Consider the following 72,089-nt stretch of genomic DNA (forward strand, 5'->3'; position numbering starts at 1 on the left):
TCTCTGATATGGTGGAAAAATTTCTGGAAGTCTTCATGGATGACTTTTCAGTGTTTGGAGACTCATTCAGCTCCTGCCTTAACCATTTAGCACTTGTTCTAAAGAGATGCCAAGAGACTAACCTGGTTTTAAACTGGGAGAAGTGTCACTTTATGGTGACTGAAGGAATTGTCCTTGGGCACAAAATCTCGAACAAGGGAATAGAGGTGGATCAAGCTAAGGTAGAGGTAATTGAAAAACTACCACCACCTGCCAATGTTAAGGCAATCAGAAGCTTTCTGGGGCATACAGGATTCTACAGGAGGTTTATAAAGGATTTTTCAAAAATCGCCAAACCTCTGAGCAACCTGCTAGCTGCTGACACGCCATTTATCTTTGATAAAGAGTGTCTGCAAGCATTTGAGACTCTGAAAGCTAAATTGGTTACAGCACCAATCATCTCTGCACCAGACTGGACATTACCATTTGAATTAATGTGTGATGCTAGTGACCATGCCATTGGTGCAGTGTTGGGACAAAGGCATGACAAGCTTCTGCACGTCATTTACTATGCCAGCCGTGTTTTAAATGACGCACAGAAGAATTACACAACCACAGAAAAAGAGCTACTTGCAGTGGTTTACGCCATTGACAAATTTAGATCCTATTTAGTAGGATCAAAAGTGATTGTGTATACTGATCATGCTGCTCTTAAATATCTACTCACAAAGCAGGATTCAAAACCCAGACTTATAAGATGGGTGTTGCTTCTGCAAGAGTTTGATATAGAAATAAGAGACAGAAAGGGACAGAAAACCAAGTAGCAGATCACCTGTCCCGAATAGAACCAGTAGAAGGGGCGTCCCTCCCTCTCACTGAGATCTCTGAAACCTTTCCGGATGAGCAACTCTTTGCCATCCAGGAAGTTCCATGGTTTGTAGATATTGCAAACTACAAGGCAGTGAGATTCATACCCAAAGAGTACAGTAGGCTGCAATCAAAGAAATTGATCACAGATGCAAAGTACTATCTTTGGGATGAACCATATCTCTTCAAGAGATGTGCAGACGGAGTAATCCGTAGATGTGTGCCTAAGGAAGAAGCGCAGAAAATTCTATGGCACTGCCATGGATCACAGTATGGAGGACATTTTGGAAGTGAGCGAACAGCCACAAGAGTCCTCCAATGTGGCTTCTACTGGCCTACTCTCTATAAAGATTCCCGAGCATTTGTACTTAATTGTGACAGTTGCCAAAGATCTGGCAATCTGCCTCACAGTTATGCCATGCCTCAACAAGGGATCTTGGAGATTGAGTCGTTTGATGTATGGGGTATTGACTTTATGGGACCTTTCCCACCATCATACTCAAACACTTATATTCTGGTGGCAGTGGATTATGTATCCAAATGGGTGGAAGCTATTGCAACACCCACCAATGACACTAAAACAGTGTTAAAATTCCTCCAGAAACACATCTTCAGCAGATTTGGTATCCCTAGAGTATTAATCAGTGATGGGGGCACTCATTTCTGCAATAAACAGCTTTACTCTGCTCTGGTTCATTATGGAGTTAGCCACAGGGTAGCTACTCCATATCACCCACAAACTAATGGGCAAGCTGAAGTCTCAAATAGAGAACTCAAAAGAATCCTGGAACGGACTTTAATTAACCGTAGTAGGGATTGGGCAAGAAGCTTGGATGATGCTCTGTGGGCATACAGAACAGCATTCAAAACCCCTATAGGGACCTCTCCACACCAGCTTGTGTATGGAAAGGCATGTCACTTGCCAGTGGAACTGGAACACAAGGCCTACTGGGCAACCAGATTCCTAAACCTGGATGCCAAGTTAGCTGGAGAAAAACGATTGCTCCAGTTAAATGAGCTAGAGGAATTTAGATTCAATGCTTTCGAGAATGCAAAGATTTACAAAGAGAAAGCGAAAAGATGGCATGATAAGAAATTGTCATCCAGAGTCTTTGAGCCGGGGCAGAAAGTTCTGCTATTTAATTCTAGGCTCAAATTATTTCCCGGGAAATTAAAATCCCGGTGGAGAGGTCCATATGTCATTACAAACGTATCACCATATGGATACATAGAGCTTCAGGATAATGACTCTAACAAAAAGTTCATTGTTAATGGACAAAGAGTTAAACACTATCTTGAAGGCAATTTTGAGCAAGAATGCTCAAAACTGAGACTTAATTAAAACTCAGTAATAGTCCAGCTAATGACATTAAAGAAGCGCTTGTTGGGAGGCAACCCAGCCAATCACAAAATTTAATTTTATTTGTTTATGTTGATTTTTACAGGTATAGATCAAAATATCTTCAAGAAAAAAAAAAGCAATTGCTTGAATTCACAGAGTTACAGAAAAATTTGGAAGCTCACTGGCGTGAAAAAAGCCAGTAAGAAACATTTTGGGCGTTGAACGCCCAAAAGAAGCACCCACTGGGCGTTCAACGCCAGTAAGGGTAGCCATCTGGGCGTTAAACGCCAGAAAGGAGCATCTTCTGGGCGTTGAACGCCAGAAAGAAGCACCTTCTGGGCGTTTAACGCCAGATTGCTAGCATCCTGGGCGTTTAGAAAAATGCCCAGTGACAAAGGACTTCCTGGCGTTCAACGCCAGAAAGAAGCATCAGCTGGGCGTTGAACGCCCAGGAGAAGCAGCATTTGGGCGTTAAACGCTCAAAACATGCATCGTTTGGGCGTTTAACGCCAGGATGGTGGGGAGGAGGTAAAATTCGTTTTTCTTCACAATTTTTCTAAATTTTTATATTTCAATTCATGATTTCTTGCTTAAACATGTTTCAAAATGTCATCCTTCAACATCTAATTAGTTTTCTAAGAACCCTAATTTCTAAAATCCCTTTCTCAAAAATTTCAAATATATCTTAATCCATAAAGACAAATTATTTTTCAATCCAATCAAACTCTTTTAAAGTTTGTTTTCAAAACTCAATTATCTTTTTAAAATCTTTTTCAAAATTAAAAATTCAAATCTATCTTTTTAATTATTATTCATATCTTTCTCTTTTTAAACTATATCTTTTTCTTATCATATCTATCTTTTATAAATCATATCTTCTATCTTATCTTTTTCTTATTTTCGAAAATTTCCCACCCCCTCCCTATTTATTAAATTCGGCGCCCCTCTCATCTTCACCATGCCACACTTACTCTCCTCCTATCCCTCTTCTTTCTTCTCTTTTGCTTGAGGACAAGCAAAACTCTAAGTTTGGTGTGTTTATCCGTGATCACAAAAACATACTCATTAAGATCATGGCTCCTAAAGGAAAACAACCCACCCCAAGAGGCAAGGAAGAGAATACTCCAAAGCCACTTTGGAATCAAGGGAAGTTCTTAACTAAAGAACATTCAGACCATTACTACAAAATAATGAGTCACAGATCAGTGATCCCGGAAGTCAAATTTGATTTGAAAGAAGATGAATATCCGGAGATCCAAGAGCAAATTCGAAACAGGAACTGGGAAATTTTGGCCAATCCTGAAACGAAAGTGGGAAGGAACATGGTTCAGGAGTTCTATGCTAATCTATGGCAGACAGACAGGCAAAGAATAATTGGAGCTGCTCTCTATGACCATCGGACCTTAGTTAGAGGAAAGATTGTTCATACCCATCCTGACAAGATCAGGGAGATATTTAAGCTTCCTCAACTGAAAGATGACCCAGACTCCTTTAATAGGAGAATGATGAGGGTAAATAAAGGTCTAGACAAGATTCTAGAGGATATATGCATCCCTGAAGCCAGGTGGACCACCAGCACCACTGGCACCCCAATTCAACTCAAAAGAGAAGATCTAAAACCAGTAGCCAGAGGCTGGCTGGATTTCATTGGGCGTTCTATATTGCCCACCAGCAACCATTCTGAAGTTACTATTAAAAGAGCAGTAATGATTCACTGCATCATGTTGGGAAAAGAAGTAGAAGTCCATCAACTGATCTCATGTGAGCTATACAAAATAGCAAACAGGAATTCCAAGGATGCCAGATTGGCCTATCCAAGCTTAATTTCTATGCTCTGCAAAGATGCCGGAGTAAATATGGGAATAACAGAGTATATCCCAGTTGAGAGGCCAATCACTGGAATATCAATGGTCAGACAACAGCAACAAGATGATTCAGCCAAGAGGAGAGCACATGAAGCTCTCCCAGAACTGCCTCAATTCGAATATTGGGGACATCTTGAGGCTTCTATTTCCAAATTGCAAGAAGCTATGGACCAATTAAAGGAAGAACAGAACAATCAAAGTAGCATGCTTTGCAAATTGCTCAAGGAACAGGAAGAGCAAGGGCGTGATCTAAGGGAGCTGAAGCGCCAAAAATTAATCCTTGAAACACACCCCACAGATTAGAGGAACATCTACTCCTTAAAACAACAGGTTGTTGAGCTCCAATTTTTCTGTTTTAACTTAGTGATAGTGTTATTATAGAAATTTACCTTAGGAGATATATAGTAGTAGTAATTAGTATATCTATTTTGATTTTATTTCCAATTAAGCTATAATTTATTTTTCTCATCATCATCAGGCATGAATAAAGTAGTAGATTTTTTAGAATAAAGAAGTAATCTATATTTTTCGAGTTCTTAATAATAAAAATTATAATTAATTACATGTGGTGGCAATACTTTTTGTTTTCTGAATGAATGCTTGAACAGTGCATAATTTTTATCTTGAATTTTATGAATATTGGCTCCTGAAAGAATGAGGAACACGAAAAATATTATTGATGATCTGAAAAATCATGAAATTGATTCTTGAAGCAAGAAAAAGCAGCAAAAAAAAAAGAGAGAGAGAAGGAGCAGTAGAAAAAGCCAATAGCCCTTAAAACCAAAAGGCAAGGGTAAAAAGGATCCAAGGCTTTGAGCATCAATGGATAGGAGGGCCCAAGGAAATTAAATCCAGGCCTAAGCGGCTAAATCAAGCTGTCCCTAACCATGTGCTTGTGTCATGAAGGTCCAGGTGCAAAGCTTGAGACTGAGTGGTTAAAGTCGTGATCCAAGGCAAAAGAGTGTGCTTAAGAGCTCTGGACACCACTAACTGGGGACTCTAGCAAAGCTGAGTCACAATCTGAAAAGGTTCACCCAGTTATGTGTCTGTGGCATTTATGTATCCGGTGGTAATACTGGAAAACAAAGTGCTTAGGGCCACGACCAAGACTCATAAAATAACTGTATTCAAGAATCAACATACTAAACTAGGAGAATCAATAATACTATCTGAATTCTGAGTTCCTATGGATGCCAATCATTCTGAATTTCAAAGGATAAAGGGAGATGCCATAACTGTTCAGAAACAAAAAGCTACAAGCCCCGCTCATCTGAATAAGAATCTGAGCTCCATTTAAAACTCTTAGATATTATTACTTCTTAAATTCTTTCATCCTATTTTATTTATCTAGTTGCTTGGGGACAAGCAACAGTTTAAGTTTGGTGTTGTGATGAGCGGATATTTTATACGCTTTTTGGGGGTAATTTCATGTAGATTTTAGCATGTTTTAATTAGTTTTTAGTTAAATATTATTAGTTTTTAGGCAAAAATCATATTTCTGGACTTTACTATGAGTGTGTGTATTTTTCTGTGATTTCAGGTATTTTCTGGCTGAAATTGAGGGAGTTAAGCAAAAATATGAGTGTGTGTATTTTTGCATTATATTTATTCTATTGTCTGGTAAATGACCTAGCCTAAAATACCAAATTACATCCTAAATTAGGAGTGCAGTGTGTTAATGATGTGCATAATGACTTGTATGTGATGTAGATGTGAGTGCAGTAGCTGTTGTAGCTGGAATGGGAATAAGACTTTCAAAAGCATATAGTCCATTCCTTCGCTCAGCTACACGAATTGTCCTCAAGGTGTCCTTGTCCTAAATTTCACACCCAGCATCATCAAATATTAATTTACAGTCTAAATCAGTGATGAGCGGATAATTTATACGCTTTTTGACATTGTTTTTAGGTAGTTTTTAGTAAGTTCAAGCTACTTTTAGGGATGTTTTCATTAGTTTTTATGATAAATTTACATTTCTGGACTTTACTATGTGTTTGTGTGTTTTTCTGTGATTTCAGATAATTTCTGGCTGAAATTGAGGGACTTGAGCAAAACTCTGATAGGAGGCTGACAAAGGACTGCTGATGCTGTTGGAATCTGACCTCCCTGCACTCGAAATGGATTTTTTGGAGCTACAAAAGTCCAAATGGCACGCTCTCAACGGTGTTGGAAAGTACACATCTAGAGCTTTCCAGCCATATATAATAGTCCATATTTTATTCGGGAATTGACAACGTAAACTGGCACTCAACGCCAGTTCCATGTTGCTGTCTGGAGTAAAACGCCAGAAACACGTCACGACCGAGAGTTGAACGCCCAAAATACGTTACAACTTGGAGTTCAACTCCAATAAAAGCTTCAGCTCGTGGATAGATCAAGCTCAGCCCAAACATACACCAAGTGGGCCCCGGAAGTGGATTTATGCATCAATTACTTACTTCTGTAAACCCTAGTAGCTAGTTTATTATAAATAGAACTTTTTACTAGTGTATTAGAGATCTCTGGACGCCTAGTCCTTAGACCATGGGGGCTGGCCATTCGGCCATGCCTGAACCTTTCACTTATGTATTTTCAACGGTGGAGTTTCTACACACCATAGATTAAGGGTGTGGAGCTCTGCTATACCTCAAGTTTCAATACAATTACTATTACTTTCTATTCAATTCTCTTTTATTTCTGTTCTAAGATATTCGTTACACTCCAACTTGATGAATGTGATGATCCGTGACACTCATCATCATTCTCACCTATGAACGCGCGTGACTGACAACCACTTCCGTTCTACCTTAGGCCGAGCGCATATCTCTTAGATTCCCCAACAGAATCTTCGTGGTATAAGCTAGATAGATGGCGGCATTCATGAGAATCTGGAAAGTCTAAACCTTGTCTGTGGTATTCCAAGTAGGATTCTGGGATTGAATGACTGTGACGAGCTTCAAACTCCTAAAGGCTGGGCGTTAGTGACAGACGCAAAAGAATCAAGGGATTCTATTCCAACCTGATTGAGAACCGACAGATGATTAGCCGTGCTGTGATAGAGCATTTGGACCTTTTTCACTGAGAGGATGGGATGTAGCCATTGACAACGGTGATGCCCTACATACAGCTTGCCATGGAAAGGAGTAAGAAGGATTAAAGGAAGAAGTAGAAAAGTAGAAAAAGAAAGGGCACAGTATCTCCATATGCTTATCTGAAATTCCCACCATTAATTTACATAAGTATTTCTATCCTTTTTTATTTATCTTTTAAATATCTAATCCAAATACATTTGAATCCGTCTGACTGAGATTTGCAAGGTGACTATAGCTGCTTCATACCAACAATCTCCGTGGGATCGACCCTTACTCACGTAAGGTATTACTTGGACGACCCAGTGCACTTGCTGGTTAGTTGTGCGGAGTTGTGAATTGAATTTTAGACACCGTGATATTGAGCACCAAGTTTTTGGAGCCATTACCGGGGATTGTTTCGAGTTAGAAAATAATGAATCACAATTTCGTGCACCAAGTTTTTGGCACCGTTGCCGGGGATTGTTCGAGTATGGACAACTGAAGGTTCATCTTGTTGCTCAGATTAGGTAATTTTTTTTTCAAAAAGTTTTTCAAAAATCTTTCAAAATTTTTTTTTATTAATTTTCGTTTTTCTAAGAATATTTTCGAAAAAAAATATAAGAAAATATAAAAAATCATAAAATCATAAAAAAAATTATTTTGTCTTTCTTGTTCGAGTCTTGAGTCAACTTTTAAGTTTGTTGTCAATTGCATGCTTTAAAAATTTTTTCTTGCAATTTTCGAAAATTCATGCATTCATGGTGTTCTTCATGATCTTCAAGTTGTTCTTGACAAGTCTTCTTGTTTGATCTTGATGTTTTCTTGTTTTGCATCTTTTGTTGTTTTTCATATGCATTTTTCGTTTGTTAGAGTCCATGCATTAAAGATTTCTAAGTTTGGTGTCTTGCATGTTTTCTTTGCATAAATTTTTTTTCAAAATTATGTTCTTGATGTTCATCATGATCTTCAAAGTGTTCTTGGTGTTCATCTTGACATTCATAGTGTTCTTGCATGCATCATGTGTCTGATCCAAAATTTTTCATGTTTTGGGTCATTTTTATGTTTTTCTCTCTCATCATTAAAAATTCAAAAATAAAAAAATATATCTTTTCCTTAATTTTCTCCAAATTTTTGAAATTTTGGGTTGACTTGGTCAAAAATTTTTAAATTAGTTGTTTCTTACAAGTCAAGTCAAATTTTCAATTTTAAAAATCTTATCTTTTTAAAATCTTTTTCAAAAATCATATCTTTTTCATTCTTTTTATTATTTTCGAAAAAAAAATTTTTCCAAAAATTTTTTTTCAAAATATTTTTCTTATCTTTATATCATATTTTTGAAATTACACTAACAATTAATGTGATTGATTCAAAAATTTGAAGTTTGTTACTTTCTTGTTAAGAAAGGTTCAATCTTTAAAATTCTAGAATTTTATCTTTTTAGTTTCTTGTTAGTTAAGTAATTAATTTTAATTTTAAAATTTAAATCTTTTTCAACCATATCTTTTTATCTTATCTTTTTATTATATCTTTTTCAAAATTTCATCTTTTTTAAAAAAAATTTGATTTCAAAATATCTTATCTAACTTCTTATCTTCTTATCTTTTCAAATTTGATTTTAATATCTTTTTCAACCAACTAATTAACTTTTTGTTTGTTTCTTATCTTTTTCAAAACCACCTAACTACTTTTCCCTCTCTAATTTTCGAAAATATCTCATCCCTTTTTCAAAAATTCTTTTTAATTAATTAATTGTTTTAAATTTTAATTTTAATTATATCTTATCTGTAATTTTCGAAAATCACTAACTACTTTTTCAAAATTATTTTCGAAATCCTCTTCTTCTATTTTTTTTATTTACTAACACTTCTCTTCACCTCTCTTCATCTCCAATCACTGCCTCTATCCTCACCATTGTGATTGGATTCTCCACTTTTATTCATTTCTTCTTCTACTAACAATAAGGAACCTCTTTACTGTGACATAGAGGATTCCTCTTTCTTTTCTTGTTCTCTTCTTCCCTATATGAGCAGGAACAAGGAAAAAGGCATTCTTGTTGAAGCTGATCCTGAACCTGAAAGGACTCTGAAGAGGAAACTAAGAGAAGACAAAAGCTTCCACCTCTGAGTCATGGGAGATGGAGAGATTTATCTCAAGGGTCCATAGCTCAGTAGAAGAGCATTTGACTGCACATCAAGAGAGCATGAGAAATTCCCTCTTCAAGAAATCCCTGAGATACCTCAGGGGATACATGTTCCTCCACATAATTATTGGAAGCAACTAAGGATAGGAACACCAAAATCACTAGGGATCATGCAACAGAAGCAAGGAAGAGACATAAAGGAGCTCAAAAAGCACCATTGGACCTTCAAGAAGGCACCACCCTCACTCAGGTAGACTCATTCCTTGTTCTTATTTTCTCTGCTTTTTTGGTTTTTATGCTTCATGTCTATCTATGTTTTGTGTCTCTACTTCATGATCATTAGTATGTAGTAACTATGTCTTAAAGCTATGAATAAATTCTATAAATCCTTCACCTTTCTTAAATGAAAAATGTTTTTAATTCAAAAGAACAAGAAGTACATGAATTTCAAATTTATCCTTGAATTTAGTTTAATTATATTGATGTGGTGACAATACTTTTTATTTTCTGAATGAATGCTTAAACAGTGCATATTTTTTATCTTGTTGTTTATGAATGTTAAAACTGTTGGCTCTTGAAAGAATGATGAACAAAGAGAAATGTTATTGATAATCTGAAAAATCATGAAATTGATTCTTGAAGCAAGAAAAAGCAGTGAAAAACAAAAGCTTGCAAAAAAAATAGAAAGAAAAAGAAAAAGCAAGCAGAAAAAGCCAATAGCCCTTAAAACCAAAAGGCAAGGGTAAAAAGGATCCAAGGCTTTGAGCATCAATGGATAGGAGGGCCCAAGGAAATAAAATCCATGCCTAAGCGGCTAAACAAAGCTGTCCCTAACCATGTGCTTGTGGCATGCAGGTCCAAGTGAAAAGCTTGAGACTGAGTGGTTAAAGTCGTGATCCAAAGCAAAAGAGTGTGCTTAAGAGCTCTGGACACTACTAACTGGGGACTCTAGCAAAGCTGAGTCACAATTTGAAAATGTTCACCCAGTTATGTGTCTGTGGCATGTATGTATCCGGTGGTAATACTGGAAAACAAAATGCTTAGGGCCACGACCAAGACTCATAAAAGTAGCTGTGTTCAAGAATCAACATACTTAACTAGGAAAGTCAATAACACTATCCAAAATTCTAAGTTCCTAGAGATGCCAATCATTCTAAGCTTCAAAGGAAAAAGTGAGATGCCAAAACTGTTCAGAAGCAAAAAGCTACAAGTCTCGCTCATCTAATTAGAATTAATATTCATTGATATTTTGGAATTTATAGTATATTCTCTTCTTTTTATCCTAATTGATTTTCAGTTGCTTGGGGACAAGCAATAATTTAAGTTTGATGTTGTGATGAGCGGATAATTTATAGCTTTTTGGCATTGTTTTTAGGTAGTTTTTAGTAAGTTCAAGCTACTTTTAGGGATGTTTTCATTAGTTTTTATGTTAAATTCACATTTCTGGACTTTACTATATGTTTGTGTATTTTTCTGTGATTTCAGGTAATTTCTGGCTGAAATTGAGGGACTTGAGCAAAACTCTGATAGGAGGCTGACAAAGGACTGCTGATGCTGTTGGAATCTGACCTCCCTGCACTCGAAATGGATTTTCTCGAGTTACAGAACTTCAAATGAAGCACTCTCAACAACGTTGGAAAGTAGACATCCAAAGCTTTCCAGCAATATATAATAGTTCATACTTTATTCGGGAATTGACGACGTAAACTGGCGCTCAACGCCAGTTCCATGTTGCTGTCTGGAGTAAAACGCCAGAAACACGTCACGACCCAGAGTTGAACGCCCAAAACACGTTACAACTTGGCGTTCAACTCCAATAAAAGTCTCAGCTCATGGATAGATTAAGCTCAGCCCAAACATACACCAAGTGGCCCCCGGAAGTGGATTTATGCATCAATTACTTACTTCTGTAAACCCTAGTAGCTAGTTTATTATAAATAGAACTTTTTACTAGTGTATTAGAGATCTCTGGACGCCTAGTCCTAAGATATGGGGGCTGGCTATTCGGCCATGCCTGAACCTTTCACTTATGTATTTTCAATGGTGGAGTTTCTACACACCATAGATTAAGGGTGTGGAGCTCTGCTGTACCTCAAGTTTCAATACAATTACTATTACTTTCTATTCAATTCTCTTTTATTTCTGTTCTAAGATATTCGTTGCACTCCAACTTGATGAATGTGATGATCCGTGACACTCATCATCATTCTCACCTATGAACGCGCGTGACTGACAACCACTTCCGTTCTACCTTAGGCCGGGCGCATATCTCTTAGATTCCCCAACAGAATCTTCGTGGTATAAGCTAGATAGATGGCGGCATTCATGAGAATCCGGAAAGTCCAAACCTTGTCTGTGGTATTCCGAGTAGGATTCCGGGATTGAATGACTGTGACGAGCTTCAAACTCCTGAAGGCTGGGCGTTAGTGACAGACGCAAAAGAATCAAGGGATTCTATTCCAACCTGATTGAGAACCGACAGATGATTAGCCGTGCTGTGACAGAGCATTTGGACCTTTTTCACTGAGAGGATGGGATGTAGCCATTGACAACGGTGATGCCCTACATACAGCTTGCCATGGAAAGGAGTAAGAAGGATTGAAGGAAGAAGTAGAAAAGTAGAAAAAGAAAGGGCACAGTATCTCCATACGCTTATCTGAAATTCCCACCATTAATTTACATAAGTATTTCTATCCTTTTTTATTTATCTTTTAAATATCTAATCCAAATACATTTGAATCCGCCTGACTGAGATTTGCAAGGTGACCATAGCTGCTTCATACCAACAATCTCCGTGGGATCGACCCTTACTCACGTAAGGTATTACTTGGACGACCCAGTGCACTTGCTGGTTAGTTGTGCGGAGTTGTGAATTGAATTTTAGACACCGTGATATTGAGCACCAAGTTTTTGGAGCCATTACCGGGAATTGTTTCGAGTTAGAAAAGAATGAATCATAATTTCGTGCACCAATCAGCAGTGAGCTTTAATACAGAAATCAGATTGAACTTGAAAGTTGGAATGTAAAATACATACAGCAAATGAAATTGTTCTAAAAACAGTACAGTGCCAATTGAGTTTGCTATTGTGGTTGTGCCAGCAGGCATGTTAATAAGAATTGTTCTTATGTGATAAAGGCTTTTGAAGGAATTTTTAGAATATGCAACTTAGTTTGTAGCTCCAAAATCTATGACTCATGAATTATGATTAAAGACTGATAATGACATGATATACGAGATACTTTGGTTTGATGGGAGTGTGGTGGAAGTTATCTAGTTTAAGTTATGCTTTGATTGTGAATCTTGCTGTGTCAAGAAAGCCAGTAATGCTTCTTTTTGCTCTGAGCTCAAATTGAAACCTGGTTTAGCATCATGTTTCTTTTGGTTTGGGTGACTGTTCTCTGCATCTGCCTCCTCTACAACAACATTATTGATTGATGAACCATTGCTCTTATAACGTGGATGATATCCATATTTTTTGTAGCATGTATCAGCCATATGATCGCTCTTACCACAGTATGAACACTGTTTAGTTCCTCTTCTATTTCTCCCAAAAGCTCCTATTCCTCTTCTATTTCTGTCTCTTCCTCTAGGAGCAGTGCTTAGGTTCTCAATTCTATCATTCTTGGAGCTAAATAGTAGAGTTTTTCCATCTATAATATCATTCATGTGTATTTGCCTTTCTTGTTGAAGTAGAGAAGAAAACACCATATTCACCTTAGGTAAAGGCGTCATCAATATTATTTGAGACCTTATTGTTGAAAATTGTTCATTCAGGCCCCTTAGTAACCTCACTACATTTGACTCTTCTTTATATGCCCTTATAATGCTGAACTCACAATTGCAGCTCCCTATACACCTCGAACATGTTGGTATCGGCCTGAGATTGTCTAACTTTTTCCAAATTGCTTTCAGCATCGTGTAGTAACCCGTAATAAACAACTCTCCTTGCTTAATAGCAAACAGTTCTTCCTCAAGTTCAGCTATTCTATATATATACATCTCCTTTACCATACCTATACTTCAATTTATTCTAGAGCTCTTCTGCTGAATCAATCCATACAACACTCTGAGCAATATCTGGGCTCAAGGACTGGTTGATCTAAGATACCACACAATTATTGCATTGCTCCCAAGCTTCAAGGAGTGTATCATCCTCAGCTGGTCTTCTGATGGTTTCGTCAACAGATTTCTCTTTGTTCTTGGACCTCAATATTCTACATATTGGTCTTTCCTATGCCTGGTAATTGTAAGCTCCAAGAGCCCATTGAAATCAAGGATGAACCTGGACTCTCTCCAGGGTGAAGAAAATATGAATTTGTTGGATCCAACACTGGATTTGTTGAATTCGATTGTTGTAGCAAGTTTAAATGATTCATTAGTTGTGCAAGTGTTTGAATGTCAACAGAGGATAACATATTTCCTTCAGAAGTCATGACATTACTTATATCAATGGATCTTTGAAATGGTGTAGATCTAGATCTTTCTCTCTGAATTTGTTAATCGGAGTCTTTGTTTCCACCCAATTTACGAGATTCGTGAAACAATCAAACTCTCATCAAGCTCTTCGTGTGAATCCAAGAGAGAAGGCAAGAAGAGACGAGAAGAAAGAATGATTGAGGGAAGAAAAAGAAGAATCGCAGAAAATTGTAGAAATCGCTTTGATTTTTCAAGAAAAAGGATTCGATCTTCGTTCCTCTCTTGAAACTTGATTCTAACCTAATTCTCTGTCCATGCTCATCGCATCATGTTTAATTTGGTGAGTTTCAAAGAGTTAGAGAAGAAGAGCTTTATAAAGAACACTATTGTGAAGAACCATGACTGAGAAAAATGGACTTTTAATCACTATATTTTATTTTCTAGTAAATTCTCTTTATAGAATTTATTTACATATTAAATATAAATAGTACTTAGTTCTAACTAATCTTTTGAAAAATGTACTCTAGCGTATTTTTTCTTTTTTATTACAGTAACTAATTTACTCTAACTAAACTAACAATACAATTACTTATTTACTACAAAATGACTTCATCTTACCTAATAAAAAAAGTTAAAAGAAGATCGATGCCTTTTAATTTTTATTCAGTAAATAGTCTTCTGTTAATGTTGTTAATTACTTAATGCTAATGTTACTGCACTAATAGAATCATGCATTAAAGAATAATAAATGAGAAAGTATAGATAATTAATTTTTATAATTTTAAAAATTTTTATTTTATAAAAAATTTAGAATTTAAAATTAGAAATTTATGATTTAAAATTTAAAATAAATAAAATAATTAAAAATTTTTTAACTAATATTAACCGAAAAAATTGACTTCCTAATTATTATTAAGAACATGTAGTATTTTAGATGATTGTAGTATTGGTGTAAAATAAAGAGTTAAAATTATATATATATATATATATATTGTTTTACGTTAAATACCAAGATTAGTTATTACATTATAAGAAACAAATGCTTTTTTAATACAACACATTTATTAAAGTCCTACATAAAATTTCATACTTTTAAAAAAAAAAAGAAAAAGTAAATTTTTTTTAATTTGAAGTCAATAAAAGTAATTAGATGTTACAAATGAAGCAAGTTAAAGTTTGTAAAAAGTTAAAGAATATTATAGAACTTAAATTTGATCTAAAATCATGTATGTTTTTATTAAGTTAAAAAATTTATAAAATTACTTGGTAAGTTGTCCAACTTACATAGTTAAAGTTTTAGTAAAAAGTTATAATTTAAAGATAAATTAGTTTAGTTGTAATCTTTGAATTAATTAAAGAATGAGTCGTTACATGATGATAAGATTAAGTTGATCACTATCAACTTGTCATACATCTTGATAAAGATGAATGTTAAAAAAAAATTTTAGTACACACACTTGTGCAATTTGTGCACAACTTATAAAGCAAATGCACCTCCACAAAATTACTATATACAGGGGATTAAAGTATTTGTTAATGTATGTCATGTTTTGCATAGAATTAATGAGTGAAACTTAGAGAGAAAAGTAATAAGGCTTCTCATATGTGTAATCCCTTTAAATGAATTTCTATAATATGTAAGAGAGTATTATAGACTTCTCTATATTGTGAGAGATTGTAATTTTATCACTTTGTCATATTATTTTTATTATTATCTAAATTCTTCTTCAGTTCCATCTATTATCTCGTCCGCAAATTTTAGTTGCGTTATTTTGTCCCTATTAACTCTAGTACCTAACAATGGTATCAGAGTTTTGGATTCTTAATTTTCTACTACAAAAGAGTAAGTTGGTATTAGAACCATTGCAACAAAATTTAAGATTAAGAAATTTAATGAGAATAATTGTTTTCTTTGAAAATTAAAGATCAAGGCAATTTTGAGAAAGGAGAATTGTTTAGAAGCAATTTGAGAAAGAAGAATTTCTTAGAAGCAATAGAAGGTAACTGGCACTCCTAATGATAAATGAAAAGAGATGGACAAGAACACTGATGCAAGGATTCATGCCGGTTTAGAATTTCTCAATATATGAAAGAACTTTTTCGTTGATAGCATAGTCCAAACCGGCAATTGATCCTCACAATCAAAGTTTAAAATATAGGTTGTCACAAAACAAACCAATATTCTAGCCATTGACCACAAACATAGATGATTATGAAGAGATAATTCTACTTAGTCAACCTTAACATCGAAGATAAGTCAAATAGGCATAATTGATCTCAATCCACAATTCCTTGCCAACTTACTAATTAATTTAGTGAAAGACTAGTGTTAATGAAAACCAAATCAACTAACAATCCAAATCTATCAATCAAGAATGGACATCAATGACTCAAGGTCACCTAGGTCCTCAATTTCAAGTCATGAGTGTGAAAAATTACACTAAAACTAACCCAAGTATTTTATCAAACACTTGATATGTATAAAAAGAAAAGCATATTAAATTGCAATAATAATAAAATCTATAACTACCAATTGCAATAAAATGATAATAACAACTCAAATAAACATCAAATAAACGTAAAAAATCAAAATTGTATTAAAAAAATTAAAATTAACAAGAGTGTTCATAAACTAAAAAGTGACATAAAAGAGAAAATAACAAGAAGAACTAAGAAAATTAAGGCAATTAAACAAGGAAAAGTAAATGAAACTACACTAAAACAAGAATTAAAGAGAGAAATTAAAGAGAAATTAAACTAATAACCCTAATTTCTAAAAAGAAGAGGGAGCTTCTCTCTCTAAAAAAATAACCTAAAGCATGATACTAAACTACCCTAATTGCTCCTCCCTTGTTTTCTCTTGAGTTAGGCTTGAAATAGCTTCAGAAATGAGTTGGATTGGGTTTTGGAAGCCCAGAATTCATCCCTAGCGTATTGCATTAAATGAAGTCACGTGCTGAGTACGCGCACACGTCGCTTGACAAAATCTCTAGTCACGCATAAGCGTGAGGCACGCATACACGTCGCTTGATGAAATCTCTGGTCACGTGTACGCGGAATTGGGCAGATTTTCAAACTTTATTTCTTCATGAATTCTTCACTTTTACATGCTTTTAATTCATTCTTTCAATCCAATCATTGCCTTCTAAACCTGCAATCACTCATCAAACACATCAAGGCATCGAATGGGATTAAAGTGAATAAAATTTAGTAATTTTCACACCTAAAAAGCATGTTTTTACTTTCAAGTATAATTTAGGAAGAAATCATGAAACTATGTTATTTCAATGAATAAATGTGAGAAAAGTCAATAAAATCCACTCAATTAAAATAAATAAATACCATGAAATGTGAATTCATTAAACACCATTGCCAATTTATACTTGGCTATGGCAGATTCTGTATTATCAAGCATCTTGGAGAAATAGACAGCAAAGGAGATTTAGGAGGCACTCACTAAGTTGTACGAGACAAAGTCGCTTCACAATAGGATCTTCATGAAAAGAAGGCTTTATACTCTTTGTATAAGTGAATCCACATCAGTGACGGATTACATTGACAATCTTAATACTGTATTTTCACAACTAATATCCATAGAGTGTTATATTGTAGAAAATGAACATACTAAACTTCTTCTCCAGAATTTACCAGATTTGTACAATCAATTCATCATTAACATCACAAATAATAATGTTGCTGATCAACTTCGATTAGATGATATTGCTGCCGCTATTCTTGAAAAAGAAAGTAGGTGCAAAAATAAAGATGATCGAATAAAAAGTGCAAAGCAAGTAGAAGTTTTGTCGGTGATAAGAGGCAGATCAATGGAACGTAGCTCTAGTAGGAGTCAAAATTATGGTAGATCAAAGTCTCGAAAGAAGAACCTTACTTGTTACAATTGTGGCAAGACGTAACACTTGAAGAAAGATTATTGTCCAACAAAAAAAAACATAGAAAAAGAAAAAATACTTGAAGAAAGATTACTGGTCCAACAAGAAGAACATAGAGAAATCTGCTGAAGCAACCAACTCACATGGTTGTATTGCAAATACCTCTGATGATAGAGATATCTTATGCATCGAAGCTGCAAGTGGTCATGAAGACAATAAACTATTAGCTGATGTCTAGCTATTGGATTGTGCAGCACTCCACATCATGAGTGGTTTAGCACTATGAATCTATTTTAAAAGAATCTGTACTCATGAGAGATGATCATGCCTTAAAAATTGTGAAAATTGGTACCATCAAAATTAAGATATTTGATGGTTCTATTCATACAGTTCAAGGTGTAAGACATGTGAATGGCTTGAGAAAAAAAATTTTTATCCGTTAGGTTATTGAATTCTCAAGGGTACAAGATTAATATTAAAAGTGGATCGTTGAAGGTGACTAATGGTGCTCGTGTGATCATGAAGGCAAAATGGCTAACAACTAATCTATACTTGTTTTATGGAGATACAATTCGAGACGCAGAGGCATCAATTGCATCTGCAGACCAAAAAGACACAACGATGTTGTGGCATCACAGGTTAGGCCACTTGTTAGAACGTGGTCTATAGGTTCTTACATAATGTAATCTCCTTCCAGAGTTCAATGCGGTGAATCTAACTTTCTGTGAATACTGTGTGACAAGCAAACAACATAGATTAAAGTTTGAAAGATCAACTACTAAAAGCAAGCACATACTAGACTTGATTTATTTTGATGTGTGAGAATCACCAGAATTATCACTAAGAGGAGCAAAATATTTTGTTTTCTTTATAGATGATTACTCATGAAGAGTGTGGGTATTTTCCATCAAGAAGAAGTTAGAAGTGTTTCTAATATTCAAAGAGTTTAAAATACGAATAGAGCTTGAAATTGGGAAGAAAATAAAGTGCTTGAAGACAGACAATGGACAATAATATACAAATGGCAATTTCAATTGCATTTTACAAGGACGAAGATATTCAAAGGCAATTTACAGTTGCATATACACCTCAATAAAATGGTGTCGAAGAATGGATAAACAGAACTCTTCTAAAAAGAACTCGAGTTATGTTGCAGACTACATGATTAGCCAAGTCTTTCTGGGCAGAACAGTCAAAACAGCCTGCTACATGATAAACAAATCGCCATCAATAATAACGTGGGTTCGACTCCCATTATACTCGATGTGGTGAAGATTGCTCGTTATTCCTTTTACCTGCCCGCTTAGTTAATTGATCTCCTGTTTAACGAATCGGGAATAAAAGGCCAGCCTGGGTCTCTTTTCTAAAAATGCTTTCTCCCGCCACCTGGCTCGTGAGTCTAATTATGCCTGACCTTACTTGTTGTACTTGATTCACCTATGGAAATATACAAGGTAAGGGCTCTTTATTATATTATTAGAGGGTCTTCTCCTTCAATCGTCTCTCTCAATTCTTGCATGAACTACCCTCCTCTATAAAGGCATCACCTCTTTATTGTCCACTTCTTCAGGCAATGCTTCTCCTCTTTCCTAATTGGATTGAAAATTCCAATGAAGATGTGGCAAGGTAAGCCGTCAGATTATTTTTCTCTCCATATGTTTGGATGGCTTATTTATGTGATGTACAATTTTTAAGAAAGAACAAAGCTTGCTCTTAAATCAAGAAAGTGTATCTTCTTGGACTATGCTGATAATGTAAAGGAGTATCGTTTGTGGGACTCCACTGCCCACAAAGTTATTGTCAATAGAGATATTATATTTGCTAAAAATAAGTTGCAAAGAAAGCAAAAAAACTAATAGTAGCATTGAAGAAACTACCACAATATACATGGATGACAAATCTGAAAAAACGACTCTTCTAAAGCAGAATCTGAGCAAGTTATACAAGGACCAGCTGAAGTTCACAGAACAACATGTGAACTGAGAAAACTATCTTAGCATGTTGACTATGTCATGACTTGTCATGATGCATATTATTTTGTTACTGAAGATGGAGAACCATCAACCTTTCAAGATGACGTTAAAAGTCTAGATTCTTCTTTATGGATGATAGCCATACATGAAGAAATGGAAGCACTATGTAGAAACAAGACGTGGGAGCTTGTGCCACTCTCGGACAAAAAGAAAGCCATTGGTAACAAATAGGTCTACAAAATTAAGTGTGACACTCATGACCAGATAGAATGTTATCGTGTAAGACTGGTTGTGAGGGAATTTGCTCAGAAAGAAGGTATTGATTTTATTGAAATATTTTTTCCAGTAGTTATAATTTCTACAATAAAAGTACTTTTTGCTATATGTGCTATGTAAGATTTACATCTAGAGCAACTAGATGTAAAGACTGTTTTTTTTTTTTTCATAGTGAATTTAAAGAAGAAATATATATGCTCCAACTAAAAGGGTTTGATGAATCAAAAAAAGAAAACTTGGTTTGCAGGTTAACCAAATCTCTGTACAGCTTAGAGTAGGCACCGAGATGTTGGTATAAGAGATTTGATTCCTTCATTATTTGTCTTGATTACAACAGACTTCAGTCAGACCATTGTAGTTATTACAAGAGGTCTAGTAATGGTGATTTCATCATTCTACTATTGTACGTGAATGACATGTTGGTGATAGGCCCCAACAAAGATCATGTCCAGGAATTAAAGACTCAGTTGGCTAGAGAGTTCGATATGAAGGATTTGAGACCAGCAAACAAGATTTTGGAGATGCATATTTGCCGAGACAGAAAGATAGAAAGATTTGGCTATCCCAAGAAAATTATTTGAGGAAGGTCTTGCGGCGCCTCAACATGCAAGAGTGTAAGCCAATATCTATACTACTTCTTGTCAATTTTAAATTATCTTCTGAGATATGTCCTAGGAGTGAAGCAAAAAAGATAGAAATGTCTTGAGTACCGTATGCATCTGCAGTGGGAAGCCTTATGTATGGCATAATTTAGACAAGATTAGATATCGCTCAATCTATTGCGATGGTCAATAGGTTCATGGCGAATCCAGAAAAAAAGCACTATAGTGTTGTAAAAAGGATCCTTGAATGTATCAAAGGATCCTCTGATGTTGCTTTATATTTTGGAGGACCTGAATTTACTATTAAAGGTTATGTTGACTCTGATTTCGCAGAAGACCTTGACAAAAGAAAGTCCATTACATGCTATGTATTTATATTTGTAGGAGATGCAGTAAGCTAGTTATCAAAATTATAAGTAGTAGTAGCATTATCAACTACAGAAGCTGAATATATGGTAGCTACGCAATCTTGTAAGGAAGCAATTTGATTGCAAAGGTTAATGGAAGAATTCGAACACAATCAGGATATGATTCCAATATTTTATGACAGTCAAAATGTCTTGCATATAATAAGGAATACAGGCTTTCACTCAAGAACGAAGCACATAGGCATTTAATATCATTTTGTTTGTGAAGTAGTAGAGGAAGAAAAAGTGGATATGCAGAAAATTCACACCAACAACAATCTTACAGATATCATAACAAAACCAATCAATACAGATAAATTTAGTTGGTGCAGATCTTCTCTTGGCCTATTAAAAATATGAGCAGTATGAATACACAAAAAGAATAATTTTGAGTGAGAGATTGTGAAAATAAGAAGTAAAATTCTTCCTTTTATTTGAAGTCAACAAAAATGGCTAGAAGTTACAAGTGGAATTAGTTGAAATTTGTACAAAATTAAAGAGCATTATAGAATTCAAGCTTGATCTAGAATAAAATATGTCTTTTTATCAAATTGAAAAACTCATGAAACTACTTGGCAAGTTGTCCAACTTACATAGTCAAAGTTTTAGTAAAAAAAATTACAACTTGAAAATAAGATAGTTTAGTTACAATTTTTGAGTTAGTCAAAGAATGAGTTGTTATATGATGATAAGATTAAATTGATATGTATCAATTTGTCATATAATTTAATAAAGATGAATGTGAAAGAAAACTTAAGTACACACTTGTGTAATTTGTGCAAGTGGTTCATAATATACAATTTGTGCATAATTTGTAAATCAAATGCACTTCCCCAAAATTATTATATATAGGAGTTAAAGTATTTGTTAATGTATGTCATGTTTTAGATAGAATTAATAAGTGAAACTTAAAGAGAAAAGTAGTAATAAGGTTTTTTTTTGTGTAATTTCTTTGCATGAATTTTTATAATATATAAGAAAATATTATAGGTTTTTTTATGTATTGTGAGAGATTGTAATTTCACCACTTTATCATATTATTTTTACTATTATTTAAATTCTTGTTCAATTCTATTTATTTTTCATTCAAAAATTTTAATTACTTTATTTTATCCTTATTAACTCTGATGCTTAACATTTTTAAGAGAAATTGAATGCCCCAAAAATCATCAATTCCGATCCGTACTCATCACAGAGAAAACAGATACCAGTTTATGCTCACAATAAATATATGTATATATATATATATAACGTGTAGGTAGCTAAGGACAAGCCGGTTAAAATTAATTAATTAATCGATGTAGCTGGTCTTTGGATGCTGAATTTCTATTTTCTCAGTGGGGTGGATCCGAGTTGGTGATGACTGATGAATAATTGAAGGTTCACGGGCAAAGCTAAGTTATTAAAAAAAGATCAGAATAAAAGAGAAAAAAACTTAAGAAAACTCCTCTTTAGGTTATTAATGCTTTCTTCTTAATTAATCCACAACAAAGAATCATAAATGCTATTATTATATAGTATTATTATTTGATTTAATAATGAGTTGCGTACAGGAAGACCCCTAAGCAAGTCAGAATGTGACTCTAATTGACCTTAAAAAAAGGTTCTCTCTTGAGTACTGTTTCCGAAAATTATATATAGAATTATAGATGCATAGTTTACAGTTTGCACCATTACTTTGTTATTTCCAATTTCTCAACTCTTCTTTTCTGGTGCCTTCTGTAATCACAGTCCCTGGAGCAAGTTAAAATAATTTACTAAAGCCAATCTCTTAGTGTTAAAATAACTAATTTAGTCAGCAAATCTTGTTTATGAACAAAATCTAAAATGACGTTAAAGCAATGCCAAAAGAAAAGATATGCAGATATCATAATTCATAAATAATACTGTATGTCTAAAAGAGGTTTGAAGGGTTTACTGTTAAGTGTTATAAGAAGACCAAAACCATTTACAGTTGGCATCCTCCAATTGTTTTTCTACTTACTGCATAGCCCACTGAATTTCTCACTCTATCTTACACACACATGTAAACTAAATTATTCTATCTAAATGGTTGTTATTGTAAGAGAAAGGCTCAAGGTTCGAATATTAAAGGGATTGAATAATTCTAGTAGGATTATTCTTATGAGTAGTTGATATAATTGGTCAAAAGCAGAATCTTGTATTGTCCATGTCACCTAACAATTTGGCAGAGTTATGCCATGTACAAGTGCATGTGAACTATTTACTCATTCAATACAAGAATCAAGATTGAAGCACTCAATGTTTCAGAGTCAGTAGAGGCCAAAGCCCTGAATTTAAAAAAGAGGAAGAAATAAACAATAACATTTGAAATTGATTTGTAAATAAATAAGAGAACTGAAGAAAAACAAAGAAAGATTTTGGAAAACAAAGTGTTATGAAGAAGCAAGGGTGTGAGGTTGAAGCAATAGGCATCAACTACAAGATTTGCACAGGCACAACAGAGCAAACTTTCAAGATCTTCAGAAAACCTCCACAACTGAATAATGAAGAACATGGTGAGGCACCAGAACCAGCAGAGGAAGCAAGAACTAATGAACACAGATCATTCTGCAGCAGAGTTAGGCACATTCTCTGGGATGTGAACTGCGTGGCGAAGCCGTCGGAAGTTCTGGCAGTTGTTGGTCCAAGTGGGGCTGGAAAATCATCCCTCCTTGAGATTCTTGCCGGCAAAGTTTGTCCGACAAAAGGGTCTATCTTGGTGAACAAGAAACCTGTAGATAAAGCACAGATCAGGAAGATTTCGGGGTATGTAACACAAAAAGATATCTTATTTCCATTACTTACGGTTGAAGAAACATTGATGTTTAGTGCAAAGTTAAGGCTGAATCTTCCTAAGCAACAACTATGCTCCAGAGTAAAGTCACTGATTCAGGAACTTGGTCTTGGCCATGTTGCTAGGACTAGAGTCGGAGATGAAAAGGTTCGTGGAATATCTGGTGGCGAGAAGCGCCGCGTTTCAATTGCCATAGAAGTAGTACATGATCCAAAAGTGCTGATTCTGGATGAACCAACTTCGGGCCTCGACAGTACTAGTGCAATGCAGATAATTGGTATGCTAAAAGTCATGTCCGAATCGAGGGGACGAACTATAATCTTCAGTATCCATCAACCTGGGTTCAGAATAGTGAAAATGTTCAATTCAATATTGTTGTTAGCCAATGGTTCTGTGTTGCACCATGGCACTGTGGATTTGCTAGTTGTGAATCTAAGGTTAATGGGTTTAGAGCTTCCTCTTCATGTTAACGTAGTTGAATTCGCCATTGAGTCCATTGATACCATTCAGCAGCAACAAAAATGTGAAGAAGATCAGCAGCAAGTGCCACAAAGATTGCGAGGAACTGCACCACGGAAGAAAGGCAATGATCGAGGCGAGAGTAGAAGTGGTAGGTTTACTCTGCAGCAGCTCTTTCAACAATCCAAGGTAACTGATGTTGGAATGATCAATGAGGAAATGGATTTCACTTGTGAGTTTGCTAATTCTAGATTGAGAGAAACTATTATTCTCACTCATAGGTTTGCCAAAATCATTCTTCGCACGAAGGAGCTCTTCGCTTGTAGGACAGTTCAGATGCTGATTTCTGGGCTGGTTTTAGGCTCTGTCTTTTGTCATCTCAAGGATGGTCTAGAAGGAGCACAAGAAAGGGTTGGTCTATTTGCTTTCATACTAACATTTTTGTTATCATGCACCACAGAAGCTCTACCAATTTTTCTGCAAGAAAGGGAGATTCTAATGAGGGAAACCTCTAGTGGAAGCTATAGAATATCATCCTATGCTATTGCCAATGCCTTAGTTTTCTTGCCATTTCTACTCATTCTTGCCATTTTATTCACAATGCCCTTATATTGGCTCGTTGGCCTAAACAAGAACTTCGCAGCATTCTTGAACTTCTTGTTGATAATTTGGCTAATTCTTTACACGGCGAATTCCGTGGTGGTGTGTTTCAGTGCTCTGGTGCCAAACTTCATTGTTGGGAATGCAGTGATTTCTGGTGTCATTGGTTCATTCTTTTTGTTCTCTGGTTACTTCATATCAAAAAATGAGATTCCTAAGTACTGGATTTTCATGCATTATGTGTCTCTATACAAGTATCCTTTTGAAGGCTTTCTAATAAATGAGTTCTCCAACTCAAAGAAATGCTTGGAATACATGTTTGGGGCATGTTTGGTAAAGGGAGAAGACGTGCTTAAAGAAAAAGGGTATGGTGGGGAAAATAGTAGATGGAAGAATCTTGGAATGATATTGTGCTTTATCTTAATCTACAGGTTAATTTCTTATGTATTTCTTAGATATAGATGCTCGAAGAGCATCATCATCTAAAATTATGGTGACATTGTCTCTGGTTCACATGAGTTGGATTTTTCTTCAAACAGCTGTTTATAAAATATGTATATATGTCTGGTCAGTGCCAAAGAGTTGTATTAACATGAAATGATGTTGCTTTATGTTTTTTATTATTACTTAATTCAAACCCATGTCTCTCTCGGTAATTTCTTTTATAAAATACAAATTGTCCAATTCTCTAGTTCAATAGTATTGTTCTTACAAATAGTAAAAGTAGGATGATTCTACAACTGAAGTAAGAGATTTACAATTTTACATGTTGAGAAACTAAGTGTTAGTTTGGATTGATTTTTTTGAATAAGAAAAAGTATTTTTTTTAAAATAAAGTATTTTTATTTAATTTTAAAATTATTTAGATATATCTTTTAAAAAAAATAAATTATTTATTTTTTCTAAAAGCTAACAATATTTTGTTTTAAAAAATATAGAAATAAAAGATATTTTTAATACTTAAAGGTCTTTTTTAAAAAATCTATCTAAATATAAAATAGTTTTTGTCTATTATTTTTTTTTAAATAAAAAAATAAATACTTTTTTCAAAAATCAATCCAAACTCTCTAAATATTTTTTTATTCTGTACAGTAGTTCTAAAATAGCTGAATGGCAACGGCAAACAGGCAAAGTGCCATATGATGATATACACGTAGTCACGTACAAAGGATGTGTCCATTCTGTATTTCTGTATAAAGGCCCTTCCAACCTTTCTTTTGCTCCTTGTCCGGGCAAGCAAACATATGATCAAAATCAGAATAGAAGTTCTCTATGTTGGTTGCGAGGAAGCCAATAGCACCAACAAACTGAAGGTTTTGGAGGATCCTGATCCTGAGCCATACCCGAATTTCAAGAGAAAGAAAAGGTTTAATGTCCGAAGGGTAGGATGCCGGAAAGCATTTGACATAAGAAATTTCATATTTTATTCAAGGGAAGCCTCTAGTGGCATTTCCATTTCACAATTCAAGTTCAGTTCAGAATCACTTGCTTCCTCACACATCTCTTCTTCATCAAATTCTGGCACGTAATATGACAGAAAACCATTGATATAAATTGAATTTAAATAAAAAAAATTTCAAACAAAAGCATGATTATAGGGGATGGCATTGCTGTAACAAATTACCAATAAAAGCAAATCAGTGACGGAAAATTTATTATTAAATTAAGAAAAAATATAAGTAAATAACTTTTAACCAATCAATTTTAAATAACTACAGTTAATAATCATTTATATTTTTTTAAAAATAAAATTTAAATAATTACTAATTAATGACAATTAATTAATATGAAATACAGTTCAAGAACGCTTGTTCATTTGTTGTTGGTTAAACCCCTGTTGATTACAATTAAGGTAAAATCTCATTTTAAGAGAGAAAGAGGCAATGAGCCAATTGGAGTCACATTAGCCAAGACATACATGGGGTCCATCAAGCATACAATTACACTAATCGCATAGACTAATCCTGTTTAAAATGTAATTTGAGCTTCTATAACTGTGCTCGCAACAACGTGATTAAAACAATTAAATTTTCTTATCTAAATTGTAGCAGAAAATATATTAGGGTAGAAAAGAATACCTTTCTACTTCCAAGAACTTCCTCAATGATTTGACCACAACAATACCTCAATACCATCGTTAACACCAACAAATTATGAAATGGAGTTAGAATTGTTAATAAATTGTATAAACTCATATATCAGATCTTGAATAACTTGTAGCTAAATTTTCATTATTTTTAGAAAACAAAAACTACACACAAACCATGATAAAGGAAGCACTCGCAGCCAGCCATCATCAGGCCCGTCCCTTCCATTCTTTGTTGATGCAGAACAAAGTCTCCAATTCTCTTAAGTTCCACATACTCCTATTAATTAAAAACACTGGGAACTTGCGGTCCTACTGTAATTCTCCTTCACCTTCACATGCATTATTCCGTTTGAGAGTAAACCAAATTCTTTCACAATGAATAAACTGAGATACCACTCAAGCAAACATTAAGTTTAAAATTAAATTCAAACAATAAAGCAGCATTACTGCTATCACATAGTTACAGTTATATATCTGAAATCAGCTAATTTAAAATAAAAGACAAACATCCAAAACAAATAAAATTATAAGAGCTGATTCTAACACATTCTCATTCATACATATACAATTTTTATCATGATAATACACATATAAAATAGGTTGTTTGAACTGCCTTTTAGTAAGGCATTGACGCCTAAATGTAATCCACTGTTGCAACAATGAAAACAAAGCATAACACAGAATCATTAGAAAACAAAGACACATCAACTGTAGTGTGCACTTCTAAAGTCAGACCAACTAAATTATTTCAACTTTTAGTTTCTAAATAATGAACTTGGTCATAAAAATTCACTTGAAGTACGAAATCATTTCTACATGGCCATGACAAATTGTTTCTTAATCTAACTAATGATAAACAGTATAAAGGTAGTAAAATAGAATGGAAGGGATCCCCATTGAACAGATGGAGAAAGTAAGTTGTGTGAACCAATAAAATATTATATTGCAAGCATCCAAAAGTTAAACAATTTCTCTCCTTGCTTCTCAATTTAAGTCTCTACAAAGTTAGCTCTCACCTCTTTCTTCAAGTGCATTAACAAAAATCAGTTCATATTTATATATCAAAAGGTAGGAGCGTGTATGGATTTAGGGACAATGCTTTTTTTTTTCTTTTACACCTACAACCAAAGAAAACTTGAAACGCTATTTTGGAACTAACCGCATTTCTATCAATCTATTTTTTCTTGTTTGTGTACTCAACCAATCATTTTTCTTGAACACATCTCATATATATAACTACATGAACAATAAATCAGCAAGGAGAAAACAGAACAATGTTCAATAAGGACTATATATTGTAGAAATGTACAATTAGAGACAATCACCTAAAAATCAAATAACCCCTTATTCAATCTAGCCACACAAATTGATTCCTAAAAACCATTAGTTGCTGAATATACTCCCTAATTTGTTGTCATCATTTCAAAAGTCTTAACCACTTCATTCAAGTATCATATATCTCTTAAAAATCTCTTGGAATAACTAATTATTTTCACAAGCATCACATTGTGCAGAAATTATCAGAATTCAGTAACAATAGAAAAATTAACATAATCACAACAATTCCCACATCCCCCCCTCCCCTTCAAAAACATTTTTCACATAAATTAGATTTGGTCATTTAACACCAACTTGTAATTAACAAATCTCCACAAATTTAGCATTTCGTCTATATCACACACTGTCATTCATTAATGCTGTCACAAATCGAAAATTATATCACTTTTCTCTATTTGTTATATAAATTCAAAAGTTATATACCCCTTCTTCACGTATAATTCTTTTGTGGCCTGAGTGTATATATATAGACACGCACATAGAACGAAGAATTTACAGTTAGGTTAATAATAAAATCCATTAGATATGGTGTTGGTGGTGCTGATAATAGAATGAACAAGAAATAGAAGGGAAAAAAAAATCGGAGTGCACAACAATGACAATAGAACCAACAATAATTAGGAGGGAAAAAAAATACAATCAGCAGATTAATTATCAACTCAAACTCAGATCTAATAAAATAAAATAGAATGCAAATATGACAAAACATAAGTAGGGATGACAACACTACTTGAACATGCAGGTAATTACTCCGCCGCTATCCGTTCGGAGCTGGTTTTTAGCAGGGCATGGTCTTGCGCGGGCGGGTCGGGTTTAGGTTATATTCGCTTCCCTATATATAATTAGTAAAATGATTAACAATATTGCATCATATTTAAGTTTTTACTTTAATTTATATTATATATGTAACGATGGTTATATAAATTTTGAAATTTAACTTTATTTGTTGAATTTTAATAATTATAGAAATGGATAAGAGCAAAACGAGTTCTATACAGATTATTGTAAAGTGCGGCAGAGTCGGATAGGACAAAAACCCGTCCCATTACGCCCCTCAACATAAATCATAAGTCATAAACCATAAAATAAAAACAAAATCAGCAGCACCTTCTCCTCTTGATGACATATTTTCCTCATCAGAAACACCAATTAAGCAACGTTAAACCTCATGCTAAACTTTTTTCTTTCAAGTTTCAATAATACATATATATGGCTACTTGAAGAGGAATATATTACAGATCCTAACAAGCTAAGTTACATTATGCTAAGAAAATGAAAATTAAAAATCTCACTCAATTCTAAATATTGTACACATATGTCGCAATTGTAGATCAACCACTGAATTTATTTGTATACTAAGTAAATTAACTCTTCCAATAAATATATATTGATCATAAATACAATAAAGTAGATTAAGTGACACTAGTTAATGAAATGAGAAATCTGGGTTTGTATTGGCACTGTTATTTCACCTTTTTTTCATTTAGTTTTTGCAGCAACACATATCAACCTCTTTCATTCTTTCTTAAAAAGCTAAGTTTCCAGTTACTCCGTTTCTTCAATAAAAACTGTCAGATTACCAGTCATTTCAAGGAAAAAATTTGTTAATATAGAGCATCTTAATTTAACAAATTCAAAAATCTACTGAATATAAAATAATGAGAACAAAATTACTCCTCAAATCTTCTTTTTTTATTGCACAAGCTTCTTTTTAACATGAAACTCAATCAGCATACATTTTTTTTTTATTATTCCTAATTCTTTACATGCTTTTTTCTTTCCATCATTTTTTGACAGCCTAAGTTCTTAATTGAAAACCCAAAATTTTGAGCTCATGCAATCGACAAATTCAAGAACCCATCCATCAAATCAACTTCCAAAAAACAAGTGGCACCTTTGAAAAGCAAAAATCTATTTTTTCCTTTTCAGTTTTCACAATAAAGCATCAAGATAGAAACGAAGCACAATGCAGGGTACAACATGAGAAGTGAGATTGGAGGAGCAAAACTTACGTTCTGGGAAAAGCAGTCGAATAGTCGAACCGAGCAGAGCAGAGAGAGATTTAGGTCTTCAATGGAGGCTCGGAGAGGCCACTGGCTAGGTTTCGAACCACTGAAACTGGGTTAGGGCTCGATGACCTGTTGCAATTGCACCCTCTTTTTTCTTCATTCAAATAGAGTTTCACCATGCTTCCCACTGATGTAACTGCTTCCTCCCCCGAAAAGAAGTACTCGTCCCTGATTTCCAAGTGCATCACAACGAAAAGTTTCAAGTTTGGCAAGGCCCTGCACTGTCACCTCATAAAAACCGCGCTTTTTTTCGACCCTTTTCTCACCAACGGTCTCATCGATGTGTATTCCAAGTGCTGCTGTGTAGAGAGTGCCGAGAAGGCCTTCGATGATCTTCCCAATAAGACCACACGCTCGTGGAACACGCTCATCTCTCTGTACTCCAAAATGTGTCTTTTCGATAAAGCATATAACCTGTTCGATAAAATGCCTCACCGAAACCTTGTCAGCTATAACTCGCTTATATCCGGTTCTACACGCCACGGGTTTCACAGAGAATCGGTTAGTCTTTTCCGGACGATGCAAGTGGATAGTGATTATCTGATGTTGGATGAGTTCACGCTTGTTAGCGTAGTTGGGAGCTGTGCTAGTTTAGGTAACCTTAAATGGCTCCACCAAGTTCATGGGGTGGCAGTTATAGTTGGCATAGAGGGTAACATGATCCTTAGCAACGCTCTAATCGATGCCTATGGAAAATGCGGCAAGCCAAATTCGTCGTATTCCGTGTTCTGTTGGATGCAAGAGAATGATGTTGTGTCTTGGACATCTATGGTTGTGGCTTATGCTCGGGCATCTAAATTGGACGAGGCTTGTAGGGTGTTCCACAACATGCCGTTTAGGAATACTATTTCTTGGACTGCTTTGATCACTGGTTTTGCTAGGAACCGACGTTGCAGCGAAGCTTTGAATCTTTTTAAACAAATGCTGGAAGAGGGTGTGAATCCAAATGCTCAAACATTTGTAAGTGTTTTAGGTGCTTGTGCAGACGAGGCTCTTATAGGAAGAGGTAAAGAAGTCCATGGTAAGATTATAAGATATAGCAATAGTGAGAAAAACTTGTTTAATGTGTACTTATATAATGCTTTGATTGATATGTATGGGAAGTGTGGGGATATGAAATCAGCTGAAATTCTGTTTGAGATGGCTCCTATGAGGGATTTGGTATCTTGGAATACATTGATAACTGGATTTGCACAGAATGGTTATGGGCATGAATCAATGGTTGTCTTTAGAAGGATGATGATAGAAACCAACTTGAAGCCTAATTATGTGACTTTTCTTGGAGTGATATCTGGCTGTAGCCATGCAGGTCTAGTCCATCAGGGTTTAGAGTTGCTGGATTTGATGGAACTGCGATATAGCGTTAAGCCTAGTCCTGAACATTATGCTCTGCTAATTGATTTGCTTGGGAGAAAAAACAGACTCAAGGAAGCTGTGGATTTAATTGAGAAAACGCCTAGCAGAATTAGGAACCACATTGCAGTGTGGGGGGCAGTGTTGGGTGCTTGTCGAGTTCATGGCAACTTGGATCTTGCTAGAAGGGCTGCAGAAGCTTTGTTTGAGTTGGAACCTGAGAACACAGCAAGATATGTCATGTTATCAAACATTTATGCCGCGTCTGGCAGATTCGACAATGCTGATAAAATTAGGAGGATAATGAAGGAGAAAGGTTTAAAGAAAGAAGCAGCTCATAGTTGGATTGAGTTAAGGGATGCAAGACATGAGTTTGTGGCTAAGGACAAATTCCATCCACAGATTGGTGAGATATGTGAAATAAACAATAAGCTAGTTTATCATCTGAAGGATGCAGGATATCAGCCTTTTAGTGATTACCCTCTTCTTCCTGATGAGGATGATGATTTCTACTTTAGTATTTAGTGTTACTTCTTTTTAAAATTTATCTAACGGCTATGACTAGAAATTCTTTAATAAATTATTGTCACTGATCCTTGCAAGCATAGTTTGTATATATATTTTACATCCTCTTCTTATGATATAAAAGAGAAATTTTTTTATTCTTACACATTTTATCCATCATTTTTTTAGTACAAAAACTAGAAACTTTAAAAGGAAGTGTATATAACATTACTTAATAAAGTATGAGTTTTATTAGCGAGTGTTCTAAAACACTTGTTCCAAAGTATTCATTTTTCATGTTTTGAACACATTTGATCTGAAACATAACGAGCGTCCTTGGAAGAGTTAGCAAAACCGATGAACTAACAAGACCAGCTTGACTAAGTTCTCACAATTGCCAGCAACTGTGTAAAATTTTATCACCAAATAAAACAGGAAATTTGTGTCCTGAGTTGACTCTTGGAATTTGGAAAAAATAGAACAGACCGTTTAGAATTTCAATTCAAACGAACAAATTTATTCTATTGTAATGATGTTGCGAAACAGTCAGAGTAGTAGACTCCACCTACTTTGAAGCCTTCGAATTTGATTCACTTAGTAAATACTAAATAGTAACTTCCTGCGTTTGGATGCACCGTGCACCCAATTATTTTGTGGTAAAGATTCATGTATATTTAGTTGTTTTTATATGAAATTGATAATTAAGAGTTGTTAAATAATAATTTAGTTAAATATGTCAAATTATTTAATAATTTTTAACTAATAATTTTTATATAAAAACAATTGCACGTGAGTTTTTATCTTATTTTATTTAAATATTCACAAAGAAAAATATTAATGATTAATATTTTTTATTAATATTAATCAAAACGTTTACCCAACACTTTGTATATTATTAGAAGTGAGATGTTAGAGTTTAAAATTTAAAATTTAGTATTTAAAATTTAGAGTGTTTGGCCAAAAATAATAAATCTTATTGAACGTGTAATATTTTTCGCCAACAAAATAGTTGAGGCAAATAAGCATTTTATGTAAAATACTAGATACATTTGTAAATATACAAAGAGATATTATGGTCGTACTAAAACACCTAAGCTTTCTTTTTCTCTGTGGACCAAATACTGTGATCTTGTGAAGCAGTAACTGTTATTCTAGAATCCTACTAAAACATAAGTCACCCGAGTTTTTTTCCTGAAAGAAAAAGATGGGAAAGATGTGAAGAAAAAATGAATATCTTGACTATTTACTTTGACTCCCATCCAAGACGGCAAAGACTTAACGTGATACACAAAGTCCATGTAGCAAAAGACATTGACTTTCTTTTTTCTAAGGTAACATAACATGATGGACCCTCTTCCCCTTCTCTAACAACTTACAAAATCACCAACACCCTTAGCTTCTCCTTTCATTCAGTCACCTTACAAACCATGAAGCCTCATCACAGAGAAGAATATGCAGAAGACAACGAAGATGAAGGCGACACAGAATTCAGTTTCTGGAACCCATCAAATACCATGTCCTCTTTCATGAGCGATAGCAAAAACATGATGAAAGTTGTTGAGTGCTCTCCATTTCTTCCTCGCAGCCGGCGTTGTAGCCACATCATGGACCCTTTAAAGATCAAAGCTATTGAAGAAGGAAGGAAGGAGCTTATGGAGATGGTTCAAGGCATGCCGGATTCTAGCTTCGAACTCTCGTTCCAGGACATGGTTGTGCATGATAAGCAGGTGTTGCAATCACAGCCGTATCAAGATGAAGAGAATAAACACAAGCAAGTTCGCAGTAGTAGTAGCAGCAGCAGCAATAGCAGTGGTAAAGCCCAAGCAAAGAAGCCGAAAAAAGCGAAGAAAAGCGAAAGCATTAATAGGCCAAAGCAGATGATGAGGGTTGAGAGCATGGACAGTGCTTCCTTCCTCCTTAAGCTCTTCCTTCCAATTTCTCTTAAGAAGCCCAAAGTTCAGAATGGCTCCAAGAATTGGAGTGTTAAAAGTAGTAGCAGCAGCAGTGGTGGATCCCGAGACAAAAGCAGGTAATTGTTCCTATCATAGAATTTTGAATTGTAGTCCAAGGAACAATAAAAGAATCCATTACCTAGGAAGTTGATTTGCTATATATTTATTAACAAGAAATGTTGAAACATCATCAAAATTGATTGTTTTTTACTATTACTTAGTCATTAATATTTAAAAATATAAAATAAAATATGTTATTAAATTACTAAATTAAAAAAATTAAATTAATAATTTAATAATAATAAAAAATAATAAATTCTAATAACTTACCAACATTTTTCTTCATTAATATGATGGAGTTGATGGACTAATACTATAGATTCTTGTGTTTTGTACTCAAGCAGGTATTTTGATCGCAACTTATCATTCTCACAAGGTTGCTTGCCATTCGGTCATTATATTAAAGGCATAAAAAAGAAAGTGGGAGGATGAATCACAAACCATAGAACATTTGAAAGGAGGAAGATTCAGGAGATGGAGAATTACATAGGGAGACACTAGAAGTTATTTATACATAAGTATTTTTTTTTTATCTAAAAAGTAAAAGAGATCATTATTTTCAAAGTAAGTATTGATTTAATAGATTTTGAAATTTAGTTGTAAATAGTATCTACTGATTAAGAAAGCAAATAGATAAGATATTTATTATCGTAAATAGGGGTGGCAAGCGAGGAAGTCCACCCCACCTCGTCCTGCAAAAAATTCGTCCTATTTTACTTACTGAAGCTGTCCTAAAATCTTATTCCGCCCTACTTAATTGCCAGTTAGCGAGCTAAACCTGCCAAAGTTCTTTTTTTTTTACTATTATATATTTAACTATTAAATAATATATATAATTTCATAACCATATTAATAAATTTATAATTTCTAAATACATAAAAAATTATATTTTTTATATTCACAAACATTAAAGTCTTTGTAATTATAAATATCTAATATACATCATTATAAAAAACTAAGTTTTCATCCAAAACATAAGTATAAATATTCTCTCCAAAACAAAATAAACATAATTCAAAACATAATTATAAATATTGTCTTCAAAATAACATAAACATAATCCAAAACACTCAATTTTCATCTTCATACTCTTGTAAGTTAGGTTTTGGCCAAAAAATTACAAAAAGACCCCCTTACCAAAAAAAAAAGCCCGGCGAAAAAGTCCGTCCCGCCTCACCAAAGCCCGTGGTTTAAACGGTGCAGATTAGATGGGCTTTTGTTATTTAGCGGTCTCAATTTTCCAACCCGACCCGCCTTTTTTGGCGGATTACGCGAGGCGGCCCAATGAGTTTAGGTCCGTTTCCCGCCTAATCATAAGATCTTGCATGGTTTATAGAAATATTTCTTACTAAAAAATGCTTGATAACTAAAATAAATTAGTCAAAAATAGTCCGTACTTATCTTATTTAGCATTCATTAATTATTATAATAATTAATAAATACTAACTAATTAATACAAATTCTGATTATTTTTATCTTCCTAACATCACTATTTTTACTTTACTTTTACAATAGTGTCATTAGGGATGTTCATGAATTGCATCCAATCTGCATATCTGCGGTATTTATCCGAATTTGATCCAAAAATTGCGGATATGGATCCGATCCACAAGGCTATCGGATCGGATTGCGAATTTTGTGTAGATATTCGCATATCCGATCTGCATATCCACAAAAATAAAGAAATAAATAAATATTCTTTTTATATTTTATTTCAACTAATAATTATCATATATGTTGTTATTTTAATTTATTATTTAAGAAATGTATGTTTAATATTATTTTAAGAATAAACATATTTAAAAGAATAGAAAAAATAAATTTTATTGATATTTTTTTTAAAAAATAAACTTTTAAAAATATTTTTGTGCTTTGCAGATATATCCGATATCCGATCCAATCCGCAAATATGCGGATCGAATCGAATCGGATCCAAGCTTAAAAATTGCAGATATTGGATCCGATCCGCATCCACCCCTAAGTGTAGTCATAATTTTACTTATTCACTCCTGCATCTTTCATAAATTCTTTAGCCACAACAAGGATAATAACTAATAAGTAATAACTTTATAATCACTTGACTAAAGTCTACGAAATACAGATACTTTGCTGAATTATCGTGTTCGCATGTCAGACACGACACTCGTCCGATACGCGTGTTTAATGTTCAACCGTATTTTAAGAAAATAAAAAATTTTTTTCAAACACGTTTGGACATATATCTAAATACCATCACGTGTCAATGTAGTCTTTTTTATTGTTAAAAAATTATTCTTAAAATAAATTTAAAAATAATATATATTATTATTTATTAAATCAAAAAATATTTTAAATATTTTATATAATTAAAATAAGATATTAAAAATAATTAAAATTTTTATTTTTATTTTAATATCAATAAAATATTAAAATATTATTACAATTTATCTAAAAAATATTTAATATTTTATATAAATGTGTCCGATGCCTTAAAAAAATTTTAAATTTATGTATTAATATGTGACATATTGTGTCATATCCATGTGCATGTCAGCATTATTTCCGTCATTTTTAGGCTTATATCACATTTATGGAGATGGTCTCAAGAAACGGTAGTGAAAAACTTGAACTAATTATTGTGATTAGTTCATTTATATTCAAACTCGGTGCCATTAATGTTGGTCCTTTCTAATGTTTGTTTAATACAATTGTTTTTTTTTTTTTTTGGTAAAAACATTCTTAGCTAATTATTATAACATTAGTACTATATCTCTTATTTATTATAAGAATAATCCAATATTAATCATTTACCATCATATTCCTATTTTTTTATTGGGTCAATTAAAATTATATTAATGACTAATTTAACAAAACACCAAAAAATTTGAGGGTTCATATAAAACATACACCTAATAATGGAGGCAGCAATGGCGGTTCCGACAGTGGCACAAGAGAAGTGCGACCACTGATAAGTCCTCTCTAATGCATGAATATTGTATTTTATCATATAGTTTCTTTTTCCTTCCACATTAATGGTTTTCTATTCATTTTTTCATAAATTTAAATCTGTTTCTTGTATATAGTTGTGGATATTTTCTGTTTGGACATTGATGTTTCTTCTTCCTTTTGTTTTTTTAATTGATATTGAGTTTGATAGCATAAGGGAGATTGTTTTCTACATTTTCAATGCTTTCTTCTATTTTACTTATTTTAGAATTTAATAAGTTTTAAAAAATATAAAACCAGAACAGTGCTATTATTTTCATGTTAGTGGTCTCTGCACTTTGATTTATTAGAATACTATTTGTTTTATTTTTTCCGGTTACAAATAAAATTGCTAAGTAGGATCTTGAAGTGGATGATAAAATGGAAGAAAGAATATTCTTTGATGAGATGATAGAAGAGTTAGATGATACAGAGGAATTTTAAGGAATGTATCAAGATGAAATTGAGCAGGAAGTTGTGAATTCTGAGGATTTAGGAGAGCAAGAATTTCAAGCAATGTTTGATGGGAACGATTTTTCACATGAGATGGATGAATTATATCGAATAGAAGATATTGAAAATATTGCCATGGTTCATTTTCTGAACATAGGTACTCATGAGATGGAATATTTTCATTTTCCTAATATTCAGATAGCATTGGATTTCTATAACCATTATGCGAAATCTGTTGGTTTTGGTACTAGAAAAAGTAAGACTTGAAAAAATAGCAAAGGAGAATATGTAAAGTAATTGTTTGTGTGTTCTCGTGAGGGATTTAGACCAGAAAAATATTATAATATGAAAAACAGAAAAAGGAAACCAAAATCTGAGACTCGTTGTGGTTGCCTGGTTAGGTTTGTAGTTCGTTTTTGTGGCTTACACTGGAAGATGGCATGTGGCTTTGTTTGTTGAATCGCACAATCATGATTGTCTTGATCCTAGGTTAGTTGGTTTCCTTCCTACACATAGGAATGCTAGTCAAATGAACAACATGAAGGATGCAGGCATTAGCACGCCCCATATATATGCTATGTTAGCTAATCAAGCAGGTGGTTATGAAAATGTTAATTATACCTTAAGGGATATGTATAATGAGATTGCTAGGCGAAGGCATCATGTCTTGGGTGATGCTAGAGCGGCATTGTGATACCTCAAAAACCAGAAAGCTGAAGATACAAGCCTCTATTATGAGCACATATTTGATGCTAAAGGGGTATTGCGAGCTCTATTTTGGTGTGATAAATTTAACACAACACACTAAATTTATGAATATTGTAACTTCTTTTTTCTACTTTAATCTCAAGTATAAATTTAACTCACATATGTAAAAAATATTTTACTCTACTATAAAATATAAAACTACTTTAACACATTTATTCTAACAAGTTTAGCTAATTCATAAGTTTGATTTAATGGAACTGCCTCCGTGGGCTCCTTTAAACTAAACTCATTAATAGTTTAAGAAATTGGATCCATATATTAGTAAGTGGAACTTGAATAAATACTGATTTAGCCGATTGCTATTAAAATCAACCCAGTTGCTATATAAGAGAACACCATTCACTCATAAATAAGGAGGTTTGATTATTCACATTAATGAACTCTTTAGAAAGAACTCTGACAGTTTTCTTATTATACAAACACATGTTATATTTATTACAACTATCTCCAGAGGCATTCAAATTTTTAATACAAATTTTCTCACTCAATTCTAAAACCAATTCTAGTAAAATCACTTTTTCTTTATTGTTGTCCTAACCATAGTGCTAACATTATTTTTTATGTGGTATGAACATATTTTGAGTTATAAATAGTCTTCCTAGGATTCTATTTGCTTTATTTTTTCATTAGTTTCACAATCATTTTCTCCGTAAGCATACTGATGAGCGGATAATTTATACGCTTTTTGGCATAGTTTTTACATAGTTTTTAATAAGTTTAAGCTACTTTTAGGGATGTTTTCATTAGTTTTTATGTTAAATTCACATTTCTGGACTTTACTATGAGTTTGTGTGTTTTTCTGTGATTTCAGGTAAATTCTGACTGAAATTGAGGGATTTGAGCAAAACTCTGAAAAAGGCTGACAAAAGGACTGCTGATGCTGTTGGATTCTGACCTCCCTGCACTCGAAATGGATTTTCTGGAGCTACAGAACTCCAAATGGCGCGCTCTCAACGGCGTTGGAAAGTAGACATTCAGGGCTTTCCAGCAATATATATAGTCCATGCTTTATTCGAAGAATGACGACGTAACTTGGCGTTAAACGCCAAGTTCATGCTGCTGTCTGGAGTTAAACGCCAGAAAAACGTCATGATCCGGAGTTGAACGCCCAAAACACGTCATAACTCAAAGTTCAACGCCAAGAAATGCCTCAGCTCGTGGATTGATCAAACTCAGCCCAAGCACACACCAAGTGGGCCCCAGAAGTGGATTTATGCATCAATTACTTACTCATGTAAACCCTAGTAGCTAGTCTAGTATATATAGGACATTTATCTATTGTATTAGACATCTTTGATCTCAGTTTTGCATTATTCTCCATCTTAGGAGATCATTGATCACGTTTTAGGGGGCTGGCCATTCGGCCATGCCTGACCCTCTTTCACTTATGTATTTTCAACGGTGGAGTTTCTGCACACCATAGATTAAGGGTGTGGAGCTCTGCTGTACCTCAAGTATTAATGCAATTCTATTTTCTTTTATTCAATTCTCTCTTATTCTTATTCCAATATATTCATTCGCACCCAAGAACATGATGAATGTGATGAGTTAGATAACCCTCATCATCATTCTCACTGATGAACGCGCGTGATTGACAACCACTTCCGTTCTACATGCAACACAAGCTTGAATGTGTATCTCTTAGATTCCCCAACAGAATCTTCGTGGTATAAGTTAGATAGATGGCGGCATTCATGAGGATCCGGAAAGTCTAAACCTTGTCTATGGTATTCCGAGTAGGATTCTAGGATTGAATGACTGTGACGTGCTTCAAACCTGTAACCTGCTGGGCGTTAGTGACAGACGCAAAAGAGGGATTCTATTCCAGTAGGGGAGGGAACCAACCGGTGATTGGCCGTACTGTAACAGAGTGCGTGAGCATTAGCTTTCACTGCGAGGATGGGATGTAGCCACTGACAACGGTGATGCCCTACACAAAGCTTGCCATGGAAAGGAGTAAGAAGGATTGAGTAGAAGGAGTAGGAGAGCAGGCGTCCGAGAGCTCTACAGCATCTCCTTCCGCTTATCTGAAATTCCCACCAATGAATCTGCATAAGTATTTCTATCCTTTTTATTATTTATTTTCTATTTTATTGGAATCTAATTAAATATCATGTTTAAATCCGCCTGACTGAGATTTACAAGGTGACCATAGCTTGCTTCATACCAACAATCTCTGTGGATTCGACCCTTACTCACGTAAGGTTATTACTTGGACGACCCAGTACACTTGCTGGTTAGTTGAACGGAGTTGTGAAGAAAATAAACAGTGCCCTAAGGGTATATTCATCTAAAATCCAATTACAATGAATCAGATCTAAGAATAAGAATCACAATTTCGTCCACCAAGTTTTTGGCGCCGTTGCCGGGGATTGTTCGAGTATGGACAACTGACGGTTCATCTTGTTGCTCAGATTAGGTAATTTTCTTTTCAAAAATCTTTTTCAAAATTTTTCTTTTTATTTTTCGTTTTTCAACACTATTTTTTCGAAAAAAATTAATAAAAATACAAAAAATCATAAAATCATAAAAATCAAAAATATTTTGTGTTTCTTGTTTGAGTCTTGAGTCAATTTTTAAGTTTGGTATCAATTGCATGCTTCTAAAAATTTTTCTTGCATTTTTCGAAAAAATCCATGCATTCATAGTGTTCTTCATGATCTTCAAGTTGTTCTTGATAAGTCCTCTTGTTTGATCTTGATGTTTTCTTGAATTGTGTTGTTTGTTGTTTTTCATGTGCATTTTTGCATTCATATTTTCCATGCATTAAAGATTTCTAAGTTTGGTGTCTTGCATGTTTTCTTTGCATCAAAATTTTTCAAAATTATGTTCTTGATGTTCATCATGATCTTCAAAGTGTTCTTGGTGTTCATCTTGACATTCATAGTATTCTTGCATGCATTCATTGTTTTGATCTAAAAATTTCATGCATAAAGTATTTTTGTTGTTTTTCTCTCTCATAATTAAAAATTCAAAAAAAAAGTGAATCTTTTTCAAAATATCTTTTTCTTAAAAAAATCTTTTTATCCTTTTATCTTATCTTTTTCAAAATTTTATCTTTTTTTCAAAATTTGATTTCAAAATATCTTATCTAACTTACTATCTTCCTATCTTTTTCAATTTTGATTTTCAAATCTTTTTCAATCAACTAACTAACTTGTTGTTTGTTTCTTATCTTTTTCAAAACCACCTAACTACTTCTCTCTCTTCTATTTTCGAAAATGTCTCTCTCTTTTTTCAAAAATTCTTTTTAATTAACTAATTGTTTCAAATTTTAATTTTAATTACAATTTACCTTTAATTTTCGAAAATTACTAACCCCTTTTTCAAAATTATTTTCGAAAATCCCTTTCTCTTTTCTTCTTCTTTTTAATTATTTAATTACTAACACTTCTCTTCACCTCTCTTCATCCAAAAATCCGAATCCATCCTTCTTCATTCTTCTACCCCTTTCTTTTTCTACTAACATAAAGGAATCTCTATACTGTGACATAGAGGATTCCTCTTTCTTTTCTTGTTTTCTTCTCTTTCATATGAGCAGGAACAAGGATAAAGGCACTCTTGTTGAAATTGATCCAGAACCTGAAAGGACTCTGAAGAGAAGATTAAGAGAAGCTAAATTACAACAATCCAAAAACATCTTTAAGAGAAACAACCTTTCAGAAATTTTCGAACAGGAAAAGGACATGGCAGCCGAAAATAATAATAATAATGCAAGGAGAATGCTTGGTGACTTCACTAAGCCAACGTCCAAGTTTGATGAAAGAAGCATCTCCATTCCTGCCATTGGAGCCAATAACTTTGAGCTTAAGCCTCAACTAGTTGCCTTAATGCAACAAAACTGCAAGTTTTATGGACTTCCATCTGAAGATCCTTACCAGTTTTTAACTGAGTTCTTGCAGATCTGTGACACTGTAAAGACAAATGGAGTTAATCCTGAAGTCTACAGACTCTTGCTTTTCCCTTTTGCTGTAAGAGACAGAGCTAGAGTATGGTTGGATTCACAACCCAAGGATAGCCTGGACTCATGGGATAAGCTTGTCACTGCATTCTTAGATAAGTTCTTTCCTCCTCAAAAGCTGAGCAAGCTGAGAGTGGATGTTCAAACCTTCAAACAAAAAGATGGTGAATCCCTCTATGAAGCTTGGGAAAGATACAAGCAGCTGACCAAGAGATGTCCATCTGACATGTTTTCAGAATGGACCATATTAGATATATTCTATTATGGTCTCTCTGAATTTTCGAAAATGTCATTGGACCATTCTGCAGGTGGATCTATTCACCTGAAGAAAACGCCTGAAGAGGCTCAAGAACTCATTGACATGGTTGCAAACAACCAGTTCATGTACACCTCTGAGAGGAATTCCGTGAATAATGGGGTACCTCAAAAGAAAGGAGTTCTTGAAAATGATGCTCTGAATGCCATATTGGCTCAGAACAAAGTGTTGACTCAACAAGTCAACATGATCTCTCAAAATCTGAATGGATTGCAACATGCAGCCAACAGTGCTAGAGAGGCAGCTTCTGAAGAAGCTTATGATCCTGAGAACCCTGCCATGGCAGAGGTTAATTACTTAGGTGAACCTTATGGAAACACCTATAACTCATCATGGAGAAATCATCCAAATTTCTCCTGGAAGGATCAACAAAAGCCTCAACAAGGCTTTAACAATGGTGGACGTACAAGGCTGAACAATAGCAAGCCATATCCATCATCTTCTCAGCAACAGACAGAGAATTCTGAACAAAACAATTCTAATTTAGCCAATATAGTCTCTGATCTGTCAAAGGCCACTTTCAGTTTCATGAATGAAACAAGATCCTCCATTAGAAATTTGGAGGCACAAGTAGGCCAGCTGAGTAAGAAAGTTATTGGAACTCCTCCCAGTATTCTCCCAAGCAATACAGAAGAGAATCCAAAAGGAGAGTGCAAGGCCATTGATTTGATCAAAGTGGCCGAATGCACAAGGGAGGAGGAGGACGAAAATCCTAGTGAGGAAGACCTCCTGGGACGTTCCTCAAGCAAGAAGGAGTTTCCTATTAAGGATCCTGAGGAATCTGAGGCTCATCTAGAGACCATAGAGATTCCTTTAAATCTCCTTCTGCCATTCATGAGCTCTGAAGAATATTCATCCTCTGAAGAGAATGAAGATGTGACTGGAGAGCAAGTTGCTCAGCACTTAGGAGCTATCATGAAGCTGAATGCCAAGCTGTTTGGTAATAAGACTTGGGAAGGTGAACCTCCCTTGCTCATTAGTGAACTAGACACTTGGATTCAGAGAACTCTACCTCAAAAGAAACAAGATCCTGGCAAATTCCTAATACCTTGCACCATTGGCACCATGAGCTTTGAAAAAGCTCTATGTGATCTTGGATCAGGAGTAAATCTTATGCCACTCTCTGTAATAGAGAAGCTGGGAATCATTGAGGTACAACCTGCCTTGTTCTCATTACAATTGGCAGATAAGTCCATAAGACAAGCTTATGGAATAGTAGAGGACGTTCTAGTAAGGGTTGAAGGCCTTTACATCCCTACTGATTTCATAATCCTAGACACTAGGAAGGAAGATGATGAATGCATCATCCTAGGAAGACCTTTCCTAGCCACAGCAGGAGCTGTGATAGATGTCAACAGAGGTGAGTTAGTCCTTCAATTGAATGGGGACTACCTTGTGTTTCAGGCACATGGCCATCCCTCTGTGACAAAAGAGAGTAAGCATGAAGAGCTTCTCTCAGTTCAGAGTCAAGAAGAGCCCACACAGTCAAACTCTAAGTTTGGTGTTGTGAAGCCACAACCAAACTCTAAGTTTGGTGTCCAAACCCCATATCCAAACTCTAAGTTTGGTGTTGGGAATACCACACTTAAGTTGACCTGATCACCTTGTGGCTCCATGAGAGCCACTGTCAAGCTATTGACATTAAAGAAGCGCTTGTTGGGAGGCAACCCAATTTTATTTATCTAATTTTATTTTATTTTGTTTCTTTGTTATTTTTATGTTTAATTAGGTACATGATCATGAGAAGTCACGAAAAAATCAAAAAAATTAAAAACAGAGTCAAAAACAGAAGAAAAAAATTTTTACCCTGGAGGACGCACGGGCCGGCGTTCAACGCCCAGAAGATGCATCTGGCCGGCGTTCAACGCCAGAACAGAGCACCATTCTGGCGCTGAACGCCCAAAACAAGCTACATCCTGGCGTTTAACGCCAGGATGCGCACACAGAGGACAATCTGGCGCTGAACGCCAGAAACAAGCATGGAACTGGCGTTCAACGCCAGAAACATGCATTACATGGGCGTTTAACGCCCAGAACATGCACCAATGGGCGTTTGAACGCCAGAATGATGCATGAAGGCATTTTACATGCCTATTTGGTGCAAGGATGGAATTCCTTGACACCTCAGGATCTGTGGACCCCCACAGGATCACCTCAAGGATCTGTGAACCTCACAGGATCCCCACATACCTCGCCCTATCTCTCTATATTCATGGTCATCCCTTCTGTTTTTCATTCACCACTCACCCTTTCCCATAAACCCCACTCACCTTCAAAATTCAAAATTCTTTCCCACCCAATCCCACCCATATAGCCGAATCCATCTCCCCTCACTCTCCTCCATTTTCTTCTTCTTCTACTTTTCTTTTCTTTCTTGCTCGAGGGCGAGCAATATTTTAAGTTTGGTGTGGTAAAAGCATAGTTTTTTTTGCTTTTTCATTACCATTAATGGCACCTAAAGCCAGAGAAACTTCAAAGGGAAGACAAAAGCTTCCACCTCTGAGTTATGGGAGATGGAAAGACTAAAAATATAAGCCGTCATAGCTCAGTGGTAGAACATGTGGCTGCAAATCAAGAGATCCCTGAGATACCTCAGGGGATAAGTTATCCTCCACACAAATATTGGAAGCAACTAAGGGTGGAACATCATGAGCATTCCATCATTCTCCAAGAAATAAGAGAAGAGCAAAAAGCAATGAGGGAGGAGCAACAAAGGCAAGGAAGAGACATAAAGGAGCTCAAAAAGCACCATTGGACCTTCAAAAAGGCGCCACCTTCACTCAGGTGGATTCATTCCTTGTTCTTATTTCTTTCTGTTTTTCGGTTTTTAATTATTGTGTTTATATATGTTCTGTGTCTTTATTTCATGATCATTAGTATGTAACCATGCCTTAAAGCTATGAATAAAATCCATTAGTCATTCACCTCTCTTAAAAGAAAAATGTTTTAATTCAAAAGAACAAGAAGTACATAATTTTCGAATTTATCCGTGAATTTAGTTTAATTATATTGATGTGGTGGCAATAATTTTTGTTTTCTGAATGAATGATTGAACAGAGCATATGTCTTTTGATCTTGTTTATGAGTGTTAAAATTGTTGGTTCTTGAAAGAATGATGAACAAAGAGAAATGTTATTGATGATCTGAAAAATATCATGAAATTGATTCTTGAAGCAAGAAAAAGCAGTGAAAAAGGAAGCTTGCGAAAAAAAAATGGAGCTAAAAAGAGTATATAGAAAAAGAAGGAGCAGTAGAAAAAGCCAATAGCCCTTAAAACCAAAAGGCAAGGGTAAAAAGGATCCAAGGCTCTGAGCATCAATGGATAGGAGGGCCTAAGGAAATTCAATCCAGGCCTAAGCGGCTAAATCAAGCTGTCCCTAACCATGTGCTTGTGTCATGAAGGTCCAAGTGAAAAGCTTGAGACTAAGTGGTTAAAGTCGTGATCCAAGGCAAAAGAGTGTGCTTAAGAGCTCTGGACACCACTAACTGAGGACTTTAGCAAAGCTAAGTCACAATCTGAAAAGGTTCACCCAGCTATGTGTCTGTGACATTTATGTATCCGGTGGTAATACTGGAAAACAAAGTGCTTAGGGCCACGGCCAAGACTCATAAGTAGCTGTGTTCAAGAATCAACATGCCTAACTAGGAAAGTCAATAACACTATCCGAAATTCTAAAGAGAAGCCAATCATTCATAAACTTCAAAGGAAAAAGTGAGATGCCAAACCTGTTCAGAAGCAAAAAGCTACAAGTCCCGCTCATCTAATTAAATTAATATTCATTGATATTTTGGACTTTATAGTATATTCTCTTCTTTTTATCCTATTTGATTTTCAGTTACTTGGGGACAAGCAACAATTTAAGTTTGGTGTTGTGATGAGCGGATAATTTATACGCTTTTTGGCATAGTTTTTACATAGTTTTTAATAAGTTTAAGCTACTTTTAGGGATGTTTTCATTAGTTTTTATGTTAAATTCACATTTCTGGACTTTACTATGAGTTTGTGTGTTTTTCTGTGATTTCAGGTAAATTCTGACTGAAATTGAGGGATTTGAGCAAAACTCTGAAAAAGGCTGACAAAAGGACTGCTGATGCTGTTGGATTCTGACCTCCCTGCACTCGAAATGGATTTTCTGGAGCTACAGAACTCCAAATGGCGCGCTCTCAACGGCGTTGGAAAGTAGACATTCAGAGCTTTCCAGCAATATATAATAGTCCATGCTTTATTCGAAGAATGACGACGTAACTTGGCGTTAAACGCCAAGTTCATGCTGCTGTCTGGAGTTAAACGCCAGAAAAACGTCATGATCCGGAGTTGAACGCCCAAAACACGTCATAACTCAAAGTTCAACGCCAAGAAATGCCTCAGCTCGTGGATTGATCAAACTCAGCCCAAGCACACACCAAGTGGGCCCCAGAAGTGGATTTATGCATCAATTACTTACTCATGTAAACCCTAGTAGCTAGTCTAGTATATATAGGACATTTATCTATTGTATTAGACATCTTTGATCTCAGTTTTGCATTATTCTCCATCTTAGGAGATCATTGATCACGTTTTAGGGGGCTGGCCATTCGGCCATGCCTGACCCTCTTTCACTTATGTATTTTCAACGGTGGAGTTTCTGCACACCATAGATTAAGGGTGTGGAGCTCTGTTGTACCTCAAGTATTAATGCAATTCTATTTTCTTTTATTCAATTCTCTCTTATTCTTATTCCAAGATATTCATTCGCACCCAAGAACATGATGAATGTGATGAGTTAGATAACCCTCATCATCATTCTCACTGATGAACGCGCGTGATTGACAACCACTTCCGTTCTACATGCAACACAAGCTTGAATGTGTATCTCTTAGATTCCCCAACAGAATCTTCGTGGTATAAGTTAGATAGATGGCGGCATTCATGAGGATCCGGAAAGTCTAAACCTTGTCTATGGTATTCCGAGTAGGATTCTAGGATTGAATGACTGTGACGTGCTTCAAACCTGTAACCTGCTGGGCGTTAGTGACAGACGCAAAAGAGGGATTCTATTCCAGTAGGGGAGGGAACCAACCGGTGATTGGCCGTACTGTAACAGAGTGCGTGAGCATTAGCTTTCACTGCGAGGATGGGATGTAGCCACTGACAACGGTGATGCCCTACACAAAGCTTGCCATGGAAAGGAGTAAGAAGGATTGAGTAGAAGGAGTAGGAGAGCAGGCGTCCGAGAGCTCTACAGCATCTCCTTCCGCTTATCTGAAATTCCCACCAATGAATCTGCATAAGTATTTCTATCCTTTTTATTATTTATTTTCTATTTTATTGGAATCTAATTAAATATCATGTTTAAATCCGCCTGACTGAGATTTACAAGGTGACCATAGCTTGCTTCATACCAACAATCTCTGTAGATTCGACCCTTACTCACGTAAGGTTATTACTTGGACGACCCAGTACACTTGCTGGTTAGTTGAACGGAGTTGTGAAGAAAATAAACAGTGTCCTAAGGGTATATTCATCTAAAATCCAATTACAATGAATCAGATCTAAGAATAAGAATCACAATTTCGTCCACCACATACAAACAAAATCTATGAGTCAATACAAGCTATTCGATGTATAAAATAGGACAATATATGCCATACTTGAGATTAAATTGAGTAAAAATTGACATCATACATATTTACCTTGTTAAATAAGTTCAATTATTATCATTAAGTAACTCTTTTTAAAGAGAGATGAGTATTTTCATGAATGTATTTTTAACACCAATTAGCTATTAAAAAATTCATCAACAATCCTTCACTCACTCCCTCTAATTAACAAAGTTCAATTACGTCCTGCTCAACCATAAGTTTCAACAATATTAAGAAAAATGCAAGATTATTTACTAACTTTTTTTGTTCCATGACTAGATTTATTCTATTAGCTTATAGTTAGTCTCGTGCATGTCTTTTCATTGATCTTTTGTGCGGTACACCATCAATTTCAGACTTCTAAACATCTTATGAACCCAAACAGCCACAGCTATAGATCTGTTGATGAAGAAGGTTAAAAAATTAAAGAAATTACAATAAAATATTTTTTATGTTATTCTAAAAAATATAAAAATAAAAACGTTGTAAGAAAAAAAGAAAAAAGAAAACCTTATTTGGGGAAGTAAGGAACGACTCTGATGCTTGGCAAATGGTTGGAAGTCGTGGGTCTCCTTTGAGGCCATTCTCTTCAACAAACATTTTTTTTCTTTTTTTTCATGTTTCTTCTTTTTTGATTTTTCTATCTCAAGTGTGAAATGTGTGTTTTTGTGTATGTATGTGAGGCAGCTTCAATGAAAAATACATCCTCCTCGAAAAATACCACACGACGTCGATGACCAAACAGACGAGAAGAACATCACAAATTTTAGTGGCGGGGTGAGCAGGGGTGTGAAATAATCTTGATCCAGGATCTGACGGTTGCATGCGTTCGTGGGTAGTCTCGATCCAGACCCTGGTAGTTGCTGTTAGTGTCGGGGTTCATTGAAGTGGTGAAGTAGGGTTCATTGCAATGGTGAATAAGAAGAAGCAGAAGAAAATCAAAAGAAGAAGAAGAAGAAGAAGAAGAGATCCCATTTGCAAAAAAAATAATAATAAGAGGAAGACAAATCCAGACCTTGGTAGTTACTATTAGTGCCGGAGTTCATTGCAGTGGTAAAGAAGGGTTCATTGCAATGGTGAATAAGAAGAAGAAGAAGAAAACCATTTGCAAAAAAATAATAAAAGAAAGATGAAAAGGTTTATTTGTAAAAATGTTAAATATTAGGGAGTATTTAATAAAATTAAATATATAAATTTATATTTAATCTACATCGTTAGATATAATATTAAAATGATCTAACAATTTAAATTAAAAATTAGACTAAAGGACTAACGTTAGTCCTAAAGATAATTAGGACCAACAAATCAGCCCCCTTCAAACTCGTATCCCACACACTCAACGAATCCGAGCCCCAAAAAGCGGCCAGCCTAACCCTCCCTAATCAAACTACCTCTCCCTCTCAACATAACTCTCTCACATAACATGCTGAACGCTATTGCAACTCGACTGTTGACTGCAACCATGCTCGCAGTGTTGCTCTGGTGCAATGGAAGGAGGAGCATCACTATCTAATTGCCTCTGTGAAACGTGACCCTGTCACTCCTAATCATGGTTGTTGCAGCTCTAATGTTGATGGCGACCGGACTTGTGACACTGCTCCGGCGAAGGTGGAATCATGTGAAGCTCTGTAGAATTGTGAATTGCAAGGGAGTACCGCTTATTGTGGATGTATACCTTCAGCGCTGCTTGTTGGCAGTGGCTCTCCCTCTTCCAGAATAATGCCGTTGTACTTTCTTATTCTATCTTCTTTGTTGTTTGCACAAGGTATCCTTTTCTTTTCTTTTCTTTTTTTCTCCTCTTTGCTGCTCCTTTGGTATTGACGCTTGTGTTGTGTATCTCTTTGGCTCTGTATATGGATTCTTCTATTAGGGTTTATAACTTTTTTAAATTGCATGTGTGGTAGAAAACAAATGAGGGATTTGTTGCGATGATTATACAGAGCTTTATTTCTTTAGGTTAATATGTCCTCCATTTAAATGAATTGCTGCTTGAGTCTCTCTTCAATGCTGACTCCATCACCAGTTGCAAAGAGAAGAACTTATCCTCTTTTCTCTCAAAACAGAATTTCACCATTACCTTTATGTGTTCAATATGTATGTCCCTTTGATGCAACATCTAGTTGATAAAAAATTTTACTAAGAAAACTCGATGAGAACTTTGATCTTCTTATTAGCTTCTTCCCTATGGCTAAGATTGTTAAGGACTTTAATAAGGAATTTATAAGCTTAATTTTCCTTCCAATGTTTGTAATCATAATTTAGAAACAAGAGACAAGACTGGAGAAAGGATTTGTATATTATTGAGTGTATTCAAGTTGTCTCGAATGATACAATATAGAAGGGTATTTATAGGTGCTAAGAGAATCGTAATAATAACGACATAATATTCTATAATAAATATTCAGATATATTAAATAATTCTAATTGATCCTAATTATATTCTAACATCCCCCTTCAAACTCAAGTGAACAACTTGAGTTTGAAACTTATTTAAAACAATGAAATAAAGAGAAAAAACTGCATAAATTGATAAACAGGTGCAAACGGAACTATCGGAAGGAAGCGCATATGAAATTGCTGCTAGTCTGAAGGGAGCGCAGATAGAACTGCCGCTAGTATGAAGGAAGCGCAGACGGAACTGCCGCTATCTGAAGGAAGTGCAGACGGAACCGTAAAAAAGAAACGCAGACGGAATTGCCACAAGAAAACACGAACGAAACGCAGACAAAACTGCCATGAGAGAACGCAGATGGAACTGCCACGAGAAAACGCAGACGGAACTACTACGGGAGAACGCATATGGAACTATCACGAGAGAACGCAGACGGAACTTCCGAAAGAGAGCGAAAACTATATGATTTCTTCACGAGAATAGGTAAGCAGCGGATGACAATAGTGTTTGGTCATTCGACTCGAAAAACACAAGACAGAGAAAATAGACAAGTCGGTGAGGTGAAAAAACATCAAAGGAGTAACAAAAGGGAAAGAAGAATGGCATAGAAAAAGAAATGCACAAACTATGGTGATTTCACCGTAAGAAAAATAACCTATCATCTTTAAGGAGGATACCATGGCTCTGATACCATGTTAGAAATAAGAGACTAAATTGGAGAAAAGATTTGTGTATTATCGAGTGTATTCAAGTTGTCTATTTAAGTTGTCTCGAATGATACAATATAGAAGGATATTTATAGGTACTAAGAGAATCGTAATAATAACGACATAATATTCTATAATAAATATTCAGATATACTAAATAATTCTAATTGATCCTAATTATATTCTAACACATAAACTTCAAATGTTACAATAATAATGAGTGCTTATCATTAACATGCTTGAAGTACTCTTGATTACTATTATTGTTGTTTATAAGCCTTGAAAATAGATTACTTAAGAATATGAATGAATTGAGCTCGGAAATCATAATATTGAAATTTTCTAAAAATTCATCATCATCAACAATAATAATAATAATGTCTAGTGCCCTTTGTATGCAAATTGCTTTGGAAAAGATTCTTGTTGTGTTGTCGAGAATGGAAGGTATAGATTGTTGACATGGTTCAAGGAGTGACTCTAATGAAAGTTTAATGTGGTTGAAACAATTATTAATGAGTAATTCATGAGCTTTTATTAAGGAAATCAACATAAGATTTTGTCCTTAAAGCCATTTGGTATTCCTCATGGAAGTTCATGCTTTTTTTGTTCATCTTTAGGGTCCTTCAATCCTGATACATGACCCAAATTAAATAAATGAAGAAAATTATATCTATAGTACTAAAGATTTAAGACATAGAAAAATAAAAAATAGGATAAAGACTAGAGACTATAGAATTTTTTTTATTTTTTTATTTTACTAAACAAACACATAAACTTGTTTTTGTAAATTTAGCAATAATGGTCAGCTTTATATAATAGCAATTTGAATTTTCACTACGCTTTAAGTAATATTTGATCAAACTTTACTGTACTTTAAATAAAATTTTGCACCTAAATAGAAGGTACTGATTTGTTTCAATTGCTAAAGCTTTAGCCTCATTACTTTCTGAACTAATGATACCAAGTTAATGTTTTCTATCTCTCTTCTCTTTGTGATGATACCAAGTTATTCTTAAGAAGCTTGATACATTAAAAAATTGTTTAGTTGTTACACTGAACGATGTAAAACTTATACTATTATTTAATTAGATGCTTATGTTTATGTAACTTTTTAGATAGTGGATGGTTAAGTCAAAGATTTTTACAAATATAGCAATACATAACAGGATGTCTTGTATATATGTATTGATATTTTTTATATTCATCATGCATGCAAGTTATATTTATGCTTTTTTCATTAAAAAAAAGAGTTTACATTGGAATTTATTTTGCTAGACATAAAAATTATTCATTAATCTTCATCTAAAAATTTAATCTTTTTAGCTTCTAGTGAAATTGGCTCTTGACAATCTGGCATTGTATTAGAGCTCCTATACATATAGTCTTCAGTTTGTTTCTACTACTATTCTTTGAACTAAAAAGTTGAATTTCAATACATGAGGGAGCATCTTATTTTCAGTACAAGCAAGTCTTGCTTTGCTTCATTCTGTAATACCACATACATGATTTGAATGAAGTTTTATTTTGAGATAAGTAGATTCAGTGTGTGTATATATATATATTTCAAGGTTTGAATTTTCTGGCTCTTCCAACTCTGAATGTAAGACCTAGAATCTTTGAAAAGTCTTTCTATGAGTAAGTCTCAAATCATATAGTTATTTATATCCTTAATTTCAGAAATTGTTTTATTAAAGATAATTAAGGCAAATTTTGATTTATTGAAATTGAGACGAGTTATGATCTTTATCCAATTTTATAATTATTGAATTATTTTCTATATTTAAACCACAAAGTTGGTGGTTGTGAAATAATAAGGATTTTTATATGATTTTGGACTAAATAATTAATATTTTAGAATATTGATACTATCATTTTGAGAAAATAAAGGATTTAATTATATTATTTCTAATTATTTGATTTGGACAATTTATTGAAAATAATTTGAAAAAATGAGGAGAAAATAGTATTTTCTATATACAATTAGTGTTGAATTTAATTTGGGTTTCAATTACTATATTATCCCTATTTTTTAGTGAAATTACCAAAGTACCCTCAACCCTAATTTTTGAAAATAAAACCCTAACCCAGCGACCCGTTACCCGACCCGATTCCCTTTTTTTTCCCACAACCCAGCACACACACAAGCCAAACCCTAGCTATGAAGCAGCAGCTGCTGCAACGTAAAAGAAGGAACGAAGAAAGAAAGGGGAGCTGGGGAAAGGGGTTGCCGATCTGAGAAGAGAGAAAGGGGCGGCGTCGGCGGGCGTCACTGCCGTCGCGCCGCCGTGTTGCACCAGGGAGGATGAGAGGGCGAGGAACAGACAAGAGGGGGAAAGGGTCGCGCCGCCATGGTTGTCCAGGGAGAATTCTGGGGAAGGAGATCCGCGCGCCGCCGGAGCCGCTTTGTCACCGCGATTGAGGTCCTCACCATCGCCGTTATTTGAGGTCTGTGAACAGAAGGGAGACACGCGAGGAAGGAGGAGCCTTCGCCATCGCCATTCTGGCTCAGCCCGGCGTCACTGTCGAGCCCTGACGCCATTGATAAAGGACGCCGTCGCGAGAAGAAGCGTCGCCTCGCCGCCGTCGCTGGTGAGCCCAGCCGCCGCCGATCTGGTCCGAGAGAGAGAGAGAACGCGAACAGAGGGCAAGCTGGGGAGCCACCGCCGCTGTTTGCTGTACCCACAGTGCTCCCTATCACCTCCGCCGTTTGGAACCGCACCTCCCTGCCTGGCTACCGGAAAGCCTCGCTGCCGTCGCCGGGAAACTTTGCCGGTAAGGGTTTTAAAGTTTTGGCTTCTGTCCTTTTGGGATTCCGGAAAGATTGTTGATACTGCGTGGTGGTGGTACAGCTGATATTATCACAGATTTGGACTGCCGCCGTCGCTCGGAAGTTATTGACGGAGCCGCTGCCGGGTCGATTTGGAGTTGCGGCTGCTTCGTTTTGTTAATTTAGTGAGTATTTCTATTTCAAAAGTCTCGCGTTAGTATTTTGCTGTGTTCGGTTAATGAATATGAGTTTTGATAACGTGGGGTCGAGTCCTGATTATTGTATATTGTGATTAGTGTTGCTATGGTTATTGCGAAAGTGGCTTGGAGCTAAGGTTTTGGTTGCCGTCAGTTCGGGTTGAGGCGAAAAGGACTCTGTGAGACGTTTGGGTTATGGAATTGCGTTTTGAGGTAGGGGCGCTTTTCAAACACTATGTTTTATGTATTGGAATTATTACATATGGATACTGATGTGAGATATTGTGTATTTGGTGATTGTATCTGCCTTATGTATTATTTGATTGACTCGAATGATTATGGATGTTAGTTTGGCTGAATTGTTGTGCGGCTTTATGAAATGTAATGTTTCGAAGTTGATTCTTTAAAGATTTGAAATATGAGTTTAATCCGTTGAGGATTGGTTTGAATTGAGTCAATTATTTTGATGATGTGAAAGATAGAATACTCTTGAAATTCAGCCTGGGTTGCTTTAATTAATTTGGTCTTTGATAAATGATTTATTGCTGAACCGATTCTTTTAAACTTTGGAAATGAGTTAAATCGGTTGATATTGAGTTGATTTTGAAATGGCTTCCTTGAGATATGCCACTGAGGCGATTGTTGGTTTTAGTTTGCTTTTGAATTGATTTCTGGTTTTGAGCTATTGAAAAGGAATGAAAAACGGTTTAGTTGGGACCCGAACCGGGTGGCAAAGGTCCAAGTTTTAGGGGAGGTGTTGCCGAAATTTCTATAAAATCTGAGTCTTTATTGAAATGTTGTTTGGAAAAATGATGAGTTAAAGACTTCTACTATTCTATTTGAATTATCAAGAAAAGGATGATTCATGCTTTTGAAATGAGTTATTAAAGAGGAAATTGTGATTTAGTCTTGCTTTTTTTTAAGAAAGGCATTATATCTCTTTCAGGAGAAAGTTATTTAGATGAAACTTATGTTTTAAAGCTGTTTTAAATGTGACAAGGTTATTGTCCTTGAATTTGACTTGAGGGTTTCAATTAGAAGAGTTTCAATGACTTTGAAAGAACCTAAATGTCTATTGACAAGTTTCATTTTGAAATGTTTTGAGAAAGTTTTTAAGTACTCTTTGAATTCTGAATTCTTGCAAGACTAAAACAATTTTGAATAGTTGAAACGCATTCCGGCATCTGTGTTATTCCTGGTCTCACCTCTCACCCTGTGAAGCAAAGCTTGTTAAGGAAGGCGGCAAGGGGGAAAGAAATGGAATTTATAGGGAACCGTAGCCAAGTGGCTAAGGCATGAGTCTGCAAAACTTCTATTCGTCGGTTCGAATCCGCCCGGTTCCTACACTATAGCGCCGCGCCATTCCACCCATCATTTTTTTACATGGTTAGTGGATAGAACGGGGCCGGAGCTTGCCCCTTGTCTGTTCGTGAAGAGGAAATGGATTTGAAAGAAGTGAATGATTACATGACTCGGTTTTGGCTTAGATCCTGTTTTATTATTCAAAACGGAAAGCCAAGGTTTTAATGATTCTAAATGAATTTGGCGAACTGAGTTTTATTATTCTCCCCTGAAGACTTGGGACTCTGCCAAGAAGCTTTTGTTATAAAATCCCATTGTTGGATGGGTGGTTTTGAATACTTTGAAATAAGTCCTTAACTTGCCATGGTTTTGGAAGTTTTGGAAAGAGAATGCCGAGAGTGGCTTTGTTTTAAAAAGGAAACTCACTTTGAGTAAATTTGGCTTATGAGCCTGAGATGATTTGAGAAATGAGATCTTTAAAGCCAAGACTGAAAAGAGTTGAAATTTGATTTCAAAGTGAAATGGCTTGAGAGAAGTGATTTATGGCTTAAATGCCGGTTTTATGAATTTGATGATGTTGAATGGTGGAAGTGCTGTTTTGTTATGGGCCGGAATGGCTGTGTATGATTATGAATATTGGCTGGTTTTGGATTGAACCGTGAGCCGGAATGGCTGTGTATGATATTGATTTATGGATGATTGCCGAATGAATTATGGCCGTATGGCTGACTATGAATTACGAATTTAAGCTGAATGGCTAAGATGGATGTTGATCCATGGTTGGGACTGAATGAATATGCTTGAGATACCTGTGTAGTAGCAAGGGTTGTGGTTCGTCCCACTTGCTCCAGGTCAGAGACTGTGACGCCTGGGTAGTAGCAGTAGTAGTGGTGATTCCACTCGCTCCAGGTTGAGCTTTTAATCACCCGCCTGAGTAATAGCCGCAGTAGTGGTTATTCCACTGGCTCTGGGTTAAGCGGGTAGTAGCAATGGGATTGTAGCTCAAACCTACTTGCTCCGCGATGGGTGTTTCTGTCCATGGTTAGCTACCAGGATGTGTCGGGTTGGCTATATAACCTACAGATGATATCATCAGCCACTAGGGACAGGCATGCATCATATGCATCTATGTGACATTGTTTGGGTGTGCATATTGTATTTGGTTTGCCTTTGTGAGTAACTGCTAATTGTTCTACTTGCTGTAATTGTTTGTTTGTGCTTGCATCTTCTTATTTGTGTTTGCTACTGGGATTCTGTTGGACTATGGTGATTGGTTGATGGTTGGATTGTTTGGGCCTAGGGCCGTGGTTGGAATGAGATGAACCGATGGTTGATTTCGGTTTGCATTTTTGGTTTGGAATAAAATATGGAAGGCTATTTGGTTTTAGCATAGGTAAATCTCTTTGAAAGGCTTTTAAGTTTTTGAGAACTGAATGGTTCCTCTTTCAGAAAAGATTTCCGACTTTACTTTTATTTTAAACCGTTGTTTTTGAAAAGAGGCATAAGATGGTTATTAATCACTGGTACGGTTTATCTTCGTGTATTCTATTACAGTAATTCCCAAAAACCCTCTATTGAGAACCCTTTCGAGGATGATGTTCTCACCCCCTACATTTTTCCCCTTTCAGGACATGGGCGCAGAAATCATGAAGAGTTTATTTAGTTGTTGTTGAGATGATCTGTATTATTTTAGTTATGGTTTATTGTACCCTCGCCTTTATCTTGATATATTCTGTAAGAGTTATAGAAATTGTATTGGATACTGCTTGTGATATTATTTATAAATATGTGTATCTATATGGATGTATCTTTTATGAGTTTTTGTAAGTTATATGGTATCTATGGATGTACGTTGTCGAACGAAAGTATTTTTGGGACCGGTATTGCGGTTTAAAGTTTTAAACAAGCTCATATTTTAGTATTAAATAGTATAAGTGTCGTCGTAATGTCCGAGCTATCAGAGTTGCGCAGTCGGAAGCGTGAGCTTTGGTAGTTAGGGTGTTACATTATGGTATCAGAGCGGTCTTTCCTGTAGAGCCTGAGGAATGGACCGACTATGCTTCAATTGCATACTCTGAGTGCTTGTCATGTATTAGGTCTTGTCGAATGACGAGAATTAGAGCTTTATGCACATGACGGTCTATTGATTAACGCTGTTAGTCTTGCATTGCATAATTCTTGGTATTAAGTTTGGCTGGCTTAATACTAGTGAATTTTGTATATGAAAGCACTAATGGGTTAGTATAGATGATATACGAGTTTTGAGTAAAGCGAATTGCGGGTTTTGAGAACGCTAGAAACTATTTCTCGAGGATATTCAGTTGCGTGTCTTGAATTTCGTTCGAGTCGACCTGTTCTTTCATGTCCTAACATGAAGTTCTTGTTTTGCTGATCCTTTTGAGGAGTAGTTTGATTTTTAAACTTTATTCCTCTATCCACAGACATTCTTGTTTGATCTTAAGTGCATATGCTTGTTTGGGATCATTGTTGCATCTACCTTCCTCTGTTTGAATTCTTCTTGATTCACGTATTCTTTGATATAGCTTTGAATTTGTCCTATTGCGTTGTGCATTTTGACTCCGGATTCCGAGTCCATTCTTAGAGAACTTGTTGATTCAGTTTTTCTCTTATTTGACAGTGATCACAGCCAATTTTGAGATTTTATGAAAATTGCTGTTGAATAGATACATACTTATCTATATATGAAACTTTGAAGATTTCTATACAGTTTGACAACTATTTATTTCTAATACCTCGTGTGAGCTTTTACTGTGTTATGGAACTGCACTTACTTTAAATACAAATTGACTTTCTAATAATTTTACTATAGTTCTAAGGCACATTTTCATTTGATTATGTATTTGGATACTTTTCAAAATTTTGGAGAGAAGGAATTGAGTTTGATTTAGCATGCTATATGGTTTATGCCATTGTTGTTCTTTTGAGAATGTTGGACTTATAGCTTTCTATCTCCATGAACGTCATGTTTGACTTTGTTTTTAACTAACCTTTTACACCTTGTGAACGTTACTATTGATCTTGGTTTTTATTTTCTTGTGAATCTCATTCCTATACGAGTTAGTTTGATTCGTTTCAAAATGGTGCATCGTTTATCCTCTCATTGTCTTTACCAGAGTTTTAGTCAAAGATTTATCCTTGAGAAGTTACTAATGGTTGAGTTGTCTTTTCTATAACTTTTGTATTCTTTTGAATCAATTGAAAGCTTGTTTGATGTCTCATGCCTAGTGGATCTTGTTTGAACTACTTTGATTTAAGATCATTTCTTGTATGACTTGACTCCTTTTCAAGTACATTCTAATCTTCTTGAATATTATTGTGAGATGGTGATTTCAAGTATACTTTTGAAGTCTTGTTTTGAATTTTATAAAGTAGATTAAATTCTCTTTGAAGAAGCTCTAAATCGAACTTATTTTTTTAGTTGCTTGGTTACAATTGAAACCATTGTTCAATCTTTGACAAAGTTGATTTAATTTGGGCATGCGCTATTTTAAATGAAGTTTTGAAAGCTTTCTTGTTTATTGGAAACCGGTTTTCCTGTAATGCAACACTTAATTCCTTTACCAATTCATAGCAAACTTTTACCTCAGATTTCTTTTTCTAAATAGAGCTTAACTTTCTCTTTCGACTTCGCTAAGATTTTTATACATGCTTGTTTGAATATGGACTTTGGAGATTTTTGAACAAGCATTTGATTTCTCTTCCGAATTTTATGATTGCTTTTGGTTAAGTTGTGCACCTAATTATCCTTCTAAAATATTTGAGGAGATATTTTAGCCTTTAGCCAAACTTGTGTGCACCTTGTTTTTAAAATTTTGCATGATCTGTTTCAATATAAAATTGTATTACAGCAAAGCCACATTATTGCTTTTGTTATTCTCTTGGAGAATGTTTGTTACTTAACTTTTTTTCTAAATTACGAAGTGATTTTTCCGCAAATTTTTTATTCTTTTGTGAACAATGCATTCGGAAGTATTTTTAATCATGATCTTGAGTTCTGTGAGCTTTGTCTTGGGTCTGAGATATTCTTTTCTGTAGACCTCACACTTCTTCGACTCAGCTTGGATTTGTTTCAAAATAATGCGCTGAATTTTCTTCTTATTGGGCCTGTTGGATTTCTTTGATACAAGGGTTATCTTTGAAGTTGTCAATCGATTTATTTCTAGAAAATTTTATTGGTTGAGTGTCTTTGTTACCTGGATTGGATGCATTTTCCCAAATCTATGAGTATTATTCTTGACATGTGTCTTTCCTTTCTGAATTCGGTACCCTTCTGAGTAGACTCGAGAATTGTTTTGACATCACGTGCAACTTGTTGACGTAGTAACGCGATGCGTTAGTTTGTTAGTTCTTTAAGACGTGATATCTGTGTATGGTGAGTGAAGTGGTAGGGGTAAAACGTTATGAGTTGTGGGTGTTCTGTTCCTTGCAAACGGATTTGCGGGTGTTAGGCCCATGATTGGCTATGAGGTTGTAAAGTGATTGGTGGAGTTGGAAAGTTGAGGTTCTGAAGTAGGAACGAGTTTTCTCGGCGAACGTTGTAGCCGTTGTTTTATTACCAACCTGTTTTGGTAGCCTTTATGTCACATTGATTACCGCCTTGTTTTGCGAACGCCTATCTTGTAAAGTTTGCTTTGCATTCACACTCCTACCTTTGTAACTTTATGCATACGACCATCCAAGTATTTGAAAAACCATATATATATTTATATGTTGAGATATTTTTGCTTCTTCCCTAAATATGTTCAAGAGTGAACTGTTATGAAATTCCTTTCGTTTTGTATCAATTTTCGAGGGCAAAAATTTTTATAAGGTGGGTAGAATGTAAGACCCAGAATCTTTGAAAAGTCTTTCTATGAGCAAGTCTCAAATCATATAGTTATTTATAGCCTTAATTTCAGAAATTGTTTTATTAAAGATAATTAAGGCAAGTTTTGATTTATTGAAATTGAGACGGGTTATGATCTTTATCCAATTTTATAATTATTGAATTATTTTCTATATTTAAACCACAAAGTTGGTGGTTGTGAAATAATAAGGATTTTTATATGATTTTGGACTAAATAATTAATATTTTAGAATATTGATACTACCATTTTGAGAAAATAAATGATTTAATTATATTATTTCTAATTATTTGATTTGGACAATTTATTGAAAATAATTTGAAAAAATGAGGAGCAAATAGTATTTTCTATATACAATTAGTGTTGAATTTAATTTGGGTTTCAATTACTATATTATCCCTATTTTTGAGTGAAATTACCAAAGTACCCTCAACCTTAATTTTTGAAAATAAAACCCTAATCCAGCGACCCGTTACCTGACCCGGTTCCCCTTTTTTCCCCACAACCCAGCACACACACAAGCCAAACCCTAGCTATGAAGCAGCAGCTGCTGCAACGTAAAAGAAGGAACGAAGAAAGAAAGGGGAGCTGGGGAAAGGGGCTGCCGATCTGAGAAGAGAGAAAGGGACGGCGTCGGCGGGCGTCACTGCCGTCGCGCCGCTGTGTTGCACCAGGGAGGATGAGAGGGCGAGGAACGGACAAGAAGGGGAGAGGGTCGCGCCGCCATGGTTGTCCAGGGAGAATGCCGGGGAAGGAGATCCGCGCGCCGCCGGAGCCGCTTTGTCACCGCGATTGAGGTCCTCACCATCGCCGTTATTTGAGGTCTGTGAACAGAAGAGAGACACGCGAGGAAGGAGGAGCCTTCGCCATCGCCGTTCTGGCTCAGCCCGACGTCACCGTCGAGCCCTGACGCCATTGACGGAGGACGCCGTCGCGAGAAGAAGCATCGCCTCGCCGCCGTCGCTGGTGAGCCCTGCCGCCGCCGATTTGGTCCGAGAGAGAGAGAGAGAATGCGAAAAGAGGGCAAGCTGGGGAGCCACCGCCGCTGTTTGCTGTACCCACAGTGCTCCCTATCACCTTCGCCGTCTGGAACCGCGCCGCCCTGCCTGACTACTGGAAAGCCTCGCTGCCGTCGCCGGAAAACTTTGCCGGTAAGGGTTTTAAAGTTTTGGCTTCTGTCCTTTTGGGATTCCGGAAAGATTGTTGATACTATGTGGTGGTGGTACAGCTGATATTATCACAGATTCGGGCCGCTGCCATCGCTCGGAAGTTATTGACGGAGCCGCTGTCGGGTCGATTTGGAGTTGTGGCTGCTTTGTTTTGTTAATTTAGTGAGTATTTCTATTTCGAAAGTCTCGCGTTAGCATTTTACTGTGTTTGGTTAATGAATATGAGTTTTGATAACGTGGGGTCGAGTCCTTATTATTGTATATTGCGATTAGTGTTGCTATGGTTATTGCGAAAGTGGCTTGGAGCTGAGGTTTTGGTTGCCGTCAGTTCGGGTTGAGGCGAAAAGGACTCTGTGAGACGTTTGGGTTATGGAATTGCATTTTGAGGTAGGGGCGCTTTTCAAACACTATGTTTTATGTATTGGAATTATTACATATGGATACTGATGTGAGATATTGTGTATTTGGTGATTGTATCTGCCTTATGTATTATTTGATTGACTCGAATGATTATGGATGTTGGTTTGGCTGAATTGTTGTGCGGCTTTATGAAATGTAATGTTTCGAAGTTGATTCTTTAAAGATTTGAAATATGAGTTTAATCCGTTGAGGATTGGTTTGAATTGAGTCAATTATTTTGATGATGTGAAAGATAGAATACTCTTGAAATTCAGCCTGGGTTGCTTTAATTAATTTGGTCTTTGATAAATGATTTATTGCTGAACCGATTCTTTTAAACTTTGAAAATGAGTTAAATCGGTTGATATTGAGTTGATTTTAAAATGGTTTCCTTGAGATATGCCACTGAGGCGACCGTTGGTTTTAGTTTGCTTTTGAATTGATTTATGGTTTTGAGCTATTGAAAAGGAATGAAAAACGGTTTAGTTGGGACCCGAACCGGGTGGCAAAGGTCCAAGTTTTAGGGGAGGTGCTGCCGAAATTTCTATAAAATTCGAGTCTTTATTGAAATGTTGTCTGGAAAAATAATGAGTTAAAGACTTCTACTATTCTATTTGAATTATCAAGAAAAGGATGATTCATGCTTTTGAAATGAGTTATTAAAGAGGAAATTGTGATTTAGTCTTGCTTTCTTTTTAAGAAAGGCATTATATCTCTTTCAGGAGAAAGTTATTTAGATGAAACTTATGTTTTAAAGCTGTTTTAAATGTGACAAGGTTATTGTCCTTGAATTTGACTTGAGGGTTTCAATTAGAAGAGTTTCAATGACTTTGAAAGAACCTAAATGTCTATTGACAAGTTTCATTTTGAAATGTTTTGAGAAAGTTTTTAAGTACTCTTTGAATTCTGAATTCTTGCAAGACTAAAACAATTTTGAATAGTTGAAACGCTTTAGAATTTATCATGGGGGTTGAAGTTGGTTTTTGCCTAAGTAGAGGAAATGGATTTGAAAGAAGTGAATGATTACGTGACTCGGTTTGGCTTAGATCATGTTTTATTACTCAAAACGGAAAGCCAAGGTTTTAATGATTCTAAATGAATTTGGCAAACTGAGTTTTATTATTCAACCCTAAAGACTTGGGACTCTGCCAAGAAGCTTTTGTTATAAAATTCCATTGTTGGATGGGTGGTTTTGAATACTTTGAAATAAGTCCTTAACTTGCCATGGTTTTGGAAGTTTTGGAAAGAGAATGCCGAGAGTGGCTTTGTTTTAAAAAGGGAACTCATTTTGAGTAAATTTGGTTTATGAGCCTGAGATGATTTGAGAAATGAGATCTATAAAGCCAAGGCTGAAAAGAGTTGAAATTTGATTTCAAAGTGAAATGGCTTGAGAAAAGTGATTTATGGCTTAAATGCCGGTTTTATGAATTTGATGATGTTGAATGGTGGAAGTGCTGTTTTGTTATGGGCCGGAATGGCTGTGTATGATTATGAATATTGGCTGGTTTTGGATTGAACCGTGAGCCGGAATGGCTGTGTATGATATTGATTTATGGATGATTGCCGAATGAATTATGGGCCGTATGGCTGACTATGAATTACGAATTTAAGCTGAATGGCTAAGATGGATGTTGATCCATGGCTGGGACTGAATGAATATGCTTGAGATACCTGTGTAGTAGCAAGGGTTGTGGTTCATCCCACTTGCTCCAGGTCAAAGACTATGACGCCTGGGTAGTAGCGGTAGTAGTGGTGATTCCACTCGCTCCAGGTTGAGCTTTTAAACACCCGCCTGGGTAGTAGCCGCAGTAGTGGTTATTTCACTGGCTCTGGGTTGAGCGGGTAGTAGCAATGGGGTTGTAGCTCAAACCTACTTGCTCCGCGATGGGTGTTTCTGTCCATGGTTAGCTACCAGGACGTGTCGGGTTGGCTATATAACCGACAGATGATATCATCAACCACTAGGGACAGGCATGCATCATATGCATCTATGTGACATTGTTTGGGTGTGCATATTGTACTTGGTTTGCCTTTGTGAGTAACTGCTAATTGTTCTACTTGCTGTAATTATTTGTTTGTGCTTGCATCTTCTTATTTGTGTTTGCTACTGGGATTCTGTTGGACTGTGGTGATTGGTTGATGGTTGGATTGTTTGGGCCTAGGGCCGTGGTTGGAATGTGATGAACCGATGGTTGATTTCGGTTTGTATTTTTGGTTTGGAATAAGATATTAAAGGCTATTTTGTTTTAGCATAGGTAAACCGCTTTGAAAGGCTTTTGAGTTTTTGAGAATTGAATGGTTCCTCTTTCAGAAAAGATTTCCGACTTTACTTTTATTTTAAACCGTTGTTTTTGAAAAGATGCATAAGACGGTTATTAATCACTGGTACAGTTTATCTTCGTGTATCCTATTACAGTAATTCCCAAAAACCCTCTACTAAGAACCCTTTCGAGGATGATGTTCTCACCCCCTACAGTTTTCCCCTTTCAGGACATGGGCGCAGAAATCACGAAGAGTTTATTTAGTTGTTGTTGAGATGATATGTATTGTTTTAGTTATGGTTTATTGTACCCTCGCCTTTATCTTGATATATTCTGTAAGAGAGATAGGAATTGTATTGGATACTGCTTGTGATATTATTTATAAATATATGTATCTATATGGATGTATCTTTTATGAGTTTTTGTAAGTTATATGGTATCTATAGATGTACGTTGTCGAACGAAAGTATTTTTGGGAGCGGTATTGCGGTTTAAAGTTTTAAACAGGCCCATATTTTAGTATTAAATAGTATAAGTGTCGTCGTAATGTCCAAGCTATCAGAGTTGCGCAGCCGGAAGCGTGAGCTTTGGTAGTTAGGGTGTTACACTGAAGGTGATTGATTGTGCATTATTACCGTTATACTTGCATGTGTTTATTTCTTTCTGTTTGTACTTAATCACCTTAAGAAAGATCATATGATTATAAATTCATAATCATGAATATTTATGTACATTATTAATGATTACGAATTCAGTAGAAGAGTCTAGCTGAAGAGAGGTTGCGACTATTTTACTTATACATTCAGTTTTAATCCAAACTATTCTGTTGAATCCTTTTACAAGATAATTCTCTAGTTCAATAGAGTTGTGTTCTTTATTCTGATTAAAATAGTTATAGTTGTTAAATTCTATGTATCTCATTTTTGAGATTTTATTAGTTTATACGTATCCACTCTTCTAAATTCTAGTGATTTTTTTAATGATGGAGCTTCAAAGATATTTTTTAGGACCGAAACTTGAACATAAAAAATACATAATAACATTTACATGAAAACAAAATTTATAAAATATAACTCTTTTTAGAATTTCTTACTAACATAAAAATAAATGATTAATTGTATAGATAAGTATTTTAAAATATTTTAGAATAATATTCTTCGAGTCTTGAATGGTTTAAAATATCCAATAATTAAATTAGAACTTAACTTTTTATATTGAGAATGCTTGACATAAAAAATATAATATTTAATGAATATTAAATATATTTTTGACAAAAAATTTAATTAAAAAGCTAACTCAGTATAAAATAATATCAAATTAATTACATATAAAATAATTATTCAAATTCTTAAAGATGATATGATAAAATATATTTATTTAGAACTTAGTTTAGAAGATTAAAACTTTAAAAATTATAACTTGTTAAAAATTCTTTATTAATCTACACCAATAAAACGACACCAATATTTTAATATTTTTGTGTAAAAAAATTAAAGAAAATCAATAAGACATAAAATAGCATCAAAGAGACAAATTACTTATTATAATGATTATGATGACGAGTTTTAATGTAGTAATTCTTTTAAAAAATAAATTACTTATTCCTTTTCTATGTTACAACTTTGTTTATTTTTTGGTTGAATAAATTAGTTACAAATGGATAGAATTTGGATTGAAAAACTTCGAACCACAAAGGAATACAAAGATGGCATAATTAGATTCCTTGATTTTGCTTTTGCGAGAGAAGCCATTTTGAATAGAATATGTTGTCTATGTCCATGAAGTGCATTTGGAAAATGGTATAGAAGAGACACAGTTCTGGATCACTTGCTCTAAAAGCTGTTTCCCAAAAACTATGTTGTTTGAAATCGTCATGGTGAGATAAAACCTGCTGAGCCAAGTAGTCTAGAAGTGCAAGCGACACCATACCAAGAGAATTCGCTAGACACATTAATGAATGATGTATTCGGCCACCACGGGGATGCATGTATAACGGGAATATGAATCTTTTAAAATTACGGGAATAATTTGCCATGATTTATTCGACCAACAAATTATGTAACTATGCTAACTCAGCAAAAAAAATAATTACCTCTAAAATACCGCCAACGATAGCCATCTATGCTAAGTAACAGTGTATGGATCGAGCTTCGGTTTTCGCGAAATGAAGAGAAGTCTCTACCAACGTTTTCTTTGTTTGCATCGAGAGCAAAGTTTATGTGTTAGCTCCGATGACAATGTAGACATTGGGTATCAATAAGCGGAGAGATGGATGGAGAGAGATCTGATGAGATAGGAGAATGAGTTTTATTTACTTTCATGCCCTTATCCTTTCACTGCGCCGATATAATATGACACTTCTTTTTTTAGTTCAGAATCCATACATAATATTTTTTTATTTTGGACAGATTCAGGCCCCATTACCAGTCCCCAACTGACCGAACCCGCAACCCAACTGACCGAACCCACAACCCAACCGACTAAATCTGAAAAAAAGAAAAATGATGCCTCTCTTTTACTCTCCATGACTGTCATTGCTGTTATTTATTATGCCTAGAGAAGACTTAAAATTATTTGGCAAATAAACAGTTAAAGAACTAATTTCCACCCAAAGGTGGGCCCAAGAAAACCAAAAAGACATATATATAAAGAAAAAAATATATGGGCTATCTATATGCATATGCTCGAATAATGGCTATTCAATTTTATTTTTAATTGTCATTTAGGCTCCGGGAGAAGGAAAGACTGTAACCCCCCACACATATAATAATTATTTAGGTATCTCTTTATTTAGTCACTAACTAATTAAAAGGAAAGTAAGCAAAGCAAAGAGAAGAAAGAAAGGAGTTTCAGCAGAGGTACAAAATAAGATTTGTGTTAGCAGCATCTTTTCTGAGATCCATCTGAAGAGCAAACCAAGGTTCGAACCATCCATGTGAAAATGTTATCTCCATCTGTATTCTAACATTCTCCTTTAACACTAAGAGAAACTAATTTTTTTTTCAATTATTCTAATACAATCTCTTTTGCAGTAAGAGAAAAAACCATTGATCTCTTCTCCAGTGTTGAGAAGACGATTAGCAACATCACAAAATTGGATGGCGATGCATGCAGATAGAAATTATGCCAATAGGTAAAAAAATGAATCCTCGTTGATCCTTATTCTGCATGTCTATAAGAAAATGAACATACTCAATTGGTACATGACATAGGAACATACTATCCTAGATTGCTAAAATTGCTAGTCCCCTTATCCCATATTTAGAAAAAAAGTCTTCAAACCGTACAAACTTAATTAAATTTCACATATCACAGTTTTAACCCTTTTTAACCAATAATAAAGCCATGAAAACTTGATAGGCTATACATCTTTAGAGACCTCTTTTTATCAGTAAAAAAATTTCAAAAATTTTGTTTTAACGCATTCAACTCATCATTAAATGACCAAACTTTATTTTGAGCTCAGTATAAAAAGGTAACTTCATAAAGAAATTGACAAACAATTTATTTTAAGTACTTAAAAATAAAGATTCATCAAAAGAATAGATGATATTTAACCCAATTGAATAAAAAATAGTTCTTAATAATTTTATTTTTTGAGTAGTTTTTATATAATTTTTTATGTAATTGTTTTGAAAATAATTTTTTTGAATCAAATAACAGATATATTATCATAAGATTCATGAAATAACTGTACTCATTAATAATTTATCATGTATCAAATGTGTTGTTCATTTTTTTGTCTGATTAATTATAATTATTGTTTAGTTAACCATTTTAGATATATCATATTTTATTAAATTTGGCTTGGGTTGAAGTAATTTATGTCATTGGTTGACTTTAAATTTTTCAATTCAGATTTATTTACTACTCTATTCGTTTATCAAAGGTATTGAAATTAATTATGGTATCTACAATTCGTATTTGGCTTCAAAATAATCATCTGACAATCACATTCCATAAATGATGTTTGTAGTTTATATGTTACTGTCATAGCCAGCTTTTTTTGTTTTTTCCCCCTCTTATAAAGCTTAAATATATCAGTGAAAAATGACTATTTACTTTAGGCAATACGCGCCCATTTCTTATAATACAAATAATCGAAGTCTCGTTAACCTAAGATGGTGCTGTTATATGCTCTCATAAAGTTTCTAGCAACCCAAAAACACTGGATTAAAGAAAAAGAAGGAACTCTGAGGTTTCGACTATACGACGGGTAGGTAACCAAATACATGTAATATTATGTCTTGTATCTTAAATAGCTTGTGAGAAAAAATATTTAATTTTAGATGTAACATGCAATATATGGAGGCAGAGCTCTACCACCACGTTTTGTAGCAATTTATGGTCACCAATTATAGTCATCATGCTACGCAATTGATGAGTGGGATAATTGCTTGATGTTGGATCTAGAAAGTAAAACTAAACAGAAGGCCATAACTAAGAGTTGAATTGAGTTGATTAGAGATTTCTATTTTGTTGGGAGAGGGACTACTATAAAGTTTACCTATGTAGGTTTTGGAATATTTTTCATTTCACTGTGCAATGAAATGAACCAACCTATTAAAATTGTTCCGAATAAAAATTTTTATGTGGAGGACCGATTGGACCAAAATACACTGCATAATGTAGAAAGAGCATTTCATCTAAAGTACGACAGCAACAGTGACGCCTCATCACCTGATGTTATGGTACTATCCAGGTCTGAACTATTTGAGCTTCAAAACTCCTCTGAGAATAAAGATTCAACAATAAAAGGTAATAGCCGTAATAATCTAATAATTATGTGTGATCAAAGCTATTCATTAGTTAAGTTAAGCAAACAAAATTCTGAAAAAGAAAAAAAATACCTAACAACGGGTAATGTGACACTTAATTTTTGTATTTATCCATAAATTTTACTTTTGAATAATATTGAACTATATTTTAGAATGAAGACTAACAATTTAAAGTATCCACAAGCAGATATACTCCATATGCTTACTATAATAAGATCTTGACACGTGCTGACCTGACTGGAAGTAGATTGGCAAGTTGATTCTAAATATTTCATCTCAATTTTATGTAAACACATCAAATTCTAGTTATGCATTTATGATAGCTAATCTTAACAAATTCTTCTTAAACACTAAAAATGGTTCATTTGTTATAGTACCTGTGTGTTAGTTTTGCTGCACATCTTATTCTATCTGGACATGATTCGATTCGGCAGATCGTTGGTTTACCTTCTAGTAGAGGCAACATCCTTTTTTTCATCTACTCAAAAGTGAAGAGAGAAATATATAGTAGAAGTTTGAAGTTGAATGGACCGAATGTTGTCAAATATATAAGTTGAAGACAAAGGACAATATTATCCTGAAGCTAGATTCCCTGTGGAACCGCCAGATAGATCTGATAATTGAAAAATTTTAAAGCGTGTGGATGATTGGGATCTTAAGCTTTATCTTAACCATATTTTGAACTATGTCATGAAGTGTATTGTTCATATTTTGCCTTGTTATCCATAACTATGTGAGAACTCCTATTTTGAATATGACCAACAATGGCAACTAACAACTGGTCTCTACATGAACTCTGTATTATAATGAATAAGATATACATAATGTTCATGTAGAGTTCTTGTAGAGACCAATTGTTAGTTGCCAGTGTTGGTCGTATTCAAAATAGGGATTCTCATATTATTATGGATAACAAGGCAAAATATGAATAATACATTTCATGACATAGTTCAAAATATAGTCAAGATAAAGTTTAAGATCCCAATCACCCATACGCTTTAAAATCTTTCAATTATCAAAATTATCAAATCTATTTAGCGGTTCCGCAGGAATTCAACTTCAGGATAATATTGTCCTTTGCTTTTAACTTATACATTTGACAACATTTGGTCCATTCAACCCCAAACTTTTATTCTATATTTCTTCCTTCACTCCTGAGTAGGTGAAAAAAAACCCTCCGCTAGAAGGTGAACCAATGATATGCCAAATCGAACCATGTTCAGATGGAATAAGATGTGCATAAAATTAACACCCAGGTACTACAACAAATGAACCATTGTTAGTGTTTAGTGAGAATTTGATAAGGTTATCTATCATAACTGCATAACTAAAATTTGACGTGTTTGCATAAAATTGAAATGAATTATTTAGAATCAACTTGCCAATTTACTCCCAGTCAGGTTAGCACGTGTCAGAGTCTTCCTATAGTAAGCATATGGAGTGCATCTACTTGTGGATACTTTAAATTGTTAGTCTCCATTCTAAAATATAGTTTAATGTTATCCACAAATAAAATTTATGAGTGAATACAAAAATTGTCACATTACCCGTTGTCAAATATTTCTTCTCTTTCAGAACTTTGTTCGCTTAACTCAACTGATGAATAGTTTTGATCACATATAATTATTGGATTATTAAGGCTATTACCTTCCATTGTGGGATCTTCTTCCTCATTTGACAAGAAGCTCAAATGAATCGGATCCGAATAGTACCATAACATCAAGTGATGAGGTGTCATTGTTGCTGCCGTACTTTAGATAAAATGCTTTTTTTATATTATGCAGTGTATTTTGGTCCAATCGATCCCCCACATAAAAGTTTTTATCTGGAACAATTTTAATAAGTTGGTTTATTTCGTTGCACAGTGAAATGAAAAATATTCCAAAACCCGCATAGGTAAATTACTAAATTATATAGTAGTCCTTCTCCCAACAAAATAGAAATCTCTAATTAGCTCAATTGAACCCTTAGTTATGACCTTCTGTTTAGTTTACTTTCTAGATCCAACACCAGGCAATTATCCCACTCATCAATTGCGTAGCATGAGAACCCTAATTGGTGGTCATAAATTGATACAAAACATGGTTGTAGAGCTCTGTCTCCCTATATTACATATTACATCTGAAATTAAATGTTGTCCCTCACAAATTATTTAAGATACAAGATATAATATTACATGTATTTGTTTACCTGTCCATCGTATAGTCGAAATCTCAGAGTCTCTTCTTCTCTTTTGATCCAGTGTTCTTGGGTTGCCATAAACTTTCTAAGAGCATATAGCAGCACCATCATAGATTAGCAAAACTTTAATTATTTGTATTCTATTAAATGGACCGTACTACATAAACTAAATAGTTATTTTTTATTGATATATTTAAGCTTTATAAGAACAAAAAAAAAAAAAACAAAAAGGGCTGGTTTTGACTGTAACATATAGACTACAAATATCATTTACGAAATGTGATTAGTGGATGATTATTTTGAAGCTAAATACAAATTGTAGATACTATAATTAGTTTCAGTATCTTTGTTAAACAATTAGAGTGTTAAAGAAATCTGAATTGAAAGATTTAGAGTCAACTAATGACATAAGTTACTTTAACCCAAGTCAAGCTTAATAAAATATGACATATCAAAATTAGTTAACTAAACAATAATGATAATTAATCAGATAAAAAAATTAACAACACTTTTGGTGCATGATAAATTATTAATGAGTACAATTATTTCATCAATCTTATGCTAATATATCTGTTATTTGATTCGAAAAAAATTCTTTTCAAAACAACTACATAAAGTTATATAAAAACTACTCAAAAAATAAAATTATTAAGAATTCTATTTTATTCAATTGGGTGAAATATCATCTATCCTTTTGATAAATCTTTATTTTTAAGTACTTAAAATAAATTTTGTTTGTCAATTTCTTTATGAAATTACCTTTTTATATTGAGCTCAAAATAGAGTTTGACAATTTAATGATGAGTTGAATGCGTTAAAACAAAAACTTTGAAGTTTTCTAACTGATAAAAAGAGGTCTCTAAGGATGTATAGCCTATCAAGTTTTCATGGCTTTATTATTAGTTAAAAGGGGTTAAAACTATGACATGTAAAACCTAATTTTGTATTATTTGAAAA

At 34.7% G+C, this 72,089-nt stretch overlaps 4 protein-coding genes across 4 annotated transcripts; 3 read left to right on the plus strand and 1 right to left on the minus strand.

Annotated features, from left to right (window-relative positions):
• Nucleotides 1-12,515: 12,515 nt before the first annotated feature.
• Nucleotides 12,516-13,256, minus strand: LOC130957441 (uncharacterized). Its single transcript, XM_057884299.1, has one exon. The coding sequence runs from the start codon at nucleotides 13,254-13,256 to the stop codon at nucleotides 12,516-12,518; it is 741 nt and encodes a 246-aa protein (XP_057740282.1).
• A 9,694-nt stretch (nucleotides 13,257-22,950) lies between these two features.
• On the plus strand, nucleotides 22,951-25,308 carry LOC130956332 (ABC transporter G family member 5-like). The gene has a single exon (XM_057883369.1). It carries the CDS (start codon nucleotides 23,208-23,210, stop codon nucleotides 25,149-25,151), a length of 1,944 nt encoding a protein of 647 aa, XP_057739352.1. The 5' UTR covers nucleotides 22,951-23,207; the 3' UTR covers nucleotides 25,152-25,308.
• Nucleotides 25,309-29,867: 4,559 nt separating this feature from the next.
• LOC130955007 (pentatricopeptide repeat-containing protein At2g21090-like) lies at nucleotides 29,868-32,104 on the plus strand. The gene has a single exon (XM_057881787.1). It carries the CDS (start codon nucleotides 30,279-30,281, stop codon nucleotides 32,037-32,039), a length of 1,761 nt encoding a protein of 586 aa, XP_057737770.1. The 5' UTR covers nucleotides 29,868-30,278; the 3' UTR covers nucleotides 32,040-32,104.
• Nucleotides 32,105-33,375: 1,271 nt separating this feature from the next.
• Nucleotides 33,376-34,792, plus strand: LOC130955008 (uncharacterized). Its single transcript, XM_057881788.1, has 2 exons — nucleotides 33,376-34,047; nucleotides 34,375-34,792. Exons 1-2 carry the CDS (start codon nucleotides 33,446-33,448, stop codon nucleotides 34,460-34,462), a joined length of 690 nt encoding a protein of 229 aa, XP_057737771.1. The 5' UTR covers nucleotides 33,376-33,445; the 3' UTR covers nucleotides 34,463-34,792.
• The last annotated feature ends 37,297 nt before the right edge of the window (nucleotides 34,793-72,089 follow it).

This window comes from Arachis stenosperma, chromosome 10, assembly GCF_014773155.1.
Source record: "Arachis stenosperma cultivar V10309 chromosome 10, arast.V10309.gnm1.PFL2, whole genome shotgun sequence".
In the NCBI taxonomy this organism is placed as follows: domain Eukaryota; kingdom Viridiplantae; phylum Streptophyta; class Magnoliopsida; order Fabales; family Fabaceae; genus Arachis; species Arachis stenosperma.

What these genes read in the sequence shown, in the direction of transcription:
- LOC130957441 (XM_057884299.1), bottom strand. Translation starts at nt 13,256, where the DNA reads ATGGTAAAGGAGATGTATATATATAGAATAGCTGAACTTGAGGAAGAA.
- LOC130956332 (XM_057883369.1), top strand. Translation starts at nt 23,208, where the DNA reads ATGAAGAAGCAAGGGTGTGAGGTTGAAGCAATAGGCATCAACTACAAG.
- LOC130955007 (XM_057881787.1), top strand. Translation starts at nt 30,279, where the DNA reads ATGCTTCCCACTGATGTAACTGCTTCCTCCCCCGAAAAGAAGTACTCG.
- LOC130955008 (XM_057881788.1), top strand. Translation starts at nt 33,446, where the DNA reads ATGAAGCCTCATCACAGAGAAGAATATGCAGAAGACAACGAAGATGAA. An exon ending in GGATCCCGAGACAAAAGCAG is followed by an intron (nt 34,048 to 34,374) that starts GTAATTGTTCCT and finishes GTACTCAAGCAG; the next exon opens with GTATTTTGATCGCAACTTAT.